This window comes from Cydia strobilella, chromosome 1, assembly GCF_947568885.1.
Source record: "Cydia strobilella chromosome 1, ilCydStro3.1, whole genome shotgun sequence".
In the NCBI taxonomy this organism is placed as follows: Eukaryota; Metazoa; Arthropoda; class Insecta; order Lepidoptera; family Tortricidae; genus Cydia; species Cydia strobilella.
The window spans coordinates 30,303,764-30,375,852 of NC_086041.1; the positions used below are offsets into that span (position 1 = coordinate 30,303,764).

At 36.9% G+C, this 72,089-nt stretch overlaps 2 protein-coding genes across 3 annotated transcripts in view; both read left to right on the top strand.

The window, feature by feature from the left end:
* Window positions 1–3,205, top strand: part of LOC134743508 (uncharacterized) — a 140,610-nt gene extending 137,405 nt beyond the window's left edge. For both annotated transcript variants that reach the window (XM_063676979.1, XM_063676989.1), the window contains exon 12: window positions 837–3,205. In XM_063676979.1, coding sequence (XP_063533049.1) covers window positions 837–1,068 — 232 coding nt within the window. In that variant the 3' untranslated portion in view covers window positions 1,069–3,205. The remainder of the gene's footprint in view (window positions 1–836) is intronic.
* Window positions 3,206–35,121: 31,916 nt separating this feature from the next.
* On the top strand, window positions 35,122–57,086 carry LOC134744086 (uncharacterized). Its single transcript, XM_063677766.1, has 7 exons — window positions 35,122–35,299; window positions 41,729–41,959; window positions 43,447–43,575; window positions 45,621–45,735; window positions 54,158–54,336; window positions 55,198–55,263; window positions 56,903–57,086. Exons 1-7 carry the CDS (start codon window positions 35,260–35,262, stop codon window positions 56,992–56,994), a joined length of 852 nt encoding a protein of 283 aa, XP_063533836.1. The 5' UTR covers window positions 35,122–35,259; the 3' UTR covers window positions 56,995–57,086.
* Window positions 57,087–72,089: the final 15,003 nt, after the last annotated feature.

The window sequence follows — 72,089 nt, forward strand, 5'->3', positions numbered from 1 at the left end:
ACAATAATGTGGATATTAAAATAATATATGGAAATAATACGAAAATACAGGACCTGTAAGTTTCAAAATTTCAGTTTTTTTAAACTTCTAAAAAGATAAAAAGTAAGGGTACCAATCGATTCCTTTACATTTTATCGAAAAAAATATTGTACATAACTATATACATAAGCGCAATATTTCACCGACAAAAACGCAATTTTCTTGTTTTGACCATACTTCAAGATGACCTTGACGTCACGTTCACTTATCGTTTTGTCAAAGAGGATATAATAAGATAGAGCGGTATTGTCATAGTAAATTTTGTAACCACTGTAAATTCACTGCCATCTATCGACATACTTTAAAACTAAAAATGAAGATTTATAAAAATACGTTAAAATGTATTTAAATATGGATAAATGATTTTTTTATTTGCATTAATTATTTTTATATGATTTTGACCCATGTTCTTTAACTGATATGCGTTAAAATTATAAATAACAAACGAAACCGTCAACGCCCTCTATACGAGAGTAGGCCAAAACTAGTGGCGCCATCTTATCGAGAATCAAATTTTCGTGATTTTCGAGGCACGTTTTTTCCATAGACTGTATCCATCTATTACGGAGTCTGATCTTTGGTTTTGTTAAAAGCGTTTCGCGAGTGAGGTACGAATGTCGGACTTTGACTATCATTTCTGACTTTTGTATTGCTTTAATACAATGGGTCCGATATAGACATTTGATCCTAAAAACACACCTGATCGATTAGTCTTATTAATGAAAATTTGTCATCTAGCCTATTACCGCCATTACTTTTAAAACAACACAATTAGACATTAATATTGTATTGTCCAGATTGGCGCGCCGCTCGTCGTTCCGCACGTGCACGTCGGGCTCGCCGCTGTCGTCGGGCGTGAAGCGTCGCGGCGGCGGGTCGCCGGGCGGGTCGCCCGCGCCGCCCGCCTCGCCCGCGCCCAACGCCTCCAAGCTGTTCCGCCCCGGCGACCTCGACTTCCCGCCGCCGCCGCCGCCGCTCAAGGAGTCCGCCGGCGAGGCCATCTACATCTACGACGACCGCCAGTATTGAGCTAACAGTGCTTTTGTCAATATTTATTGCAATATCAGCACTGAGCGTACGATACGCTATACAGATGCTTTCCTGGCTGGCTCTTGAAGGTGTTTCAATCCGGAGACGTGGACTCGCAGCTGCCGATAAAAAGAATCCGCGGCGGGTCATCTCCGTGATTATATTGAGAGCGCGAGCCGATGTGATATACTGCAACTATAGGCCTAAGTAGAGTCGACTATTGCCGGGCGCTTGTGAAGTTTTTGTACTAATGCAAGGCCGGTACTAAACGCAATAAGAAATCCGTAAAATCGTTTACACGATGATACGTTCCAGCTTTTAAAGTGTAATGGACAGATGCTTACATACCTATATACGCATGATGACCTAGTAAAAACAGTATATACGCAAATTGATCTAATGTATTGCTCTTAGTCAGATCGGAAGCTATTCACAAAGACGTAAGAAGCGCTCTTGAAGTTTTGTACAACAAGTTGACAGTCCCAACATTGACAGCTCAGGAGTATACCGCACCTGTCAGCAGTTAATGTGATATAGTAATTAATGTACGTACAAGTACATACACTGTTTATGATCAGCTTCAACATCAACATATGTATGAACAGCGAGCATTTCAGATAAATACTATAAAATCACAGTCGCAATGTGCGTGCCGTCTCGAGAAGTTTTTTAAAGTATTTTGTATACATATGAACTGAAAAAAAGCACTGTCAGAGCGATGTTGTGTTACAGTAAATATTGTGGGTGACTCGAGTACGGCAACCGTCAGTTTGTGTCGCTGACAAGTTCAGATATACCCGAAACGGAGCTTTAATGATAGCGGAAGAAGAAGTGATACAGACGCATCGCTGTCACATGCTTCAAATACAGTATTGCACGGACTAAAATCTCATGTACGGAGCAAATATTAAGTGCGCCATCGTCAACATAAGTGTACTTGTAAAGGAATGACGCTGGCATTGGACTTGTTATATTCTTGCCGGTATCGTTCGAGGAGTCATAGTTTTATAACGAAAATGTGGGACCCGACCGGTATGTCTTTATAGTACCTACTTTATAACATAAGATATCTGGTAGTTAGATGATTGTTTGGAAATATAACATATTTATTGTAATCGATAGTACCGATTATTTTAGAGAGCCTGGTTATGCGCCGGGCATAGTAATTACATTAATACGTGTCTAACTGCTTTCAAATTCTGGTCTTAAAAGTAAAACATTTGATTGGGCTTTGGAGGAGTGTTTTGTACCTGTGAATTGCGTCGATTTATAAAGTGTCTTGCACCTTGATCACAATTGGAATATTGCCGTAGAGTTCAAAATATAACTCTAATAATAGTACTTATACCTTGTATTGTTTAAATTGTCGTCTTCTCTCTTCTTATTTGTTATTTCAAGCACATGTACCTTTGTTTTCTTTTTCCATTCTATCTCAATCTTAAATTCTTCTCCTATAACGGTAGTTACCGCTCCTACCTCCTTCAAATTCTTCATACTTGAAATTGGCGCAATAATTGTTTGTATTTATTTATGTTAAGGTGTAAAAATGTTTATCCCGGGATCTTCCGGGCTGTTGTCGGCGCTGTAACATTTTGTATTGTTTTGTATTCATTACTTATATTTATAACTTGATTATAGTTTATCGTGGTTGTTGGCACTGTATTATTTTTATGTACAATTAACAATTTTAATGAGAAATTAACTTACTTAGATTTAAGGAAGTACTGTGTTGAACTGTAAGAATTATAATAACCGCAGTAGTATGATACACTAGCATGTTAAGATTGTTCCCTTGCATCGTCTGTCTCAGTTTCACTTGTGTAGTGTGAAAGAGATGGACGGTGTTTAAAGGGATTATTCTTACCATGGTAGCCACTTGATTCTGATATAGAGTAGTCAGACCGCCCCATGAACGCTGGCATACCCTCCGGTCTGAAAACATGATTCGTACCAAAGAGTCGCGTTTACCTACTCTATATAATGTTCCTTAATTTCTTAGTGTGTCCATTTTGCATGTGCATTAAAGTCAGGTAATATTAATTTTTATTTATTTTTAAGCTAATTAATAATACCATTCCAAATTAAACATTGTAAGAGTAATAAATGATAAACAATAAAATAAACTATGTCGAAATAACGCTTGGTTTTATTGTCGTTTACCTATTGATTTACACAAGGGCGTACTTTAATGGCAATCGTTTGCGGTAAACGCTATCTCTGTCACTCTACCCCACTAATATGTAAGAGTGGTAGACAGAAAGCGCTTCGTTATCGGAGCGCAAGCGATTGGCATCTTAGCTAGGCCCCCAGAACAACGAAATAGGACCTAATGATTTGATTATTATATTAAAAACAAAAATTAGCATCTTGGCTAGGCACCTTGGGTGCGAAGCCAACATGTCAATCGTTTGCGCTACAACAACGAAACGATATCTGTCTCTATCGCTCTAATATGTAAGAGTGATGGAGACAGAAAGCGCTTCGTTGTCGGAGCGCAAGCCCCATTATCATAGAGTAACTTATACTAGAGAGCGGTACTGTCATAGTAAATTTTGTAACCACAGTAAATTCACTGCCATCTGTCGACACACTTTAAAATTAAAAATGAAGATTTATAAAAATACGATAATATGTATTTAAATATAAATGATTTTTTTTATTTGCATTAATTATTTTTATGATTTTGACCCATGTTCTTTTTTTGTTAAATAACAAACGAAACCGTCAACGCCATCTATACGACAGTAGGCCAAAGCTAGTAGCGCCCTCTGATCGAGAATCAAATTTTCTTGATTTTCGAGGCACGTTTTTTCCTTAGACTGTATCCATCTATTACGGAGTTATATCTATCTTTGCCATTATCCAGTCCATCCAACATTCAAATCTACAGCCTATGACCTTAGATCCAATCACAGCACAAGAGTGCTCTACTGCAATAATCTTTGCACCTGGCGGGGACCATCTTCTTATGTTACATTGTGTGTTCGGGGATGGTATCCGCCACGTGGACCTATCCCTTGCTTTTAGATTAATTTGTCTTAAAGGGTCTCTGCGCTGTTGGCTTCGGCCCCACGCACGCCTCCCAAAGGTCCGGGACCCCATGGTCCCTAGATTGGAAAGACAGACACATAATAAAACAAGTAAGTATGAAAAAAAAATGTGACACACTTTTATTGCTGACTGTACTTCTTCTCATTTGCATGTCTATCGAGTACCCTTTGAGACCTTTCTAATGAGCCTAAACTTGATGTGTGTGTTTTTCCATCGAGGGGTTCCTTTGGTTACCTACCGGCTGCATCATCAGAACACCTCCATGTTATCATATTACTGCATTGTCACCGGAATTACGATAGTACGCCAAATTGCAACTGAATCATATACCGGGAAGTGGTTCAACTTTTAGTTACAAGATTTCAAGCAATACTTAATTAAATACAAAGATATATACGCAGTGAAGCTAAATAAAAGTGTAATAACAATAAAATCAAAAAACAGAGAACTCTAGATCTCCCAAATTTTATCGAAATCTGCCAAGAAAAAAAAGATTAGACATCAAAATTTAAATCGGCTGAATTAAGTTCTAGTATTAAATTAACAAACCGTCACCTCACGAGCTGAGAATTCGCCAGAATCAATGTGTACAATTATGGTAAATTATAATTGGCCTTATCCCTAATCATACTACATCATATTTTTTCAACGCTTTTTATCAACCTTGCGCGTGGTCGAAAAAAAAGACTACAGGCCAATTCGAACGTACACTGATATCAGAATGACATCTAATTGATATCGGACTAACATCTAACTGATGTCATTTAGTTAAGGTAATAGACGTCCACAGGGCCGCATCGCACGCATCGGACGCATTGCACGCAACGGATTTTATACTCTGATTTGTAATTAAATTCCATAAAACTAACCTCACTTTTTCTCTTTTCCGTATGTTTTAAGAAACTAAACAAAGCTAAAATGATACATCTATATTTATTTTAAATGCTAGAGTATGTAAAAGGGAAATTTGAGTTTACTTCTTTACATATTTTCCATTATTACGAAAGAAAAAGGATCTGAGTGAGGTTAGTTTTTTGGAATCTAATTACAAATCAGAGTATAGTATCTACTCGTATTCTTTGTAGAGAAAGTCACACAAGTGCGTGCGTATATAAAGAATACTAAAATCCGTTGCGTGCGATGCGTCCGATGCGTCCGATGCGTGCGATGCGGCCCTGTGGACGTCTACCTTTATCGTGCATTTCGCTCGTACCTACTTAGTCCGTACAAGTATTAGCTCGGGCGAGATGCACGATAACTAAATAGGTAACAGGAATCAAATATCATTATGATGTCAGTGTACGTCCGAATTGGCCTGTTACAATAATAATTTGCTCCAGTAATCAACTAATGAGTCTTATTTTCTCCGTCTTTTTGTATAAAATACCAGGAAAAATCACTTCATGCATAATTTTACAGATTGTTTCCATTAGCAAGGGAATGGTTTCGACGCAATCTCGTTAATGTTTTATGGTAATGTTCAAGGTTTCGGGGTTTTAAGAAACAAACCGCACTTGATTATTTTAACGAAATGGGGCTTAGAGGGAGGAATTATTCATTCGTCCTGACGTTTTGAAAGTGTCGTCGCTTACGTTCTTGGTTGCAAGAAAACTGTCGAAGCTAGTAAATACATTAAAACATTTAACTGTAAAGGTTTCTCCAATTATTCGTATTTCGTCGTCTAGTTAAAAGTAGTTTTCACTAAAATATTTGAACAATTACTTACCTACTTAGTCATTCATAACTAGTTTCCCAGTTTTCACTATTGGCCAGAAATTTGTAGTAACAGATGGGAATAACCCATACGCTCATTGATTATGCGGGAAATCTGTTATTCTTTCATCAAGTGGAAGAAACGTCCTGTTGTGATAAGGCCACGTATTCCCATATTTCGCGCGAGTGCGGGTGAGTGGACTTCTCCGGACCCTTCTCGGGAGTGTAGGTAAACTAGAGTTTGCATAACTCGAGTATTTTGTAGGTATGAGACTTGTCTTAAAATATTTTTTATCAAACAGATACGTCGACAAACGAAACGATACAAAAAAATAATAATTAAAGGAAATATTTAAAAATGAAACGCTTCGGGAAAAATCTTCACATACGAAACTTAGCTTTATAACTATTGACTTATATCTAAGGACGGGCCTTACGGGCACTAAGAATGGTGCTAGTTCAGCGGTGTCACTTACGAATTCAAGCCAAACGTGCAGTCTAACGCAACTAGTTGCGACCAATTGCGCGCGTGATACGAACTCATCAACCAATCGCGTTGTGGCCAATCGTGCAGTCTGATTATAACATTTCAAATTCCAAGACTTTTATTTGAATCAATCAATCAATCAAGTACTTTATTGTCTTTTGAAGCGTGACTCGTAGAAACAAATCGAGTCTACTTACTCGTAATTAAAATGTGTTTTTGCGTTGTTCTAAGAGGCGTAAGTTTCTGTGTAATTTTCATTGCCCTTGATTAAAACATGTAAAAATTTAATATGAAAACGACAATTTTGCGTTAGCCCCCTCTACATAGTACATACACCGGTAATAATATCTTAACAACGAAGGCCGCAAAAATATCTGACACAATCTTGTTTGTAGATCCATAAGAGCGTGTCACATGTTTTTGCGGTCTTCGAAGAGTAACATATTATTTAGTAGGTAGATAAATACTAAAATGGGTTGAGTAGAGCGCTCGGCAATCGATGATAACATCTCGGCTTGACTGTTATCGTTCCGAGTTGGTATTTTCCTAAAATAAGCCGGAATCAAATCTGACTTGCATAAGAAAGGGGCATTGTGGCAACAGGATACATTTTGTCTAAAAAAAATCAATGCTGTGGGCGGAACTGGGTATTTCTTCTCCAATTTAGCCGTTTTAATATTAAAAAACCGGCCAAGTGCGAGTCGGACTCGCCCACCGAGGGTTCCGTACTTTTTAGTATTTGTTGTTATAGCAGCAACAAAAATACATCATCTGTGAAAACTTCAACTGTCTAGCTGTCACGGTTCATGAGATACAGCCTGCTGACAGACAAACGGACAGACGGACAGCGAAGTCTTAGTAGGTTCCGTACCCAAAGGGTAAAAACGGGACCCTATTACTAAGACTACTATCACCTCTGTCTGTCTGTCTGCTTGTCACCAGGCTGTATCTCAAGAACCGTGATAGCTAGGCAGTTGAAATCTTCACATTTGATGTATTTCTGTTGCTGCTATAACAACAAATACTAAAAACAGAATAAAATAAATATATGTGGGGCTCCCATACAACAAACGTGTTTTATTTTGCCGATTTTTGCGTAATGTTACGGAACCCTACGTGCGCGAGTCCGACTCGAACTTGGCCGGTTTCAAAATTGGCGGTAATTTTACTAATTGACGATGCACGATGTGCTTTTTTTTCCCTTTTATGCCGTTCTCGGGTATCTTTGTTACACAGAGTACATTAGGTACCTATGAAAAATCAATAGGTAGATAATCTTTGACCCATTTAAATAAACGTATAGCTTCCTCCCTGTTGCAAAATGTTTTAAGTGTATTTCTGGGTAAAAATATATTTGATTTTATACTGTCAATAACGTTCCTTTGACACACGATTTCTCGCTGCATAGCAACATTTTTTAATAAACTCATATGACTTTGTACTGGATAGTGATAAAAACGTGAGCATAATAGGGTGGCGGGTGTAAGAGTACATATATATATATATATATATATATATACGGTTATATCATTCTTCTTCTTTTTCTACCTAGCGTTATCCCGGCCTTTGCCAGGGTCCGCTTTCCTAGTTGCCTTTCTCCACTTTGCACGATCCTGGGCGTCCTCTCGTGTGAGCCCGTTTATGGTCATATCGGCTTTCACGACATCGAGCCATCGCTTTTTTGGTCTGCCCTGGGGTCGGGAGGGTCGGGGGTTACATACTTACGTAAAAGAATTTTTCACGAAATATACGAGTATCAAATCTACGCAATATAGGGAAATTTTAACCAAAGCCTGACCTAAGGTATTCGCAGTTGTACATAATTATAATTATAAACTATGATGCATAAGTTTTTGTATTTCGTTTTTTGGTTTAAAGTGACACGATGCTTTAGTGTGAAAGTAGGTACTACTCGTACTACTATTGTACCTGCAAATAAGATTCAGCAGTAGAAATAGATTCAGAGTAATGTTCATTAAAAATACATAACTTTTAATCTTTCAGCGTGCAGTACCGGGTCCCTAAAACAAGTAAATACCTTTTTAATATTTGAAGTATTTTTACGGGGGAAATGCTTTAAAGTTTTAAACCTTTTGACCTAGTTTTAAGCCTCAAACAACAATTAATAAAAGATCTGTCATTAGGGATAATGATTCGCCGAATATCTGGCAAATGATTACAGCCCGTGGAATTCTCGCGACTCATTTAAGCACTTAAAAGGGAAATGGAGTTTTTTGTATGGAACGCCAAATGGATTTCCAATATACCTAATAGTAGGTACCTCCATTTATAAATATATTACACTTTTTATCGTGGGAGTTGTAAAGTGTAAACATTTGTTACGTTGGGACGACATTCTTGGGATCGGCGTAAATTCTTCTAATAATTGCTTCGTCTTTCGTTTTAGTGGAACGAAATTAACCGGTTAAGTTAAAAATATCGAAGCAAGATAGAACGAATAAGTATTGCTATTAGGGTTTGCTCTCGGGAAATACCGGTACAGAAAGTACCGGGAATTCCCGTGATTTAGAGCCAAGCAAAGAACCGGGATTTTAATTTTGATATTACGGTTCCATTTTTGCCTGGTACCGTAAATCCCGGTTCTTTGAAACAGTACCGGTTCTGCAATCCCTAATTGCTATCTCATTTACGTATGAAGACGAGTTTAACCGAGCGTCTCGCCGAGAGTATAGCTAACCGGTATTATATCGTTCGGGTCGTATCGTTCGTATCGGAGTGGCGACCACGTACCGGAAGACGCAGCGTGGGAAGGCCCCAGACTAGATGGACCGACGATCTGGTTAAAGTCGCGGGAAACCGTTGGTTCAGGGCAGCGAATGACCGTTCGTTGTGGAGATTCTTGGGGGAGGCCTTTGTCCAGCAGTCTTTCGTACGATTATATCGTTCTCCGCGAACCATAAAATTTGATGTTGATAAAAGCAAAGTATAAAAGAGAAAAGTTCGATTATCTCGAAAACCATGAAACTTTTACTAGACCTATAAGTCTATAATCTGGAACAGCCTAAGGTGCCCTGTCGGTGGTTAGAAGGTTGTCCATTAATTACCGTACACACTGTACTTCTATCAACATTTGAAAAAAAAAATCTTAATAAATATCGTATATTAGGTACCTATTTACATGTTATGTCAATGATCATTACTAGGCTTATCTGTCATAGTGATCACGGCTCTCAGGTTGTCATCCTTGCCCTGCTTGAGCCGATTAAAAAGCTATCATCCTACCTCTTCGAGTGAGATTGTCATAACAGTTGTTGTATTACGTACCTAAGGTAAATTATTCAGAAATGCATTATTAATAAGTTTAAAGTATGTTAGTCAAAATAAATGTAACCTGAGAAGAGAAAAAGACTAGGGAAGTTTACTAGTAGCTGCCTAAGAGTCAGGTGTATAGTGGACACCTGACTGACTGTATTGTCAGAACGGCTTGATTGTTACAAATTAGTATTGTCAACTATTAAATCCGAATTGAAAATATATCTCAAAATACATAAAAATAATAGAAATTCTCTGTTACTTTAAACTAGCAGCAAAAATTGAGCGAAATCGACACATTGTATACGGAATTTATATTATAGATAAAAGAAAATGGAAAATACCAGCACATACCATGTATTGTGTAATTTTGTGTGAACGAGTTTGTTCAGATGGAGCTCTGGCAGACAACATTTAATCCGAGCATTTGTTTGGACGGCGAACGTGATCGAACTTCATTGGGAACCTCATTTTCCACTTTAACAAAAGTACCCATACAGGGTAGGGCTTGCAATGGGAGCAAATATTTGCCCCCTCAAAACCCCCTTTCATGACACTTATCAAACTTGTATTTTTTACCTTTTCTAACAAACACATATGTCACAGATGAGGACAAACGATTATCCAAGGCTTCTTAGACTTGACCAGCGTTTATGAATGACGCCATTAGAGTTTTTAATGTTCTTACTCTTCAATTGTTCCTTTGTTTTAAAATTGTCTAATACCAGGCGTGGCTCACTCCGCGATTTCGTCGCGTCGCTACAAGTACATGCGGCCTACACCAATTTTGGTGTCTAGCCATACTATTTGCCGCGCACCGCTACGGAATGGACGCCTGCTCGCGCTTGCTCCACCTAGTGGTCATATCTGTCGTAATAGACGCGTTTTGTTAGAGTGAACCTTCTGTACCAAGTAGATACTATTATTTATTCTGTGCTAATACGGTAAAACTGTCATTTAAAGTTAGGATCCACCAGTAGTGGATCTTCATATTACAATATCGTATTTATCGTAGTACTTATTTGTCTCTTTTCGTTACTGTATTTCTAAAATTCGTCAGTAGTGGATGTATTATCATTATTTTATTATTTTATTTTATTTTATATTTTATTATTTTACTAATTTTCTAAACGAACTTGACATTTAACGTTGCATAAACGTCGATAAAATATAAAGTTATAAATATAGATTTAATTGCTATTTGTATGAGATGCATGTAATTTTACCTAGACTTAAGAAAATTGAGTGCCCTGACAGGGTGTCATGTACCTACCATCCTCAAACTGTAACACCTAATGTATTATGAACATGACTGCAATATAATAAAGAATAAAGAATAAGGCGTCTCCACGATTGATATATATAGGGTCGAAACGAACACATCCGTGGTAGTCTCGGAGTAAAATGACGTCGCCGAAAAGCTCCAAGAAAGTTGGCTGAGGTGGTTTGAGCATGTCAAAAGAATACCGCTTGAATACGGGCAATAGAACTTAGAAACTGAAATAACTGAAATAGAACTTAGCTTCGCATTGCCAGACCCAAAAAGAACGGGAAAACCAAGGCAGCGAATGCGCAATAACATCGGCAAAGATTTAAACGCATGTTGGTTAGCTGAAAATGATGTCTAAAGGACGTTACGTTATATACTTGACTTTTGTTACGTTAATACGGCTCGTGTCCGGGCCGAGGCATCCGTCTATATAGACTTCGTTTTATATAGAAACCATTACGTGATCGCCGGTCACCTGTCATAAAAAACGAAGTGTCGGTTGCTTAGGCACGGACCCGGGCCGTTCTAGCGTATCCTTAAGATAACGAGCGTGTGGTGGAAGGAAAACATGAAAGCGGACCCCATAACAGTACCTACCTAATTTTTTTTTTAATTTTTTTAGGCAAGTCATATACAAAAATGATGTAATAATAAGCAATGTGTTAATGGACCTTGAGTGCCCTACCTTAATTAAATAATTTCTAATCTAAAGTAGCTAGTGTAGGAGCAGTAAGCGGAAAACAAAGTTATCATTAATTGAAATAAAACTATGAAAACGGATTATATCGCGTATATTGAATTTATAATACATCCCGACGTTTCGAACTCTTTACAGCGTTCGTGGTCAACGGGTGACTGAGGAAAAATTACAAAATGCAAAAATACCCACATACTAAAATAATGAACAATCATAGACTACAAACTTTAAGGCTGGTTGTACATGCAAAATCGGTTCATAAGGCTAGTTATAAATAACTAGCTATAACTAGCCTTATGAACCGATTTTGCATGTACAACCAGCCTTAAAGTTTGTAGTCTATGATTGTTCATTATTTTAGTATGTGGGTATTTTTGCATTTTGTAATTTTTCCTCAGTCACCCGTTGACCACGAACGCTGTAAAGAGTTCGAAACGTCGGGATGTATTATAAATTCAATATACGCGATATAATCCGTTTTCATAGTTTTATTTCATGAGTAACTATCGCGGTAACCGAAGACAATATTAAAGTTATCATTAATTATCAAACTTATCAGAAACTTGAAGTGTATCTATATTCATTCATCCATGTATATGTATGCACGGGCAGGTTGCTTACTCGTACATACATCCACACGGGGTACACAAAGAATGTTATAAATTACTAGCTTTTGCCCGCGACTTCGTCTGCGTGGAATTAATAATTTGGGTATCTTAATTCTTAAACAAATCTGCTTTTTAATCCATCCTTTTTTTACCCCCAAATTGGTTCACACTATACATTTTCACCCCATTTTTTACACCCTTAAGGGATGATTTCGGGGATAAAAGTTATTCTATATCCTTTCCCACAGCTCAAACTATCCCCATACTAAGTTTCATCTAAATCGGTTCAGCGGTTATTGATTCCCCATACAAATTTCCACCCCCCTTTTCACCCCCTTGAGGGGTGAGTTTTGGGATAAAAAGTATCCCATGTCCTTTCCCGGGACTCAAACTAAATTGGTTCAGCGGTTTAAGCGTGAAGAGGTAACAGACAGACAGACAGACAGACTTTCGCATTTATAATATTAGTATGGATTTATGCATAAGTTACCTATTACAATGTTAAATTATAGAAGATGTTACAAAAGTTTAATTATATTTCTTTTTCAAGACTGTACCTACCCAAAACAAACTTTGTATTATACTGACTGATATATATTGTTTAGGACAGCCTAATTTTATTTAAAATCTTCAGTTCAAATTCTTGGTCGTATATCAAGGCCCACCCTGTACATAATTGAGAGCATGTACTAACAGCAAACATTTAACCGACCACTTGCTTGATCTTATCTCGTTGCAATAAGGCTTGGAATGGCCGTTAACTGTGCCGACGATGGAAGAGTAAATTGAAACATGGTCCACTTTACCAACCTACAAGTGTGGATATACGGATTGTACATTTACCGTCAGATATATCGGTACAAGAGAGCGTGCTGACACTATGTTAATTTCAATTAAATATTAGGAGCAGTAGGTATTCAGATTTTAGCAGCGACGGAATATATAGACGAAGCTAAGTATATTTTTGACTTCAAAAAACGGTCCACATGACTGACACTTATCTGAGACGTATATATCTGACAGTTATTCCTTCTCCGTAAATATATGTCGCAGGCAAATTGTAAGAATTCGCCGTTTAGAAACGGCGTCGTCAATTTACAAACGTTTTCACGTCAGCAATTTATCACTATGTGGATATTGAAGTAATATATGGAAATAATACAAAAATACAGGACTTGAAAGTTTCAAAAATGTAAGTTTGTTTAACTTCCAAAAAGGAAAAAAAGTAAGGGTACCATTCGATTCGTTACATTTTATCAGAAAAAAGATTGTATGGTAACTTTATACAATAAACGCAATATTTCACCGACAAAATCGCAATTTTACTTATTTTTCATACATTCAAGATGGGCTCTCAGTGACCTTGACGTCACGTTCACTTATCGTTTTGTTAGAAGCGTTTCACGAGTGAAGTACGGCTGTCAGACTTTGACTATCATTTCTGACCTTAGAGTAACTTATACTAGAGCGGTACTGTCATAGTAAATTTTGTAACCCCAGTAAATTCACTGCCATCTGTCGACACACTTTAAAACTAAAAATGAAGATTTATAAAAATACGATAGAATGGATTTAAATATAGATAAATGATTTTTTTTATTTGCATTAAATATTTTTATGATTTTGACCCACGTTCTTTCACTGATATGCGTTAAAATTGTTGATTAACAAACGAAACCGTCAACGCCATCTATACGACTGTAGGCCAAAACTAGTAGCGCCCTCTGAACGAGAATCAAATTTTCTTGATTTTCGAGGCACGTTTTTTCCTTAGACTGTATCCATCTATTACGAGTTATATCTATCTTTGTTTCTGACTTTTGTATTGCTTTAATGCAATGGGTCCCATATAGACGTTTGATTGAGACATTGAAATTTATCATCTAGCCTATTATCGATAGTCACAGTATAATTATAGTCATAAAATTCAACTATGAGGTACTATGAGTCTATGACACTTCAAAATTGCAAAATAATTCATATTAAATAGTTTTTAATAACAATTACAAGGTCCTATAATCAATTGATATAGTTTTTCAAGCCATCTTCATCGTGTTGTCTAATTTATATTCATAAGCAATTAAGAACTTGTAAATAGCCACTATAATCCCAAAACCTCCCTGGTAACGGGAATGCACTTATTTTTTAGTCAGCCTGTAACACAACTAGAGATAGGGGCAAGCTATGATGGCGCCATCTATGCAAACCTTTGACAGTTGCTAACCCCATTTGATCTGTATTTACTATGGATACGAAGACGTCTGACAGATCATATAACAAATCCAGATGAAATTCATAACCTGTTATTATAATCAGAATAAACATCATGGCACATTGCGATAACACGAATAAAATTATTTTGGGATCGCAAGCTAGCCGTGCTTAAAATAGAGATTTCAACATGAAACTTGTATAACTTCACGTACAAGACTGACGAAAATGTCGAGCATACTGAGAACTTTAAAGGGTGGCTAAAAATAAGGGCATTCCCGTTGCCAGGGAGGTTTTGGGATTAGGTATACTGAGCAACTTTTGCTATGAGACCAACCACGAAATCACGTTGCTCATCCATTCTTGATACGTGGCCAAGACGGTGGAGGCAGTGGACTTTTGTTTCGCTAATAATATTGGGCGCAGCCACAAGATCCTCAACCTCGGCGTATATACTGACTCTGAAACTGCCATTCTTCTCACAGGGCCCAGAATCTTTCTGAGGATTCTCCTTTCTGCCACCAGGAGCTTATTTTCTTCTTTAGATAGATAGATAGATTTTTATTTGGTATTAATCATACACTGTCCGTTACCTACATTAAGTTACATTAAAATTGATAATAATAATTAATTACAAAATATCGTAAATTAAAATTCACATTTCAATAAATTATTCCAATTCACATAATTGATAATGGTTAATGTCAACGATTTTAAAAATTATAATGTATTAGGAAATCAATAAAAATAAAAAAATAATCCAAATTAGCTACTTACAATTAGGTACAATAGAATAATCACAAATATCACAATTACATTAGATAGACGAGAATTAAGATCACAATTACATTTACATTCACATCCGTACATGAGTATCGGCCATATGACCGTCTTATACATATATACGTAGCTTAAGCACATTATGAAAGTCGCTCGACATACAACTCAAACAGCCAGCATTCTTAGAATACACATAACACTCAAATAAATTGTACATCAAAAAAATGTTTAAGAGTATGATTTATAAACAACTAGCTTTTCCCGCGACTTCGTCTGCGTGGACTTAGTAACCGCAGCTAGAGTAAGAATAGCGCCTGGAGAAAATGTCATAGCAATCTAAATTTGAGCATATTATGCACACAAATTAGCAGGCACTTCGTTAATTATCTCAATTCCACCCCGCTTTTTACTTTCTTAAGGGATGATTTTCGGGATAAAAACTATCCTATGTCCTTCTCAGGGACTCAACCTATCTCTATGCCAAATTTCATCTAAATCGGTTCAGCGGTTTAAGCGTGAAGAGGGAACACACAGACAGACAGACAGACAGACAGACAGACTTTCGCATTTATAATATTAAGTATGGATAAAACCTTTCTTTCACTGCGTCATCTCCAAGTGGCTCATTACAGGAACTTTTAGTATTGCCCACGTACATATTTGATATTAATGAAATCTAAAATTAGGAGTAATAACGTCGAATAGTCTGTTTTATTTGTTAAGTCTATATTTGTCTGCCTTTAAGTGGGCAAATCTATCCTCCAAGGCAAATATGGACGGTTTCAGTGTACTGAGGTGTCTTAAAATAGCTACTTAGTATTTATACAGAGGACCGATTATTGAATTTCGACCGCTCGAATTCGTGTATTTCGTTCAATACTATATCCACTAATAAGTAGGCATTTAAATTCTACTAATATAATTAAAAACAAGTGGTTCCCTCTTCATTCCCAATTTCTATCGCTTGTATTTCAAAAATAACATTTCGCCGTTTTCCATAGACTTTCGAGTGACGAAATCGAGCGCTGGAAATTCAAAAATCAAAGTATTTTATTAAATATTTTGATTTGTCTTTTTTTTTAAAGTAGTCACACTACTATATATAAATTAAAGACGCCTAGTCTTACTAAGATGGCTCATAGTCGAGAAATTAGGACGGGTACCGCCGTGACGAGGTGGCCTAGGGGTTCATGGCGTTAGCCGCGATAGCTATAGCCGCGATAGCCGGTTCGAATCCGGCATTCACCACTGGAGGGCTTCGTCACTTTTTCTTTAATATATGACATCTATTACAGTTTTTAATTTATATGATATATTAATATAAACGAAGTGTGTTAGATAATTTCTACCATATGTTATATTTTTACATAAACATAAACATAATATTATATTTTTTGTTGGTATTTCTAACGTGTGTAAATGATATCAAAATTAGATTATATCAATTTTCACAGATGATGTATTTCTGTTGCCGCTATAACAACAAATACTAAAAACAGAATAAAATAAATATTTAAGTGGGGCTCCCATACAACAAACGTGATTTTTTTTGCCTTTTTTGCGTAATGGTACGGAACCCTTCGTGCGCGAGTCCGACTCGCACTTGGCCGGTTTTTTTAACAAATGTCAAACTAAGTACCTGTGCTCTAAAAAAGCGTCCTCAAATACATCTCAAGATGTCCTAGAGGCGTGAGGAAAGGTGAAACAGCAGTCATTACCAGAGGTCCCCTGGGCGGTGGCTGGAGGCTCCGGCCTCTATTTATAGAGCATCTCAAAGCTTATGTCTCGTCCTGTTTGTGAGCTAAGAATATCGCTTGAATAGGCTTCGCTTTGCAGCTATTGTGTGTATTTGTGTGCGAATTTATAAGTAGATACAGTGTCGGCAGTATCAGAAGGATAATAGTTAGGTAAACTAACTGTTGCCCGCGACTTAGTTCGGTTGGATTTTTATTGTTGTTGTAGGTACTTGTGCAGCAAAAAAACCGGCCAAGTGCGAGTCGGACTCGCGCACCGAGGGTTCCGTACTTTTTAGTATTTGTTGTTATAGCGGCAACAGAAATACATCATCTGTAAAAATTTCAACTGTCTATCACGGTTCATGAGATACAGCCTGGTGACAGACAGACAGACGGACAGACGGACAGCGGAGTCTTTTTACCCTTTGGGCCCCCTAACGCCGACTGCGCGCCAACTGCAACGTCGGCTTGCAGTTCCCATACAAGTTGCAGTCGGGTTGCAGTCCGTGTGCCCGTATGTACCGGCCCATAATGTCACAATGCCTTGCTGTGTAGTTTCAAGTCCCTCACTAAAATAAATATTTAACACGATACAAACTTTCAACTTCTACTCTACCCCTAGAAACCCTAGAGGAAGAATTTTCCTGAATAGTATACCCCGTTTAACAAGGTCTCGTTTGATGAAAAATCTTCTCAACTCCATTCAAACTTCCTTAAGGAATGAATTTTCAAACAGGCAGCAATCACTTTTCTTATTTCCTAATATTATGTCATTGTAAAAAGTTTCAAGTCCCTTATTTAAAATAATATTCCTGATTACAAACTTTCAACAACCCCCTTTTAGGGACAAACTTTCATAGCAGAAAACTATTTTCATTACAGCCCTATATTACGGAATTTATAACCCAAAACACGTATTTGTAAATAAGTAAATATTTACAAATAAGAAGGTATCTACCCGTTTTACTGAAAAATATTACATTGTATTTTAATATACGTACGTTTCTGAAACTACTCCCAATTATAACGGTTGTGTTCCAAAATTGCCCCAAAGGCAGAGCCAAACCAGGCCGCGGCCGGTAAATTTCATTGCGTTTTAAAACAGCCGGGACGCGACCAGAGTCGTTCGCTACATCTGTTTGACAATTTACGCTTTTAATAATGGCCGCCACTGCCTTTGAATCGGCTGCGAATTAACATCGGGCTAAATTACAGCCTTCAAATTTTTTCCGGCCCGAATGGTTCGATTCGGTACCGCTTTTCTATTTTGCCCTGGGCGAGGATTTAAAGACCTTTGTTATTGCTACTGTGTCTTTTTAAACGTTTATCTTAAAATCTGGGGCATTATAAAGGCTTCATCCTCGAATTAATGAAGGAGACTTGATAATTTTGCGGTTAGGTTGATAAAACCTAGTACCCACTGTCTTGCTTGCAGTGGTGAATTGTGATTTACTTATACTACTTTCTCACTCTAGCACATAGCTATGTTCTGCTTTAGTCTCATTGGATTTGCCCCTATTAACGTAGTGGTTAGGATGCTTTTATGCTTATAGGATGACAACATGAGTTGGACCAATATAAAATAAAACACTCCCAAAGCCGACACGACTTTTCACGAATCCATCAAGGGTTCAAGTTCTTCAAACTATTTGAGCTTAGGTACAGAATATTCCCAAACATACAGTGTACATAGACATCATTCGAAAAATATGACTTTTTTTTCGTAAGGTTATTACCTATAAATAGTTCTAATAATATTAGCCAGGATTTGTTCTGTCGTCATTAAGAGTTAACTCTCACAATAGTGTAGCTTTTTGTTAGTTCAATTTTCGGCAAGAATAGTTCGAACAAGACCCGCATTGTTTATTCCAATTGCCAAGATAGCGGAGTTATTAAATTTGCAATACATAAAAGGCTGGCTTCTTTGAGATCTCCAATTCAGTGAGCTAAGAAGCTTACAAATGAATGCCTTATTTAATTAAAGTAATTAAACTCTTCATTGATACTCGAATCGATAAAAGAACAGCCTTCACAGAAGCGTATCTATTGAAGCTGTGTTTTTTTGAATTACCATTTAAGATTTAAATAAAAGTTTATTTGTGGGTAGAGAGTTCAGTACACATGATGATATGTGAGAACAAGAAGTTCTATAATATGTATCGTGCCTCTCCAGCACAGATCTAAGATATCCATACTTCCATACTATCCATACTAATATTATAAATGCGAAAATCTGTCTGTCTGTCTGTCTCTGTGTTCCCTCTTCACGCTTAAACCGCTGAATAGATTTAGATGAAATTTGGCATAGAGATAGGTCGAGTCCCTGAGAAGGACATAGGATAGTTTTTATCCCGAAATTCATCCCTTAAGAAAGTAAAAAGCGGGGTGGAATTGAGATAATTAATGAAGTGTCTGTTAATTTGTGTGCATAATATGGTCAAATTGAATAATTGCTATAAGACTTTCTCCAGGCGCTATTCTTACTCTAGCTGGGGTTACTAAGTCCACGCAGACGAAGTCGCGGGCAAAAGCTAGTATACTAATAATATTATAAATGCGAAAGTCTGTCTGTCTGTCTGTCTGTCTATGTGTTACCTCTTCACGCATAAACCGCTGAACCGATTTAGTTAAAATTTAGCATATAGATAGTTTGAGTCCCGGGGAAGGACATAGGATAGTTATTCCGAAAATCACCTCTTAAGAGGGTGAAAAGCGGGGTGGAATCATGGTGGAATTGAGATAATTAATGAGTTGCCTGCTAATTTGTGTGCATATTATGCTCAAATTGAATGATTGCTATAATACTTTCTCCAGGCGCTATTCTTACTCTAGCTGCGGTTACTAAGTCCACGCAAAAGAAGTCGCGGGCAAAAACTAGTATTATTATAAGTCCAAACATTTAGTGCCAGTTGCACCAAACCGCCTGTCACCGTTAAAACGTTCGTTAATTTTTATTGTATGGGAAGTTTCATAGTTCACTGCTGAGTGACGTTGATCAGTCTGTCAATTATGGTTGGTGTAAATGGCCCTTAGTCTCGCAAATGAGTTTGTTCCGTTGCAGTCATAAAATGCTTGATATTTAAGTAATGATTATTGCTCTACAAATCTCTTTACCCGTATAATAATTTAATAAATAAAAATACGTATAGGTATGTGCGAAGCACGTGAACAGCCGCCTCGCAACCACCTTTTGTATTACAACCTAATTGGACTGGTTCAAACCTATGCTGCTTTTGAGATAATTAATGTGTCGAACAGAAATTTTTGATGCCAAACTCCTAATCGTCGAACCAACTAACTGCGATCGGTCTCACTAGTAAAATAATAATATAGTATAGTAATATAGTATAGTATAGTATAGTAGTAGTGTGGTAATAGTATAGTATAGTATAGTATAGTTAATATTTGTATGTTGTGCTCGGGCCAAACCGCCGCGCTGAGTTCAAAGGGAACTTGCACCTGTTTATTTAGGATCATAACTCATACTGACGAACAAAACTTCGCTAATTGGACAAACTATGTGTTTAATTAATTAACCACAATTTGGAAACCACATTAATTTTAGAGAGATTGGATTACGTAATAAATATATATATGTAGTAGGTAGGAGTAGGATTAATTGACCAATTAAACCACCATTTTTTTTAAAAATTTTACGTATTATTAATCTATAAATTGTATATACAGATGTCAATCACAATATAATTAATATTATAATAGTATTTACATATATTGTGTAATGTAATCTTATGTATTGTCTTATGTATTGTAAATATTTTTTATCAATAAATGATCGTATCGTATCGTATCGTATGTAAAAAATAATTCTTAAATATTGGAGAATAAACTACTAATATATTATGCTTAAATACATATTTTTCAGAACAAACTTCCACGTAATCGTATTTCATTGTTATAGTTGTCCTTAAGAGTCCCCGGCAAGCTCGGTTCTCCATACAAACGTCGTTACGCTCTCATTTTAAAACGACTAGCTAGATTGCTCTGAAACTTTGTACTTACAATAGGATAAGGTGTATAATTAGTTTATGTAGCTTCAGATACCATAGTAAAAAAGATACAGCAAATCTAAGTTTTTCATACAAAATTTGTTTTTGCTCTATTTAGTTTGTTTTATATACTAGAGGTATATAAACTAATTACATACCTAGATATACCTCATGTCATTGTATGTGCAAAGTTTCATTACAATCGAACACGTAGTAAAATTAGAATGAAACTCCGTTTGTATGGGAAGGTGAAATTCGGCCGAGCTTGCCGGGGACTTAATTACCCATTTAGATGAAACCTCACTACCTACAGGGGTTAAGAATAAAATAGGTACGTGTGTATAAAATTCAAAGTGGTTTTGGTACGTGCACACTACCACTCCACTACCTAATAGTATTAGTTGGATAAAAAAACAATTTATCAGAAATAAGTTATATATAAAACAAATGCTTACCTTCGGGGTAATTCATGCCTACATTTATTCATCGATAAATACTCGACCTGCCGGGCTAGCACATGATTGGCGAGACAGTTTCTCGCCGCGAGATAGACTACCCGTCCCTCTTTAATTTATACAGTTAGGAAAAGACGGATAGTCTATCTCGCAGCGAGATAGTGTCGCGCTAATCATGTGCTACTGGCACAGTTTGATTTATTGACTCTTTTCATGTATATTTTACCGGTAAAACAAAATATCGATTCTAGCGGCCCCAACTTCCTTCAAGCTACGAGTATACCGGGTGTTTTCTGTAACAGGAGCAATAAATTAAGCCTACAGCTGTACTCCTCAAACCATAGATATATCCCTCAAACTAACCAACATTTGTTCAGCAACTTTTAAAAATAACTTGTATTTTGATTTTCATTACACTTTAAAGTTTATTCTAAGACGCAATGTATTGCAAAATTTGTTATGTTTAAAGGGTGACAAGCAACGTCAAACACACAGATGGCAGCGTACATTGAAAATAATATTTAATTAGTATTAAAAAGGTATAATCTAAAAATTTCATAATTTTAAAAAGTTGTTTTTTTTGTATGAAATAGGAGGCAAACGAGCAGACGGATCAACTGATGGTAAGCGATTACCGCCGCCCATGGACACCCGCAACACCAGAGGGGTTGTAAGTCCGTTGCCGTCCTTTAAGATGGGAATACGCTCTTTTCTTGAAGGTTTGAAGGTCATATCGGTCCGGAAATACCGCAGGCGACAGTTCATTCCACAGTTTAGCTGAACAAATGTTAGTCATTTTGAGGCGTACAGCCACACAATCCAGTTTAATTTATTGCTCCTGTTACAGGAAACACCGTGTATATTAAATAGTTCATATTTTTTAAATAATATGCTACATTGTATGAATTGTGTATCCTCAGTAATTTTCAAAAAATTACTTAGGTTACAATTTAGAACCAGTACGGCTACCATCAGTTTGACACTCACATATTCGCTAGCGTGTGTGCTACTTACTTTCTATTATACATCTCGCCCGTATTCGCATTAGTGCGAGCGAGATGTATAGAAAGAAAATTACGCAGACTAATTAATATGTCACTTTGACACTTCTAAGGCAGTCGTGGTAAGGCTTAGCTATTAGCTAAATCCTTTGTTAAGCAAACTATGTCAACGATTTTATCCTGAAATAAACTTAGTTCAATTTGCTATTCATTAAACACACACATGTGGCGTTCTTAATGTGAATAGAACAAGTTCACTTCCTAAGCGTTAAAACCTCAACGGGAATAATTAGATTAATTAAGCAGAATATTTAGATTCGAGGCAATGGCTGACTTGCTGCATTTGCAATAATTATAGCCGTTGCACTGGAAATTATACACTCAAAGCAGCAGTTTGATAATTTATGTAGAGTATAGGGCTCCGCTGCAGCGACAGACAGGCAAAGTATTAGTTTTAGTCATTACTTCAAGTTTCTTTGGAAATTAGTAGTGGGAACTATGACTATTTTATAAGGAAATGGCGTTTAAGTGTTATTAATTAGTGGCTTAGCTTGTGGGTTTGTATTATTTAATTCCTTACGGTTCACTTGTGTACAGGTTACCACGCGGCTATATGCAATATATAAGTGTTTAGGACAACATTTGCTAGCATTTTGCGATCATAAAAAACATGCTCAAAACATTTCAGTATTTAACTGAAGATCTACTTTTCGTCAAACAATTCCCAACGGTTGGCTACTCGCAAGCGTGTAGACATCTCGAAAACCCCAGTGTACTCGTAACGTGACCGTGAGATCCGTAATAATCTAGCTATGCGTAATCGGAGAGCTTACTTATACCGGATTCTTTAGCCCTTTACACGCGTATGATAAGTTAGCGATTTTAATATTTTTTCAATAATATATTACAGCGCCATTCCGTGTTCACACAGTATTAGTTATTCTGTGACACAGTGAACACTGTGTGACGAAACCTCATTAAATAAAACAGCTGTCCGTGTAGCATTTATATTCTTATTAATTCGTGCAAGTGCTTCGCGGTTTTGTGTGTTTTGATACTTTTGATCAGTGTATTGATGTAAATGTTGTTTTTAAATATTGATGTTAATTTCGTACTCTAATACGCAGATTGAAATTAAAATGTATGTATAGTTGGATATCTTGTCTACTATTGATTTCCTATTATCATTCTCATTTTCCAATCATTAAGTTAAGATTATAAACCTGATTTTAATACCATAAATTAAATCATTTTTCGAAAATTATTTATTAAGGTATTCTCTACCAGTCAACCAAAGAGTCAGTCAAGAGTTTCTTATATATTTTTTTTATTCCATTAACTATCATAATTCCGAAGTATTTTCTTATTAATTTGGAAATAGTGTAACGCGGTATAAAACGTAACATTCTTAAAAATACCATGGTACATATTACTTTAGGTGAATATACTCAGAACACGAACCATTGTAGGTGTACAACATATTCGAAGTTTAGTTAATGTGTTCAATCAATCTTCCCATAAGTTTGCGCACCGTCGGGCAAACTGTACCTATTGTCTGACCACCAAGTCGGCACACTCGTATTCATCACAAGTTGTCTACTAAGATAATGCTTTGTTTGCTGACTAAGAACAGGGAAGTACCTACTTTAAGTAGGTACCTTGTACCTGCCTCGTAACTGTAAACTTCGTATAGATTGCTCACTTCGTACAAAGATAAAAACCTATTTATCATCATCTTCCTCGCGTTGTCCCGGTATTTTGCCACGGCTCATGGGAGCCTGGGGTCCGTTTGGCAACTAATCCCAAGAATTGGCGTAGTCACTAGTTTTTACGAAAGCGACTGCCATCTGACCTTCCAACCCAGAGGGGAAACTAGGCCTTGGTGGGATTAGTCCGGTTTCCTCACGATGTTTACCCTCACCGAAAAGCGACTGGTAAATATCAAATGATATTTCATACATAAGTTCCGAAAAACTCATTGGTACGAGCCGGGATTTAAACAGCCGACCTCCGGATTGCAAGTCGCACGCTCTTACCGCTAGGCTAGGTTATAAAAACCTATTTATAAGAAGTTTTAACCGAGCTTTGCGAAAACTTATTTATTTTAAACTTAATATTATTAAGTATGAAAACTCATGTATGGAGCGAGCACTCTATGCTTACTTATTTCTATGGTATAGGTAAGTGGCGCAAAGTACGTAACTCGAAATTTGAACTTACACTGCTAAGCAGATCAGTGCGGCTACCATCAGTTCGGCACTGACATAAAAGCTAGCGTAAACGTAACTTACTTTCTATGCACCTCACTCGTACTGACATATTAGTGCCACCGAGATGCATAGAAAGTAAATTACGTAGACTTTTGTATATGTCAGTTTTGACACTGTCACTGACTCATGGTACGGGTACTGGATAGTAATTGAATCACTCGTCTTGGCAGTTAGTACTTATTGTGCATTTTCGCTTTTACAGCAAATACATATTGATTACAGTTAACAAACACGCCCTTTAAGGGGGGGGGGGGGGAAGGGCCTTACCTACACCAATATACATCTTTCTAGCTTTATTGGCTTTCATTAGTCAATAAGCTATAATATGGTTCAATACCTAAATTAAGGATAGCTTTTTACTAATTTACTTATTCTACAACATTATGGTTTTTAGGTGAATATTACCTTATCTAATGTACAATAAGTACCTATATAAAAAAAACGACACAGACAGTCTTATAATGATGATATGTAGATTTTGTATTCCCGGATTTGATAACGCTCACTGCATGATGCGATGCCACAAGAAACCTTTACGCCGACTTTCCTCTACACGGCTGACTTATTACGTTAAAAGGCATGGGGTAGCTTTAGAAAGATTTATATAAAACGTAGTGCAAAATAAATATTTCTTCAAAAGAATGTACAATACAGACACATTCACAATCATATACAATATTCATTCGTATAAATTTCATTTAGAGTAGTTCATAGAACTCAAAATAGTTCCACGACCGATGCATAAAGGAGAAAATTTGGATTCGTTTCAGTTTGCGTTTAAATATTTGACGAGGTTCGACCGGGCGGCCGCTGACCCTCACCGCAGCCATAGGGTTGAACACTGTGTTTATTTAGGGAAAATATACAAAAAAAATCTAAAAGCATTCGATTGAAATGTTTGACCTGTCGTCGCATCTTTTTATTAACAACAGCGACCATAGGTTATTGTCGATATAATGTGTGAACGGGAAATGAGGACTACGTTTCTATGAAAAGGCGGTTTCGCACGGGTCCTCCACATTCGTCTTAAAAAAAACTACACGTTAATAGGAATTTAACAATCTTTTTATTCCAGTCGTAGATGTATAACGTTCCTGAATATGAAAGCTTTTATTATTTTTCCTCTGTAATCTTGTCTCCGTATACTTATTATATTTATAATTATTAGAGAGGCCTTTGAGAACATTATTATAAAATATAATATAAGAAAAGGAAAAATGTTGACTGTGACAAGTGGACGGGATGTATAACCACAGGAAAAAAAATATGTTTAACATATCTGAAAGCAAAATTTTAAAATGTAACACGAATAAAAACTGCTAGTCAAATACCTGATGAATAGTGATCAAGGCCGTCTCTTTCGTTGATATTGAATGCATGGGTGCCGCCTTTTCTTAATTGTTTAAAAATCGGACAAGTGCGAGTCGGACTCGTTCACCGAGGTTTACAAATTAGATTTTTAGTACCTATATGGCTATATGTTGTTGTAGCGGCAACAGAAATATCTGTGAAAATTTCAACTGTCTAGCTATCACGATTCTTGAGATACAGCCTGGTGATAGACATACAGACGGACAATAAAGTCTTAGTAATAGCACAGAATAAATAATAGTATTATCATACAGAACGGCCACGCACCGCTCCGCCCCGACTCGAATTACCTCGCCCCGCGACAGCAGATTGACGGCCGTTTGCCGGCCGCTCAGTACTATTTTTAAGCAACTTACACAATGACGCATGCCGCGTATACAGACGTGCCGTTCACACGTAGAAACGCAAGTGATTTTTGATGTATAGCGTTTCCGCCCTGTGGTAATAGGGTCCCGTTTTTACCCTTTGGGTACGGCACCCTAATAAAAATTAAAACTAACTTACTTTCACGCTCACTGAAAGTTAGTATTTAGTACATATGAAACGACGCGCCAAAAGCGTTCTGCCACCCTTGAATACTTATCCAAATAAATCGAGATACAAGTGTATCTCGACGTATCGCGATTAAAAGTATCTGCTAATAAAACTGTTAATTGTTCTATAATTATATATATCTATTTTTGTTAAGCGTTACGAGAGTGGTTGATATTTTTTACTTTTCATGCTGCCTGTCCTATGTACTAAATGTATTTGAACAGTTGGCGATCATAGGTACATAAATGTAACTCTGGCGACACTTACACCAGCAACTGTCTGAAGGAGTCTATTCTTATCTCGCAGTTCAAGTTCTAGTTTTGACCTAGGTACCTAGTCTTGGCATTTAATGTTATTTAAAATGGATGCAGTTTTTTATTTATGTTGCCACTTGTTAAATAAATGGTCACAATAAAAAGACCGAACACACATAAGTCAGATAATTATAAACTGAAATAGATATCATACACTAAAGAAAAAGTGACCAAGTCTACCGGTGGCCGAGGCGGGAGTCGAACCCGCGTCTTCAGCTTACGCGGGCTACGCGGCTAACGTCCTGACCACTAGACCACCCGGCCACGGCGGTTCCCGTCTCAAATTATCTGGTGTATGCTATCTTTGATTTGTTCCCTAGTTGAATAAGTCAGATAATGTTATGTAGACTTCCAGGCCAATTCGAACGAACACTGGCATCAGAATGATATTTAAATCATTTTATCGTGCATTTCGCTCGTACTGTGTCCGTACGAACAATGTACATGTATACATGTATTGGCGCGGGCGAGACGCAGGACTAAATAACAATAATTGAAATATCATTCTAATGCCAGTGTACGCTCGAAATAGCCTGTTCTATTAAAAGATAACACATTCACATAATTTACTTAATCGCATGGCATTTAAATAATCTAATATTCACTCACGTGGATTTCGTCAGGTGCGCTTGAATAGCCCGATCATCAATTACGGCCGTCATTTCAAAAACCAATACCGTAATTTTCACAATTATAACCCTTTTTGAAATTATCGAGCAAAGATAATTGATGTGACAAGTTGATAAGTGACAACCCTAAGTTAAGTATGCTCGTAGAAGTTTACTTTTTAATAATGAAATGCAACACGAGTGGAGGTTCAATAACGTGATAGCGCAATTTATGGCGGCATTAAAGAGAGTAATGATGGCCAGTAACGGGGACATGTTAGCCCTTGAGCTGTGCCCCTATTTGAGTTCGGGTTAGACAGATTGAATAAACATATTTTACACGTCGGCCATATGTCGGCTTAAGGATTCTGTAGAAAACCTCTACACAAGTGGAGATATAGCATAATATTGGTTATATGGAATGGGTTTTTCTAACCGATTTAAAAGCTCTTACAGCTCTCAAATACTTGGTTGAGGTAAGGAATTATATGAATGGGGTAGGTATTGAAGAATAGTCACATATTTAAAATTTTCAACAAAACTTTTTGTCTGGTTAATAACGTCATGGATAAGATTACAGAATGATGTGATGTGCACTGTACTAATATGTACCTACACTGTACTACAGTAACAATTAATAATACATAATGAGATTATTATTTAACTGGAGTAATTTCTACATGACTTTTGAAGAGCGTGTGTGAAATAATTCCCAACGTATTTGAATTTTAATCATATTAAAACAACATTACTATTGAAATATCTTTGCTTTTACTGAGGCTGATTCCATTTTATATGGTTTTAATTTTATTTTGATACGACTTTATCGTTTTAATGTGTATCGAACGCGCACCAATAAGTGCGAGCGAGATGCCTAACGAGACCACCCCTGGAGGCCTCTAGCGAAGAGGACAATCGTACAATCGACAAACGATGAGATGACAGATGCTACGTAATACCCCGGCGACATACTCGACGAGTGGTATGGGAAGTAGTGAGGGAAGTATGCAAGGCAGTATGGCGACCGATTACGAGTAGCGCGGCCACACTACGTCTCTGCCTACTTCTCTCGCTACTTGCCATGCCACTCGTCGAGTATGTGGCCGGGGTATAAAGTTACAAACTTCTCTACACAATGTTTCGATTGGCGTTTTCTATCAACGATTGTCATCTTTGCAGGAGCCTACCCCCTGATAGTGTAAGCCGTTCGCAAAAAAAAAACCGCAAATAGATGTACAGGTTAGCCGTTTGGCACCATATAGGTACCAAGTTTGGGCTCCTCCAGATACGACATGGCTGTTTTTTTTGTACAATATACCACAAATGATACGTGATATCCTCATTTCTAACCCCAAGAAATCAATGTTGAAAATAATTTCATTAAGTTTTTGTTTTATATTTTTCAATTTTACAAAGTGACACAGTTCTACTTCAATACCTACCTATTTTACGAGACTTATAGAACTGATATGATACGTTATATCCATATATCCAACAGGAAATACCTCTTTAACAGTTTAACTGCGCCTTTTCATCAGTTGGTATAGTTTGTTTAGTTTTTGACACAAAATGTTAAGGTTAAATTGTATCCTTCAGATACGATATAGTAGTAGTTGAAATTGGGGTCGAGCGGCTTCCACTATGATTGCATTTCGCTAGCAACAATCAGCTTTATTGGCGTACGCTGATTGGATTAGGTATCTCGCGCACACTTATTGCGCGTACGATGCCTGCACCCCCAGTGTAAATTTTATTTGATAGCGTAACGTGACGTACGCGCCATTAAGTGTAAGTGTGTGTAAGTGTCATTTTGTATGGGATTTCGAGTTTCCAAAACGTCCCGCTTGGCGCCGCTGTTCAAAATCCCATACATAAATGGACATTAACGCAAACGCAAATGCTCGTCACGAATAAAAATGACACTAGGGCACAGAATAATTTTATTAATAGTATTAGGTACAGAAGATTCACTCTCTAACAAAACGCGTCTGTGTAAATGACCGCTAGGTGGCGCAAGCGCGAACAGGCGTCCGTTCCGTAGCGGTGCGCGGCAACTACTATGGCTAGACACCAAAATTGGTGTGGGTCGAATGTACTTGTAGCGACGCGACGAAATCGCGGAGTGAGTCACACCTGACTAGGGGTACAGATGACATGACTCACGGTCGTATCAAAACAAGAAAACTCTATAAAATTGTTAGAACTGAATCGGCCTCACTGTTTTTGCATGTTTAATAGAGACGTTTAAGTACATATACACTGCACCATAAACGCTTATTAAAACGTTGACGTAAAGAAAAATACGAAGTGCATTCGTCATAATTCTTTTAGATTGGCGGTTTCGTGAGGCACGCGAAGGTAATCGCAGTATTTTCTAGTGGAAACCTACCTATGATTGCTTTGGTGATAACCCCTGTTTATATAACCAACAGTGTATATTTGACTCAGATGCTGATAAGAATAATGACAATAGAACCTATTACCTACGCTAAAGCCTATCAAAAATCACTTGCGTTTCTATGTGTGAACGGCACGTCTGTACACGCTGCATACGTCATTGTGTGAGTAAGTTGCTTAAAAACGTACCGAACGGTCGGCAAAAGGTCGTCAATCTGCTGTCGCGGGGTGAGGTAATTCGAATCGGGGCGGGGCGGTGCGTGGCCGTTCTGTATGATAATACTATTACTTATTCTGTGCTAAGGCTAACGATAGTTTAATTTTCACACCAAGGTGCGTAGCCAACGTGCAATCGTTAACTCTCCGTAGCAAAGGAAACGCAACTGTCACTGTCGCACTAGTGGGGAAGAGTGATAGAGAGAGATGACTATTACGATACGCTACGGAGCGTTAACGATTGGCACGTTGGCTACGCGCCCAGCTCGTAAATTCTTCAATAACTGATGGGAAAGTTGCATTTAAGTAACCGCAAGAGTGGCAAAGTAATCTGATGCAAATTTTGAGTTGTTCCTCATGTTGGTTGGTAGAATTTACTTTAAGTGGTGATTTAGAATGATTAGTATTTAAAAGTGTTCATTTGGATTTAATTTGTGATGTTTTATATTTAGTCTTTACTTTGCATTGGCGTGGTGAAAATGTTTGTATTTAGTAAAGTTTGTTGCAAGCCTTCGTGCCTTGAAACCTTTGTAATGCTCGAGATCCCATTGTTCGAACCACTCGCCGAACCTACGCTCATGTTTAAATTTTAGAATCTTTCGCAAGCTCGGGTATCATATTAGCACGAGGAGTTAAACAACAGATTTGTTAAACAAATAACTATAAGTTATGATTACACGAAAAAAAAACCGACAAGTGCGAGGCGAACTCGCCCACCGAGGTTTCCGTACTTTAGCTATTTATTATTATTATTTTTTAACAAATTTATAGTTTTCAGATTTTTGCCACTACATAGTATAAAACAAAGTCGCTTTCCGCTGTCTGTCTGATTTTAGTGTATAATTTTGAAGGTTTTAGTGTATAGGTATAATTTGTAAAGGTTTTGTGTAACCCGTGCGAAGCCGGGGCGGGTCGCTAGTGTAGTATAAGACAATATTACTTGCCAAATTTCATAGTTCTAAGTCAACGGGAAGTACCCTATAAATTATGATTGAAAAGAAGTATAAATGAAATATCCTAAGACATGAAAATTATTTAATTCGGTGATATATCAAATGCTCAGCCAATTTAATTTTAATGGATCTTTATGTTTTACACCTAATTTTATTAATTTTAAATTTTTATTGCAAATGTAAAATGTAAATTATACCTATGGATCAATGTTATCTGGAATATTATTTTTTTATTTTTTTTATTTACATACACACAACTATCAATTACAGGAAATCCTAATTCGACAGTATGGAATTGAAATTATTATTATATACATCTGAATGAAGCGATGTAGTAACGTGTTAGTGTCAGCATGGAAACAACGTATCCCTCTGGGAAGCCAGAGTGATTACTTGACGTATATCTCGTACATTTTATCGGACGCTTGAATGGATATCCATTTTCTCTCTTTGATTTTAAAACAATGCATTAATTTAGTTGGAGCACGAGAGCTAGGAACAGATTTCCATGACCAATAATATTACGGCATTCAAGGCATCAGCTGACGGTCTCTCCACCGCGATACAGTCTGCTGACGATATATTTTATTCACAATACTTAGCATATAAACTATCATCTGACAAAGTTTCAATTGGGATGTGATGACTAAATTTATTTATTTATTTTTCGTGTTTGGGTGGCTACTGTTCCTATCTAAACTGTTATCTCATCTGACAAAGTTTCAATCGGAATCCGATGACTAAATTCATTTATTTATTTTTTACCTCAGCAGCTCGAACAAGCCTACTTTCGTCACTCCCTGGAGTGAGGAAAGTGTGACTTTCCTCACTCCAGGGAGTGAAACAATGTAGCTTTTTAATTTAGTGAAGGCCATGAACTTCATACTTTTATTACACTTTTTTTTATGGTACGGTACGGTACGGGACGGTCCGGTCCGCTTCTAATATATATGTATGGTTCTAATATGTTCTCACTACTGAGGTGAAAAACATCCAAACACGAAATAGTTATTTGTGCAACAAGAGAGCAAAGTTATTTTACATCTCGTGTTTTTGAGTCCCTCGCTACGCTCAAGATTCTACCTTATAATTATAGAATCTTTCGCTTTCTCGGGACTCAAAATAAACACTCGCAAGAAAAAACAACTTTCCTCTCTCGTTGCACAAATAACTATTTCGTGTTTGGGTGCCGCTGTTCCTAAACCCACCAACGGAGCGGCAACTAACGCCCACGAGAGTTCATTACACATCGCTCTTGACCACTTTACGAGTTATCGCCCGGGATGCGATGATCGACGAAATTTTACTGTATTGTCTATCACGTTTGAATTCGTACAAACGTGATCTGCTGAGGCGATCGACATGTCATTTTCTATGACGGCTGATCGGTGATCACGTCGTGCTTTTCATAGAAAACGAAGCGCCGGAAGCTCCGGCCCGGCCCCGACCCGGTCTAGCGTGAGCCATCCTTAAATGTTTGGGAAGATTGATAAAACACACTGGTCGATCATCTGAACTCTGAATGCGTTCAACATTATGTATTGTGTTATATCAATATACGCCAAAGCGAATTTACTAAAATAGAAAAATGTCCGTGGAAAGTTCAAGGTATTTTTTCTGCACGTTTATTGGCAATCGTTCTGACCTTCGAGCAACACCGGCAGAGAGGAAAATGGGGACTACGCTTGTATGGAGAAGAGGTCGTTCCCTTTCGTCTTAAAGCTTTACATTATTCATCTTTCAATACCTATGTAGCTACGGCGGCGTAGCTCTCGTAGCAATCGTAGCTGAGAACAGCGTAGCTGCACAATGATGGTAGATAGATCTCGACTGGAGGCTCTCTAAAACTTGAAAAATCGAACACTAATAAGAGAGAGAGTAGTCGAGATTTCAACTGTCTAGCTATCACGGTTCATGAGATACAGCCTGGTGACAGACAGACGGACAGACAGACGGGCAGACAGATGGACAGACGGACAGTGGAGTCTTAGTAATAGGGTCCCGTTTTTATCCTTTGGGGACGGAACCCTAAAAAGGCTAGTCGTAGAAAAGGAGTAGGTACGTTCTGCGCCATGGGAAAGTACTCGTGAGATTAATTGATAGCAAAGAGCAAAAGAAATTGGCGACAAGCGATAAACTCGTATTTGATTCAAATTCAAGCAATTAATCATTGTGTCGCGCAATTAATACACCTTAAAGCGTACGAGCGAATATGTTTCCCTTTCAATACGGTAACATATCGATATTTTTTTTAATGTGCTGATATAACACATTAAAAAAAAATATCGTATCGTATCGTATATGGACAGATAGATACTGCTACTACATACTTTTCTTAAAACATGGTACAGTCGCCATCAGATATATCTGAGCGGCCGAGGCGATCACAAATATCTGAACACGCCTCTACTGTCAAGGCGTTAGAGTGCTTGTTCACATAATTTTGAGCACCTCGGCCGCTCAGATATATCTGATGGCGACTGTACAATGAGATGGTATAGATAACATATTTCTGAACTAAAACATATTTTGCTAGTTAGCATGCAAATGTACACTTAACCTAAACTTAACTAATACCTATCTAAATTCTACTAAAATGCAAACAAGTCATCTCTTGGTGTTGCCCAACACAGGCAAATTTTGCTTACCGGGCAGCACTATCCCCTACTTATAGACACCTGTATATTTTACGAAAATAAATAATTTTAATAATTAAAAAAAAAAAAAACTGGTGTAAAACATCTTAGTTATCAGCCAACGATAAAGTTGAGTTTTAAATAAATTAAGAGAATATTACGAAAAACTCAAACTCAGGGCCTACCGCGAAACACGAAAATAAAAATTTCGTTATCTGCCTCTCTTTCAATCTATAATATTCGAGGGATATAGATATAGAGGCAGATATAGAAATTTCGATTTTCGCGTTTCGGGGTAGACTCTCTGTAAACAAACCGCCATGATGCATCAGTCATAGCAAAGATAGATATAACTCCGTAATAGATGGATACAGTCTAAGGAAAAAACGTGCCTCGAAAATCACGAAAATTTGACTCTCGATCAGATGGCGCCACTAGTTTTGGCCTACACTCGTATAGAGGGCGTTGATTGTTTCGTTTGTTATTTATAATTTTAACGCATACCAGTGAAAGAACATGGGTCAAAATCATATAAAAAAAATTAATGCAAATAAAAAATAATTTATCCATATTTAAATACATTTTAACGTATTTTTTTAAATCTTCATTTTTAGTTTTAAAGTATGTCGATAGATGGCAGTGAATTTACAGTGGTTACAAAATTTACTATGACAGTACCGGTCTATCTTATTATATCCTCATTGGTCATAGTCAAAACTGGTCAAAAAACTGTTTAAGATATAGTGTGTATAAATTAATCTATGGTTTACAATATGTGCTAGTGCTGCACTCTGGCGGCAGACCATTAGAGTAATGTCCCCTTTGAATATCGCCCGTCATTTTAAATGAAAATATGACCGTAATTTAGGACCCATTTATTAGTCGAAAATGTAAGAAATACGAGTTTTTCTGTATTTATTTATTCGTTTAATAAATCATTATTACAAAAAAAAACGATAGATAACGCAAAAAAGGCGGGCTTGATGGCATATGCCACTCTCCTGTAGCTGTTTTTCTCTTAGGCGCCTTCCGTGATCCGATATCGGAAAGGCGTTTCCGATAATTTCAGCCATGTCCATGTCTGAGCCCCCCGTCAGCTGTGGGACCGATAGGTAGTATTTGTTTGTTTGCGTATGTGTAGGCATAATGTTTGTTGTAGTGTGCGTGACCGCTAAATGACTACGTGGATGTAGGTTCCTATATCCGATATCGGATCGGACAATGTAAAAACGTTCGTAGGGTGACCAAAAATGTAGAAAAATTAAGCAAATTGTTTCAAAAACCTCAAATTAACATAAAATAAACATGAGTTAATTAAAATCTACCAGTGATTGTAATTGTTAGAAAAATACATATTTTCATTCACAAATGTCATCATCTAAAAGTAGAATAATAAATTATAACCATTAATTTTCGCTTCAGCCACAGCTGAAACTTTTCAGCACGCATGCGTTCCTGTCAAAGCCAAGTGTTCTCGGAAAGTTTTCAGTCCGACCGACTCGGCTGGCGCGGTCAGGCGTCCTGCAGGCGCTCCAAGTTCCAACTTGTCACGACTTGTCCGACCCGGCCCGACTTGTTGAACTTGTTTGATCGGACTATTGAAATGAATTCGGCGAAGTTGGTGGTGCTGGTTCTGTGCTCAAGTGCGTATTTGTTTTAAGTGTGATGTGTTTTTGTTAGTGTGTGTCGGCGAAAGTTGCGTGGGGGCTGATTTTCGGTTTTAAATTTTATTTATATAATTTAATTCTGAAATGATTTATAGATGACATTTTCATTAGAATACAATAATATTCAATTCGTTTCGATAGTTGTTTAGTGGATGATACTTTTTTACGGGTGGGACTTATGTACCTACTGAACTTTATGTTACCCTCAGACAAAAATAATTTACTTTCTCTTAATTACGAAGCATAATGTAGGTAAACAAACTCATGCATATACAGGGTGGAAAAAATTAATGGGCCCTGGATCCCATGCCTTTCCAATGCCCTTGACTGTACCTGTACTAGTGTGACTACTTAAAAACACAAATTAGAATATTTCATAAAAGTACCTACTTATTTCAATTCAAATATAATATATCAATACGAATATTATAAACGTTAACCCGTGGTATAGGTAATTTTTGAAAAGTGGAAATGATATCAATATGTAATTTTCATATACTTACCTATACAGTACGGGAATAGTTATTTGTGCAACAAGAGAGGAAAGTTGGTTTTTCTTGCGAGTGTTTATTTTGAGTCCCGAGAAAGCGAAAGATTCTAAGGTAGAATCTTGAGCGTAGCGAGGGACTCAAAAACACGAGATGTAAAATAACTTTGCTCTTGCACACATAATTTTTCACCTCAGTAGTGAGAACATATTAAAGGTTAAAATGTATTTCGAATTACACAGAATAAACAGAAAAAAAAGTATTATAATATGTACGATATAAAAGTATGAAGTTCATGGCCTTCACTAAATTAAAAAGCTACATTGTTTCACTCCCTGGAGTGAGGAAAGTCGCACTTTCCTCACTCCAGGGAGTGACGAAAGTAGGCTTGTTCGAGCTGCTGAGGTAAAAAAAATAATGCACACTGAAGGGCAACTGCCTTAAAACGTTAGCTCCTTTTAGAATAGAATAGAATAGAAGAAATTTATTCAAAAACGCTTAAATTATACTTAAAGGAAACATTCTTTTATTTTTTTAAAGAAACCAAACTGCATTCAAAGATTTTTTTTTAATTCGCTTGTCTCGCCCGGGAATCGAACCGACTAAATATACCATAACATTTCTCCAAGAAACATTAGGTCTTACACTCGTCTGTCGTACAAAATATGCATAAAATCTAATATTTAGTACTCAAGAATATTTTTAGATAAACGAAATTGAAGAAAAAAAGAAAGAAAATTTAATGCAGTTTTGTTTCATTTTAAAAATAAAAGAATGTTTCCTTTAAGTAAAAGGAGCTAACTTAACGTTTTAAGGCAGTTGCCCTCCAGTGTGCATTATTTTTTCCCGCACTGTATAGGTATATGAAAATTACATATTGATATCATTTCCACTTTTCAAAAATTACCTATGTCGTACCACGGGTTAACTTTTATAATATTCGTATTGATATATTATATTTGAATTGAAATAAGTAGGTACTTTTATTAAATATTCTCATTTGTGTTTTTAAGTAGTCACACTAGTATAGGTACAGTCAAGGGCATAAATATATATACATTCCCAAAGTTTCCGATATGTGTACGCACTTACACCTTAGACAATAAAGTTGTGTTCACATATTTTTGAGCCATTTGTCTTTTGATATTTTTGCCTTCGACTGTACATTAAAGATATATTTCAGTTTATAGTACCATATTTGAATTGAAATAATTAGACACTGCATTGATACCTATAATAAGATTTATAATATTTGAAAATACCTTCTCGGAGTTAGTGTTAAAGATTACAAATAAAAATGACAAAGATTTCATTAAATACTCGTATTTAACGGCCTACAGACTTATATGTAGCTAGAAAGTAGAAACGTATTTTATATAAAAATTCTGATGATTTTTCGCCGAAACCGAATATTTTAACGGTCATTTCAGCGAAAAGGTTCATTTATTAAACTTGCACATTATTTTACGACAGTCATTATAATACGCAGGAATTTCGAAACAAATGCAGGCTTTAAGCCGCAGAGAAAGTTTTCACATAAATAAAGCTGCTGAGTGATATAGCGGCACTGGTCCAATGTGCTGTTGTTTTTATCCTAGTGCTCATATTAAAAAGGTCTCATATCGCGGTCATTTTCTATGATCATTGGCTGTTTCTTTTATAAAAACCACTTCATGAGCACTGAAATGTAAACAGAGCGTTTTGAGAGTATTTTCAGTTGGGTTACCCGCGCGTGGCCGGTACGAGTAAAATTTTTGGGGAATAATGAAACCCGTGGAAGACTGACGGGGTGTCTAACTTTATAGGTACAATTATTAATTTTATTTTTAATTTACTAACATACTATCTTACTAACCATAGTTTGATAAGTCTTGGTGTAATTACTAAATTGAATTGAAATATTTACCCATTTTATGACATATAAATAATAAATGTTATGCTATGGGATACGGTGGCGATACCTGCGGCCGTAGCACGGTCGCATTTTTATCAGCTGTCGCTATGCCTGTCACGTTCTAACAAGTATGTAAGTGCGAAAGTGACAGGCATAGTGACAGGCGATAAAAATGGATTCATGCTGCCACCGCTGTACATAATATATATATATATATATTATAAATACCTAGTCAGATGTACAGTCAGCAGTATTTAAAAGTATTATAAAAGGTATCTCTAATAGCTTAATAAAAATATATTTGTCTCTCTATGTGGAACAATTAGCCTGTGGCAAATACTTTTGAACGCGTAATGCAGTGGATTTTGTTAGTGCGCTTAATAGCGTCAACGTCAAACGTTGTGGGTTTCGTTAGGGTGACCATGACTGAAAAAAAAACTTAAACTTAACCGTATGTTAAGTTGTGAAGGCATTTTTTTTAAATGAAACAGTCCGACGAACTCCAGATTTGATGGACACCTCAGCGTTTTTAATAGTTTGGATGTGCAGCGCCACGCGTGGTAATTTAAACAACTAATTTGAACAAAATTCCGCAGCAAAATGCAAACGGCGCGGCGCCGTTAATGCCATAAGGTTATTTACATAATGCCGACTTTTTATAAATTGCTTGCGACAGATATGTATCTCTATTTGGAAAAATATTCGACGGTGGCAGATAATTTTATGCGCGTTGTTTCATCCGCTGCTATTGATGCAGACTGACATATACGGTGTCATTTTCAGTACGGATAAAAGAAAGGCAACGCAAAACCATTAAAACCTTAATTAATAGAACAAATATTCGCGCTCGTCGCTTAAACACATGTGCCTTTAGTGGAAATTAACTAAGTAATTTAGCAGGCAGAATCACTACCGACTCTGTAACACTACACTATATATAGGTACATATAGTCGGCTAATAGAACCTTCCTTGATTTCTATACATAGAGGTGGCAAACAGCTAATAATGCTGACAACAAGTTTTGGGCTCCTAAAACGATAGGTATACGAATGCGTGGAAAACTTGCCTAGTTTAGTGTCCCATTGCTGGGCAAAGGCCTACCCTCGTTTTCTCCACTCGACCCTCTTGTTTGCATTCTCCCACCTTTCCAGGTAGAATGCGGATTTGACGCAAACGCTGGTATTATTATTAATCCAACCTTTCAATGCGAAGCGTTAAATTTTAACTGAAACAAAATAATTAATTAACATGCGTAACAGGAGTTTAAAATTTAATTAAAGGTTTAACCTTTATGTACGTACATACATCGCTTTTCGAGGGCTTTATGTATAATTTCGACTCAATTTTACCGACGAAACAATTAATTCGAACAAAGAACAATGGAGTTTATTATACAGACTAGTCTCTGCACGCAACATTGCCGGCGTAGAAGTTTTTAAATTGTCCCAACCCCCTCGTACCTTAGTACTACCGTAAGGTGTATTCGACGAATTTCGTATGTCGGAAAATTCCGAAAATCAGATTAAAATCACCCGAAATTCCATCATAATAAGAGTCCCGTTTCGAAACTATCCGAAGCTTTTCGACATTCGAATTTACCAATTATCTGAATACGCCTTATTAACTTTCAACATGCATATTGGGTTTAGTTTAGTTTGAACATAGAGTAACTTATACTAGAGCGGTACTGTCATAGTAAATTTTGTAACCCCAGTAAATTCACTGCCATCTGTCGACACACTTTAAAACTAAAATTGAAGATTTGTAAAAATACGATAAAATGTATTTAAATATAGATAAATGATTTTTTTTATTTGCATTAATTATTTTGTTGATTTTGACCCATTTTCTTTCACTGATATGCGTTAAAATTGTTAAATAACAAACGAAACCGTCAACGCCATCTATACGACTGTAGGCCAAAACTAGTAGCGCCCTCTGAACGAGAATCAAATTTTCTTGATTTTCGAGGCACGTTTTTTCCTTAGACTGTATCCATCTATTACGGAGTTATATCTATATTTGGTTTGAATATTGAAAGTTCGAGACTGTAGGTTACATACAGGTAATGTAAAACGCAGCCCATTAACCTAACCTAACCTAACCTAACTATTAATTTGTAAATTTGTATAGCGACCATGAATTGCAATATGCCATACGACTAAATAAATAAATACAGATAATTAGCTAGACTAGACACTGTGTGTAAGACTCTTGATTGTTCAAAAACTGATGAGAAAGTTGCAATTTATCCACATGTGTGGCAAAGTAATCAAATGTAAATTTTGAGTAGTTTCCTTATATATGATTGACTTTCAAATGATGATTCTGAATGATAAATATTTTATAAATTTCATTTCGAATGGATTTGGTTTGATATTTTACAGTTAGCATTTTCCTTGCTTTGGTGTGGTGAAAAACTTTGTGGCACTCGGGAGCAAAATTTGTTTAACCCTCGTGCCTTGAAACCCTCGCAACGCTCAAGATTCCACTTATCGAACCACTCGCTACGCTCGGCTCGTGGTTCAATTTTGGAATCTTTCGCTTGCTCGAGCACGAGAGGTTTAAACAACAACTTTGCCCCCTTGTAAAACAAATAACTATTGTTACAAAATGTTAAAAATATTATACTTTCAACAACAATGTAAGTAAATATTTAATTGGATATGCTAGAAGCCAAGTTAAAAAATATTATAAAAGGGCGACCCTCCGTGTACAATGTGTAAATATTTGCGCAATTTTAACAAGCTAATTAAAATCTACAGTTTGAACTAAATAAAAATGATTAAATGATGAACTAAAAATATAATAGTATATATGCTAATACAAAAAAATTGCAAGTTGTAATGCAGATAGCAATACAATGATTTGGTCCCATGGAACTGATGTGATGATGAAGCTAGAAGGCAGTGGAACGCTGCGGAATAAAACCTAAGAGTTTGGGTATACATATTCGATTTGTTTTGACAAATCCAATACTTTAATGGCGTAATACCTACGCAGTCCGTGCTAACATTATACTTTTAGCAGAAATTTATTCTAGTAACACAAATGGCTGTCCAGTAGACATGCGATTTCAGCACAGTCCAATTTCCCTAAGAGCCAGGACAGTGATACATTATGTTCACGAAAATGCGTTATTCATGAGCGTGAATATCGCCCGATATGAAGACGAATACCTGAGCATCATCATCAGACTAAGTGTTCAATTTGCATACTAGAATGGTATTGATTATTTTGTTTGTGTTAGGCTTGGGTGACTACTTAGACAACAGATGATAAAGAATACGATATTGCATTTGGAATGAGTAATGCTAGAATGTAAATGTAGGGAATGCCTACTAGGCATTGTTAAGTAAATAGCCTTATTTGAATAAGTAATATAGTGGCTTGATTGAAATACTTAGCAAGACCGTAATGGAATATGAATTGTGAATAGACACGATGCCTATACCTAATTTAATAATCCTATCTAAGAACCGACACGTGATACAAATCTTGGAAAACAGCATTCAACAATCATTAGAGAACATTCATTTGTTTGCACAAACACACAAACAAATAATGCTTATAAATAAATAAATATTATAGGGACATTCATACACAAATTGGCTAAGTCCCACGAAGGCTTGTGTTGTGGGTACTCAGACAACGATATATATAATACTTATACAAATACTTAAATACATAGAAAACGTCCATGACTCAGGAACAAATATTTGTGTTCATCACACAAATAAATGCCCTTACCGGAATTCGAACCCAGGACCATCGGCTTCACAGGCAGGGTCACTACCCACTAGGCCAGACCGGTCCTCAATTATACCTACTGTCTCCGTTCTGTCGGGGGTAAAATTATGCGTGCGCAAACATGCATACATGAGTTAACATACTTTCTACCCCAGATATCATCATCTAAAGGGGCAAAATGGCAGGTTGAAATTTCCATAAAAATGCCATTAATGAGTAGGCAAATACGACACGGACGAGGTCACAAGTTGTACTATAAATGCCTGTTGCAGAATGTGTAGCAGTCAATATAAAGCGTCTAGAAGTACCGTCCCTAGTCGAGATCGGCACCGACCAAGTTATCTTGGACTGCGAGCACGACGCCCCGGAACTACTGCCGGGGTTCATGATGAAGTGGTTCTTCAATGGAGCCTCGGGGCTGGTGTATCAGTGGATACCGCCCATGCGGCCGCAAGTCATAGGCCTGCTGAAAGGGAAGGTCGATCTCAACTTTAAAATATCTGGTGAGTATCAGCTTAATAACAAATCTCATTTTTAGAGCAATATTGCTCAGCGATAACACTTTGGTAATGTCCTCTAATAATAAGTCTTATCCACTATTGTTTTCTATTGTTTGTATCTTTGAGGTTATGAAGATTAATAAAACTTAAAATATTACAAGGATCATATAATTGAGGATCAAATAACTCCCTTAGGTATAGGTACTGTTCAAGACGATTTTAGTGAACCGAAATTTAATAAGGTTGTGTATTTTATTACAAGTTTGCTGTATTATTATATCACCTTGCTAGTAGTTACCTACCTGTTATGACATTGCAATGTTAACGGTTTTTTCCACTGAATTAGTTTGGGGCGAGACATGCTCAGCTCGATAATTGTGAGTCATTAGTGTTTACTCGATCGTTGTATTTTTTTTCGTGTTTACTCGAAATTAAGTACCCCTAGTGTAAATTGCATTCAATAGCGTAACGTGACGTACCCGTTTTCGTTAAGTGTCATTTTCTATGGGATTTTGAGTTGAAAAAACGTTTCGCTCAATATATACATACAAAAATAGACATAACGCAAACGCGAACGCACGTTACGCTATCGAATGAAATTTACAAAAAGTTGTTCTGAACTACGGAAAGTTAAAGTGAAACTTTAAGTTATCTTACTTTAAGTTAAGACGAGCAAAGCGAAGCGCAAGGGCTAGTGCCGTGTCGTCGTAGAAGCTTGGCTCTACAAGAGACCAGATAACTTTTTGACAGTGCGAGCCCTACGGTTTCGTCTTGGTTATGTAGACCGGTACACGATTACAGCTCACTTGATACAAATCGAATCAAAAACACAATCGATTGGAGTTACTAGACTTCATGTAATTATGCCCCCTTAGGTCTGGAGCTTTGCACTTGAGAGCATTCAAGGTCAACTATAATAGCCTCCTCTTTTGCAATTGTTAGTTTGCCCCCAGGAGGCGTATTCTGATTGTAATAACAGGTCATAAATTAGATCTGCATTTATTATGGATATGACCTGTCAATGTCAAGAGTCACGTTTCGGGTTGACACTGAAATGTTGTTACAATCAGAATTCGCCTACAGGTCTGTTCGTTAACACATTTTCTGGCGAGCCGTTAGGCGGGTTCTCTATTCGTAGGCGCTTTTCGATATAAAGTGGAAAAATGCTATCGGCTATGACCGTAGCGTACGCGCTGCTACGGCTACGGCTCGAGCTACGGCTCGCGCTGGCAGTGAATGCTTTGACAACCGGCCCGATTCGAACAATGCTTACAAGAAGTCAGAGCGGTACGATACCGATATGTCAGTGTCAAAAGTGACATTTATTTAACCAAAAAAACATCAATTTTGACACTGACAGATCGGTATCGTACCGCTGTGACTTCTTATAAGCATTGTTCGAATCAGGCCGAACGTATAAGTAGATAGGCTTTCCTGAGTGATATCTCGCCCTTCAGATACCTAATAAATGATAAGTTTTATTATTATAGAGGAACCGCTGCAAGCGTACAGAGCCATAAAAATCCTGAACCCCTCGACGCACCTGAGTGGGAACTACACGTGCGTGGTGTCCACATTCGAGGAGGAAGACCGTGAGACCAGCTCCATGCTCGTCTACAGTGAGTATACTCTTAACTGAGGGCACGGATACTCCTCGACGCACCTGAGTGGGAACTACACGTGCGTGGTGTCCACGTTCGAGGAGGAAGACCGTGAGACCAGCTTTATGCTCGTCTACAGTGAGTATACTCTTACCTGAGGGCACGGATACCCCTCGACGCACCTGAGTGGGAACTACACGTGCGTGGTGTCCACGTTCGAGGAGGAAGACCGTGAGACCAGCTCTATGCTCGTCTACAGTGAGTATACTCTTACCTGAGGGCACGGATACCCCTCGACGCACCAGAGTCGGAACTACACGTGTGTGATGTCCACGTTTGAGGAGGAGAATCGGGAGACCAGTTCCATGCTCGTCTACAGTGAGTATATTCTTACCCGAAGGCCACGGAGCGCAGGCTTTGAAATAACATTTTCTAAATGTCAATATCTTCGCTGTACGCACTCTTCCAACCTTTTTTCGCGTATTCCGAAATTGATGCAAAACTTACGCCTCAATGCATTCACCCTGTTCTGGTGGTCAGCGATCCATTGTCAATAATCAATCCGCAATACTAAAAAAAACACCCCCGCGACTATCTCGCACTTTGCTTTCGAAAATTATTTGAATTTGAAATCGGAAATTTGCCGCTGGATATAGGCTATATAATAGTTAATGTTTGAATGTTTGTTCATCAATCACGCAAAATCATCAAAACAGAATCGGCTTAAATTTGGCACTGCCAACAGTAATACTCCCCATTCCCAATTCTATCGCGCAAGAATATTAATAATGTAGTCTGTTGTTTTCTTTTAACTTTAAAAAGCTTTTCACATTTTTTCCGAGTCATAATTGAGCACATTTGTTTTCTATGCACGCTTTTTCCTATGTTGCTCAATGGAAAAATAGCAGCACGGCCAGTACGGTGCAATAGAAACAGTGAAAGAATGGCTAAAAATAACATTTAGAGATACCTATCACAGGTTCAATTTGGCTGGTGAAATAGGCAGAAGTTGACGTGGTTCCAAATTTTAAAACCGCGATTACTCAAAATGTTACTAAATTGACTAGACATGTTCTTTCCGTGTACCCTTCATATGTTATTACTACTTTTTACTGCCAAAATGGCAAATATTTGAGTTCGTTTTATGACATTGTCTTTTCAAATTTTATCGTAAGCACCAATAACAACAGCGATTTAAAAGAAATACAATGATAGTCACGTCTCCTATTATTTTCTCAATCTCAAGTCAAATAGAACCCCTAGACTCTATTTACATTGTCTCCTAGACACATAACTAATAAATTTTCTGCACCCTCCCTCCTGATTATTTTTGTATGGAAATTTTACGACATCCATTCTTTCTCGATGATAAGTAAATGGATAAGTAATGCAAGTTTTTACTGTTTATCGATATCCTCTGAAGGGTCCATTTATTACATTTACATGCTATTGTAGATGGTATGAAGATACTTAAGTACCTAAATTAGGTGTTTTATATCTTGTCTTCTTTTTTTAATGCAAGAAAATGTTGAGTTGAGTCAAGACTAGTCAAGAGAATTTGAGTGAGTTTGTGATAATAGACTACGAAACATATTGTTGCGGGAGCTTTACCGAGACCCGCTCACAATAGAACCTCACACAACATTGCCGGCCTAGGCTTGCAACGTTGAGGTCTGTGCCGCGCCCGTACGACTCGTAGGTTTCAGTTTAAGTTTTCTCAGTCATTCATTATAAATATTGAAAATAAATAAATAAATATTGACTTACACAAATTGACTTAGGCTCACCGTAAGCTCAAGAAGGCTTGTGTTGTGGGTATTTAGACAACGATATAATTATATAATAACTACTTAAATACATAGAAAACACCCTTGACTCTTAAAGCCTGACCAGGAATATATGATCATTGTCAAAAGGGTGCTGTTATTTTCATGTATAGGGTGACAGTTCAGTATAGTATGAAAATATTAGTTCCAATGAAATTCTCAACATGGCGCGTGATCATAATTCCTGGTCAGGCTTTACCTAATAAGTAACATAATGTCTGAATGTAATATTTGCAGGTCCAGGCAAAAATTTCCACTTCGTACAGGAGAAAAAATACGTGTTCTTAGTGACACTCACATGCGCCGCGGAGGATTTGTATCCCAGGCCGACCATGACAATACTCTCTAAAGGGTGAGTTGTACAAATAAATATGCCATGAGAAAACCGCTGTCACTTGTCACTAAAAGTTTCTTCCCAGAAGCCACTATTCTACGCGCTAGTATTTACGCTATGCCTGGCTATGTACGACCAAAAAGTGTGACAAAGAGAAATCAAACTACAAATTGTATCTCGTTTCGATTATTTATTTTATTTACAGGCCGACCATGACAATACTCTCTAAAGGGTGAGTTGTACAAATGAATATGTCATTAGAAAACGGCTGTCACTTGTCGGTTGTCGCTAAAAGTTTCATCCCAGTAGCCATTATTCTACGCGCTAGTATTTAGGCTATGCTGCACGACCAAAAAGTGTGACACAGAGAAATCAAACTACAAAATGTATCTCGTTTTGATTATTTTATTTTATTTATTTGAATCACAAAACAAGTCACAGATAATAATTACGGGATTAACAATATGCCATTTGACAATAATATCAACGTGACAATAAGTCAATATGGATCGCTTTTTAGGGTTCCGTACCCAAAGGGTAAAAACGGGACCCTATTACTAAGACTCCACTGTTCGTCTGTCCGTCTGTCTGTCTATCTGTCTGTCCGTATGTCTGTCACCAGGCTGTATCTCATGAACCGTGATAGCTAGATAATTGAAATTTTCACAGATGATGCATTTCTGTTGCCGCTATAACAACAAATACTTAAAACAGTGAAATAAATATTTAAGTGGGGCTCCCATACAACAAACGTGATTTTTATTGCCGTTCTTCGCGTAATGGTACGAAACCCTTCGTGCGCGAGTACGACTCGCACTTGGCCGGTTTTTTAATAGTCTCCTATATAGTCACCTCTCTTTTATCACCAATAGTTAATTCTAGTTTAAGGAGCATAGGCAGGTACTTTAATTTTGAAATGATGAAACTATCTGCTTGCTAACTGTCATGTTACATTGTATGATTCAATAAATACTAGTATCTATTTATCTTTAGTACCTATTAGTATGGTTTGATTTCGTCTGGCAAAAAAACTGTACTGTTCGCTTCAGGTGTATAATTGGTACTCACCAATCAACGGCCGTGGTTGTTTCATTTAGGCCGCCGCCACTAGAACGAATGGATTGAACGAAATTATTTAAGACAAATTGTTGTGTAAGTAGTTGTTGTTTTATTGTCATTACAAATTAACTACTCCGGTCATCTACTCGCCATAAGTTCGCATTTGTAGCTCTATTTCTGTAAATCGTATGTAAGCCTGTGTTGTGCACAATAAATTGATTATTACTGCTACTAAACGATGGACGAGAATTTTAAATTAAAAATGGTAGTTATATATAGGTTAATAATTATAATAAAAAAAAAATTACAATATTATAAACTTAAAACTAACCTATTAAACCTAAACTGTATACAGTTGTTCGGAACTGTCAAATTTTTGTTCTAACTGACAGGCCGATATCGTCCGGCGGACTGATAGTCAGTGGGCCCCTTAAGTGTACATGTGAAAGAACTATTCAGGAAATTGGGGACCTTGAGGAATCGCAGCCATCTTGGAAAGTGTGTAGCATCCTAGACAACTTCGCGTTTTTCTCTAAATCTACGATCTCATGAAAATATAGTGTAAGGCAATATTTGACCTATTTCATAAAAACGCTTTTCTATAAAGAAAACGGTCAAGTACGAGTCGGACTCGCGTTTCAAGGGAACATCACACAATTTTTAACAATGTTTTTTTTTTGTACGTGAAACGTCTTGAAAAACCCGAATAGGTCGGATCAAAAACCAGATGTAACGGAGACTGTTATGGTGGCTTATATCTCTGCACCTATAATAGCTACATGCATAATTAGAGTTAAAAATACAACGAGAGTTTAGGTAAGAAGCCATTACTAAGATAATGGGGGAATGGTTATTTTTTGTCTATTTTCTTAAATAATTTCTAAACTATTTATCCTAAAATTACCTATATATAAAATATATATTCCAGATTCTCACAATGAGCTCTTTCAAGTTTGCAATTTTATAGTTTGCAATTTTTTTATTAAATTTTCTCTTTAAAAAAGGCTGCTATGTTTAAAATTCCTTTGTTGACGTTAATGTCCGTCTTTGAGTCACAGATTGACATAATATGTGTACCAAATTTCAACCTTATTGGTCTAGTACTTTCAGAGCAAATAGGCTGTGACAGACGGACAGATAGGCGGACGGACAGACAGACAGACGCCTGAGTGATCCTATAGGGGTTCCTTTTTTTCCTTTAGAGGTACGGAACCCTAAAAACAACGTAGTCTGCTTGAAATTTAAAACCTTTTTTACTTGTTTTATTTCTAACGAACTGACTATGAGTCTAAGAAGAATCGGTAAGTTAGAGATTTTATTTTATTGTCAGAAAAATGCTAAGGGCCCACTTCCTTTTGTTTTACCTACTTAATAACAATGTATACAAAAGAAACAGCTGTTTTAGCTTTAGTGTAGAATATGTATTTGGACCTTATTATGTAAATACGTACCACGTACAGTTGAGTTCATAAATATGTATACATTTCTACTCCTTAATCCACTGCAATGAGGTGCAAAAAATGTACACATATTTATGAACTCGACTGTACTGTACCTACCTATGTACCACAACTATGTTTAAATGTAAAATGTATCCACGAATGCAGTGTCGATACAAACCCGATAGGGTTTCACGGCACTTTTCTGTCTGATGTAATGTATAAGATTTTAATATAGAATAAACAATATAGGTATATATATATATATACGTACCTACCTATAATGAAATGAATGAAATGAAATGAATATTCTTTAATTCAGACCATGTCCATATACAATTAAATTACATGTAAAATTAATATTAAATTAATATAATATTATCAATTTAGATGTAGATAGACTACGCCTAACGAGTAGTCGGATGATTGCCGTGTTTTGGTGAGTAGGTACTTAGGTACTTGTCGCGATCATTTCTCGATTATGTTCGGGATATGGCTACTATAATTTACCTAATCAAAAGTAAATTTTTCGATATAGATCACATTAGCTTAAATATTATTGTTATTTTTGGCAGCGGGTTCAGTTAAGAGAAGTATTTTTTAACCGACTTCAAAAAAAAGGAGGTTATTTAGTAAGTAATCTTTTCCTCCCATCGGTAATTTACTTAGGCATTTTTTTATAAAATCAAGTTCCGACCATAAATTTATGTTTGAAAAAACCTTTTTAGCTTTTATAATAGATTTTGACTTCGAAAAAAATATTTTAACATAGGTAATGGTAACTCCGTGGATAACTCCAAGCCTAGTAATTATCTATTATTCTCAGTTTTGTAGAACAATGGTTTACATAATATTGTCTTCGGTTACCGCGATAGTTACTCATGAAATAAAACTATGAAAACGGATTATATCGCGTATATTGAATTTATAATACATCCCGACGTTTCGAACTCTTTACAGCGTTCGTGGTCAACGGGTGACCACGTTGACCACGAACGCTGTAAAGAGTTCGAAACGTCGGGATGTATTATAAATTCAATATACGCGATATAATCCGTTTTCATAGTTTTATTTCATGAGAACAATGGTTGTTTACTTTAAAATAAAAGTAAACCTTCCTCCGCAGACATTTTTATACGAATCGATGACGAAACCCTCAAATTTATAAATAGTTACAAAATATTAAAATCGCATTTAGCCGCAATCATTACTAGTAAACGAGGCATGACGCATTTTTTATACTGGAGCCACAATGAAACCAAACGTAACACTTTTAACTTTTACCACATTCTTATTATTTTACAAAATATTTGCCTCCGAAAAATATGTTTCTTCGTGGTTATCCGTAGAAGAATGTACAGATCCGATTCTGCCTTACGCAATAGTTAGCCCGTTTAATGTTCACGTTGAAATATATAACAACAGCCAAGGAGTAAGTTACCTAAGAGGATTCTTAGAATTAAAAGAAGATTTTAAAGAAGAACGACACAACGCTTACTTGAAATACGGATTTGAAACACCAAACGGTATAGAATGGCTGTTTGAATTAAAAAACATGAACTGTGGAAGCTTCGCCGTCAGAGCCATAGTGAATGCATTAGGGATTCCTTTTACTAAAAAGTGCATGCTGAAGAAAAGAAAGTACAATATGGTCAAGGTGGATATAAACAAACTGGAGCACACGATTCAAGGCAAGATGGCCAGGAAGTATGGAGTGTATGTGGCTATCGTATCTTTCAACGGGGACTTGCAAACTTTGACTTGCTGGAAGGCGCGAATCAACGTTCAACCATGTAAAGGAAAACATTAAGACGAAAGGGGACGACCGCCTCGAAACCGGTTATACATACAAACGTATTCCCCATTTTCCTCTACGACCGTTTCGGTCTGACCGGTCGGGCCGTTTGATTTTTTTCGATACATTTTTTAAAAGCTCTTAATTCTTACAATAAAGTCAAAAAAAAAAAAAATATAGCTATGATTGATACATCAAATTGTGTAAAAATATTTTTCATAATGTCAATATCCAGGGAGGAAAATGAGGATTACGTTTGTATGGAGAATCGATCATCCCCTATCCTCTTAATATAACTGTAGTAATGTACTTGATATATTTCCCACACCCCGAGCGAGGTTGAATGCACTACCGTAGGCTCAAAAAGGGCTTAAGGGACAACATGGCGAAAATGAGTTACGAATGCAATCATACTCGGTTTTTTGCTCTCTATCGAATGGTGTCATCTACGTCGCGATAGCTTGAAAAAATTGTCCGTTAAACCAAAGATAGATATAACTCCGTAATAGATGGATACAGTCTAAGGAAAAAACGTGCCTCGAAAATCACGAAAATTTGATTCTCGATCAGATGGCACCACTAGTTTTGGCCTACACTCGTATAGAAGGCGTTGACTGTTTGGTTTGTTATTTATAATTTTAACGCATACCAGTGAAAGAACATGGGTCAAAATCATATATATATAATTAATGCAAATAAAAAAATCATTTATCCATATTTAAATACATTTTATCGTATTTTTATAAATATTTATTTTTAGTTTTAAAGTGTGTCGACAGATGGCAGTGAATTTACTGGGGTTACAAAATTTACTATGACAGTACCGCTCTAGTATAAGTTACTCTATGGTTAAACCCCAGTAAAAAAACTATGCTTGAACACATTTTTCCAACGCATTTAAAAAAACTATTGTAAGACAGAAATTCCATTAAATCTGTACTATTTTCATGTCAGTTACGCCTTTTTGCTGAAGATTTTTGTGTGCTATATAATATATAGCTAATATAACGCATATTATGCGTTACGATCACTACTACGGGATTTATACGACTGTCAGAGAATTCAATGTAACAGAGATACGACAAGCCAATACGTATAATTTCAAGTTTTAAAGTTATTGCATGATATCTGTGTTTATGTGGGATGTACTTCCCTTTTTAAACTTTCTATTAAGTACATGCATTAGTTGCTTATTATTGATTTACCTATAGGATTACAAAAAAAATGGGATTTTGATTGAAATAGTTGTAGTGGGTACTTTATACATCAATTCTATAAAAATAACAAAATACCCCAATATCCAAATAAAGTACCAGATAAATCACCAAAATCTAATTTATGGGAGTAACCTTATGGAAGTTCTTTGCCTATTACCTTTGGATTTAAATGCAGAGAAATACGTAGGCCCGATTATACGCCTTTTGTACTCTGTTATGTTATCGCTTAAATGCTTTCTATTTCTATACTAAAAGTCATTCTATCAACATATTACATATTATTGATTTGGTTGCCAATAATTAGAAAAGTTTCAATATTCAAACTACTATACTTACATCACTATGTAAAAATCGAGAACCAAATTGATTGATGAGAGATATAAATTGATATAGACGGTAGGATAGCACTGATAGCTGTGATTTTGTTGAAGCAAAATAAAGAAATAAAAAATGCATTACTATACTAAAATTTATACTAAATAGTCATTGGTTTTGTGGCTAAACGACGATCCTTTCCACGTTGAGTATCCAAAATAACAGAAATAAGAAAAAATACGGAACAATTACTTAATACATATCTATAAGTTTATGAAAAAAAATACGTTCGTATAGATTAACTACCTCTACCCAAAAAAGTGTTTCTTAAATGCAAGTTACCAATATTGTAAGGAAATTGTTGGACTTACGCCCAATGGTACTGAAAATGTTTTATTTTTTGTACATACGTTCTTTTGCTAATAAGGTAAACATTGCAAATGGGGCGCCAGTGACGCCCCTCTTAAAAAACACTCATGTGTTTAGGCGTCACAGACATCCTTTTTGTAGTAAATAAGGGCCACTTGCACCATTCAATAACCCGGGGTTAACTGGTTAAACCTGGAGTTACCATGGTTACCAGTACAATTTGACACTGGGTTAACGGTATAACTGGTTAACCCCGGGTTAGTAGGATGGTGAAAATGGCGCTAAGCATTGTATTATAAGTTCAACTAATCAGTTTAATAGAGCTCAGAAAGCTAAGAACAAGCCATCAACCGGCATCAGTTTATTCAAAGAAACAGTCATGATTTTTTTTCTTAAGTCAATTTCAATTCAATTTATTTATTTCGCTTGAACATACACAGTTGTTATGGTTACATGTCATTGGGATGTTATAGGTACATAGTGTAGCTATTAAGTGTTACATGCATGTATGGTCTACCACAATATGGCATGCAAAATCTTAGACTAACTTAAAATAATAATCTAAATAATCTAATTACAATGTTTTAGTGTGATTTTTGGCTCTCCTGAAAAATCGCGTTTTGTCCCTTAATCCCTTTGAGCCTACGGTAGTCGATGTACTTATTTAGCCTCTTCAATGCTCTTTACATCCGCACAATACTATTTGTCTTATCTACTGCGAGTAGTTACGTGTATAGTGCGACATAAAATAGTACAAATTAAATAAAATGGAACTAAAAAAATTCCATACTAAATTGTTGCCATGTACGTCACGTCAAAAATGTGACAATTACGTAGAAAGTGGCGCCCTCAATGATTTTCTTAAATTTATTGTCGGCCTATAAATAAAAAAAAAAAAAGTGTTTAATTCGGACCATAAAAATCCATAGAAATATTAGTCGAAACTTAAATTTAGATATACCTGCGCTTGCACTGCACAGCGCAATGCGCTCCTAGCAACCACACTTCTATTGAACTTGTTTTGCATGTTTTTGTTCTACCTGACACACACCACTTTTGTTATAGATTGTATTTCTACTAAATAACTACTTACAAGCGCGGCACGATTTTATTTTATATCTATAATTTTTGCTCTCTAATTTAATTTAATTTTGTAATTAATTGTTGTGTTTTTTCTCATGTAACTCATGTAAGTGAATAATTGTTATTATTTTGAGAAAATAAAGATCTTTAAACCGAAGTAAATGAGTAGATTTTGTTTGAATATCCTACAGCCATTTTACCTATTATCCTAGTAAGTTGAGCTCCAAGTCAAACATAGGTCGCGCCATAGAGTAACTTAAACTAGAGCGGTACTGTCATAGTAAATTTTGTAACCCCAGTAAATTCACTGCCATCTGTCGACACACTTTAAAACTAAAAATAAATATTTATAAAAACACGATAAAATTATTTAAATATGGATAAATGATTTTTTTTATTTGCATTAATTATTTTTATGATTTTGACCCATGTTCTTTCACTGATATGCGTTAAAATTGTTAAATAACAAACGAAACAGTCAACGCCATCTATACGACAGTGGGCCAAAACTAGTGGCGCCCTCTGAACGAGAATCAATTTTTCTTGATTTTCGAGGCACGTTTTTTTCTTAGACTGTAAACATCTATTACGGAGTTATATCTATCTTTGGTCACGCTATACATCAAACATCACTTGCGTTTCTATGTGTGAACGGCACGTCTGTACATGCGGCATGCGTCATTGTGTAAGTTGCTTAAAAACACTGAGCGGTCGGCAAAAAGGTCGTCAGTCTGCTGTCGCGGGGCGACGTAATTCGAATCGGAGCGGGGCGGTGCGTGGCCGTTCTGTATGATAATACTATTACTTATTCTTTGACATAAGGCAGAAACAACTACAAAGGACATGTGATATTGACAGTAATCTTTGATCTCGCCAGACAGATCTCAAGGATAACACATTGTTTTGTTATATTAAGCAGGATCGTCGTTGTACATCTCTTCTGCTTTTTAACTTTTAATTGGCTCTCGAAGTAAAACACTAAAAATATAACTAAATAAACACCAAGGAGTCCGAAAAATCAATTCAAGTAGGTATATGTGACTTAGATCCACGTAAATAGGTGATTACCTACCACAATCGAAAACAATCTTTTAGGTATTTATTGGAGAAAGACGCAAGAAGAACGTGAAGCTGCAGTGCTTACCGAATCTCTTTATTTCCAGAAACCCACTAAAGCAGGTAAAAACCCGGACAGAGATGGACTCATGGGGCATGTACTCGCTTACCAGCACAGCCGTCGTGCACGATGATGACGTATCTCGGCCGTGGGAGCAGTTCGTGTGTCTCCTGACTCTGCCGCCTGCCAACTATACTACTAATCGAACCACTCTCTACTACCCTGGTAAGTATAGTGGAGTAAAGTCTCGCCCAGCTATCTGTCTCTCTCAATCTTTCTAGTCTGGAGCTGTCTCGACTGTGGGAGCAGTTTGTGTGTCTTCTGACTCTGCCACCTGCCAACTATACGACTATATGAACCACTCTGTACTATCCTGCTGAGTACAGTGGACTACTGTAACTCTTAGTCTGTTTTCCTCACTTCCTTTGTGTCGTGAATCAAGATGACGACGAGGTCGTGCGGTCCTAGGAACAGTGTGCGTCTCCTGACCCTGCAAACAAGCGACAGGACCACCTCTACTATCGAACTACTCTCTATTATGTGTTGCGTTGCGAATGTTGCTACTGTATCACGGTTTATGAGTTAAAATTGGTACAGGTAGCAGAAAGTTGTGTTTACCTCTAGCAGCCCACCATTCAAGACAATTTGGAATGGTAATTTGAATCAACAAGTATTACATAATTGTATAATATAATTGAATTTTCTTTGTTCCAAAATAGAACGAAACAAAAATAATGCTTTAATAAAAAATTAAAATGATTTATATTTCATTGAAGTTAAAGTTCCAAATTAAAATCTATTACTTTTCTTCTTGCACTATTTATATGTCTCTGTTTAGCCCTATGGTTGATTGGTAGGGAATTATTTTAGGAATTAAGGCCGCCATTTGTATTTTTTTTGTAATTAGTGCAATAAAGTTAAAATAAATAAATAAAGAACGTAGGACCGTGGAACGCTAGAGGATAAAACTAGGTTTATTAAAAAAAATAAGCTATGTAGCATTTTTTCTATCGGTTTAAGCGTCCGGTTATGTTGAACATCGCTACGGTGTAAATTAAGGGAGTTATAAGTAACAAAACGTTTCAGGTTTAATGCCGACGGCCTACAGCGCAGCTATTGAGGTGGTGAAACCACAGGAGAGGCACACTAATAGTAAGTAAACATGGTTATTTCCACCTTAGAGCTTCACTTTGTCCGATTTGCTATCAGATGTCGGATAAGACAAAACAAAAAAAAATTGACTTTTTATATTTTTTATACATTTCATTTTTTTTGTTGTTCAAAAGAAAGTGTTAAGTAATGTAGAAACAAACATACTTCGTTCCATAGGGCATTTTCTAGCAGTTGTTTTTCTCCAAAGGTCGTCCGACATCCGATATCGGATCGGGCAAAAACGCTCTTACTTAGTCTAATACTCGTACTACAGTGGATAAGCGGCACGATAGATATACTCACGTATTGCCCTTGCTACGGTAATTTGATTATAATTTATTGGATGCAGTCAACGTCAAAGATATATTATAACCCTTTTGCACCCGACTTTTATGTAATAAGGCAAAAAAATATACTTTTATATCTAACGTCTATAATAGCTTCAAAACTCAAACAGTCAACTGGTGTAAAAACGTCACAGGAGTAACATCGTATACTGAACATAATATATACAATTGTACATATTACGATAAACGTTTAAGTCGATTTTTATTTGTTTTTATATTTTGTGTTGTCAGAAGGTATAGTCAACTTGTTTTAACCTGACATGAAAAATATTACCACCTGAAATGGTAATGTAAAAATAAATATTTTGATAAGTTACTTGCTTGTTGTTTGCTCACTTTTTATCACTTTTTATCATGTCCCCATTTTTCTCCCTTGACATTATGGAATAGTAACTTGTTTTACAAGGGGGCAATGTTGTTCCCATCCCATCGTTTGACTTTTGCGATTTATTGATTAGAAAACCAAATTGCATACAAATTTATAAAAACCATTAATTCTTATAATAATTGAAATTACTTATAAGAATATCAAACGAAGGGGCATAGTTGTGGTTGATATACTTTCTTCAAATTACGTAAAATTAATTTCTATAATGTTAATATCCAGAGATTTCGGAGAGGAAGATGTATAAAGATGCGTTCTAGTGACATCGTCCCCTTCCCCTTCCCTCTTAAGAGTCTCCGGCAAGCCCGGCCGAATTTCACCTTTCCATACAAACGGAGTTCCGTTTTCATTTTAAGACTACGTGTTTGATTATAATAAAGCTTTGCACATACAGTGATATGAGGTATATCTAGGTCTGAAATTCGTTTATATAGCTCTAGTGTATAAAACAATCGAAATAGAACAAAAACAAATTCTGTATGAAATTCGCTGTATTTTTAGTGTTCCGTGCAAAACTTTGTTTTGACAAACGGAACACTTATGGGATCACTTCGGTCTTGCAAATCAGTTAAATGCGTTTTTCTCAGAGATCATTTGACGTAGATACCTAAAATTTGAAACAGTTGTAGCAATTACCACCGCTAATATTATAAATTAGTCAAAATCGCTTATTTCTTATTTTAAATATGGTTTCTGAACTCTGAAGCTACATAAACAAATTTCTGACCTAGATATATTTACCTTATCCTATTGCAAGTACTAAGTTTCAGAGCAATCTAGCTATAATCTAGCTAGTCGTTTTAAAATGAGAGCGTAACTACGTTTGTATGGAGAACCGAGCTTGCCGGGGACTTAAGCATTTAAAATGACCTGCATTAACTGTACCATTAAATATCTTTTATTACAGAATGCCCCGCTCTGAGTGATCATCGCATCAGCTTAACTATTTCAGTGCTACTTCTAACTGTTTCATATTTAAATCTTTTAAAACTTGTTTGAATGTCAAAGTATTATTACACGAGTAACTAAGCCCTATTTCTCTGACTGTTTTTACAATATGCATTTTGTAATTTGTCAGGTACAGTTGTTAATTTATTATATGAATGGTTATGCAATGTTTGTAATAAAAATTGTGCGCGAAATTTAACAAAGTCTTTTTTAATACAGTTGCTCAAAAAGTGGTACTTTTTGTGGCTGCGTAGCGTGTGAGAAGCTCAATTTCTCGAACTAGTGCTTTTTACTTTTTAGTTCCAAACTATACTTTCGAAACGCAGTTAAAATTGAATTTAGCGCGGAGCAGGTACCAGGGCCTCATGAGTTATGAGGAGGTGTCGTTGACCAACCCGCGCCGGGCCCGCGGCGGCCGCGGCCGGGGCGCGCACGAGTATGAAGGTATCGCGGGCTGCGGCAGCTCGCGTATCATAGCTGTATAGGTACTTTTGGTTTTGGTTTGGTTTGGTGGTATGATTCTACTAATGATATATTAATTTATTATTTTTTCGCAATTGTATTAAAAAACGTCGTTTACAACACGTGTGAAATGTCTTTTCACACTAGTTGTAAAATGTACTATATTAGATAAAACAATATGTCTTTATTTATATGGTGTGGCCTGTGATTCGGGCAGCACGTGCGCGTGCGCCATAATGTTTGAGCCGCGCACGCACACGCCACGCCAGCGGTGTGCCGTCTCTCATAAGGATCTGTATATTACAACTCGCACGTGCATGTCTTACCCTGAGAGTGACAGCCGACCTCTAGTATTTTATAATCAAACAACTTTTTTTTAGTTTTGTACTAAAAATGTGCATTGTCATTGCAAGAAAGAAATAACATGCCTTTTTAACAATCAAAGCCATTAGGGTATTTGACTACTAGTCAAATCAGTTTCTTTTTTCGAACTGCCGAAACTATTTTGCTACTATGGAATTTATATGAAACACTAGCATGTGACGTCACAATCAAATTACCCACTCTTTATAGTTTTATACGAGTTTTAAAATAGAAATTGTGTCAAAAATAACTGCTGCTATATACTCCGTTACTCCATTAATCTTCTGGTGCTTTATTTCATGCATGTTGTAAACTTGTCACTTCTGTGGACAATATTATAAAAGTTAACGACTGGTACATACGTATCCTGTTTTTCTTATTTGAGTCTCAAGTACTGAAAAAATGTATCCCGCCTGTAAGGGTGTAGCGTAAAAAATAGAGATTATCTTAACTTTGCTATGTCTACAGGAAAGATGCGAACGAGTTAACCATACTACAAAATATATATGACCCGAATATTATTTGAATGTCGCAGTTCGAAAGCAAAACATTTTCACAAAAGGAAAAAAAATGCAGGCAACACCAAAAAGAAGTTGGAAGGTATTGTTGAACTTCGGGACTATACGCTAAGGGCCACTTGCACCATCCCACTAACCCGGGGTTAATCGGCTAAACCTGGATTTAACATGATTAAGGTCACTTGCACCCGGGTACCCTGTTTAAACGGTTAACCCGGGGTTAACCGGTTAAAGCTGGAGTTAACATGGTTAGGGCCACTTGCACCATCCCACTAACGCGGGGTTAAATGGTTAAACCGTTAACCCAGTGTCAAATTGTACTGATAACCATGGTAACTCCAGGTTTAACCGGTTAACCCGGGTTAGTGGAATGGTGCAAGTGGGCCTTAGTGTTAGTTAACTCACGACAATTTTAATTTGAATGTGGACTATAGTTGTTGGTACTGGACTATAGTTGGGTGACTTGGGTGGTTTTACAGTATACAGGGCCTTCTTTAATCACCTGCAATAATTTACGGGCTCAATATATAGGTCACACTGAGCAATTTTTACTATGGGCACAACCCCGAAATTGCGAAAAAAACTTTACTCTCTCATAGAAAATGTCAAGACAGCCAAAATGTATGAAACACCCAATTTTTTTTACTATGGGTAAAAGTTGCTCAGTATGACCTATGATTGATTACACATTTGACAGTATGATGATGATTTCTGTTGCCGCTATAACAACAAATACTAAAAAGTACGGAACCCTCGGTGGGCGAGTCCGACTCGCACTTGGCCGGTTTTTTGAACCGTTTTCGTGTTAACTACACTTGGACAGATAATTTAATTTAATTTTGCGCCATGTTCTAAAAATGAAATTCATACAGCGTTCTTTTAATAAATTGGGTATGCCTTTATTGCGCGAAATTGCCAGATTTTTCTTTGTAAGTAAATTTCCCAAAATTACACTTATCTAGGAAATAAATATAGCATGCCTTATTATTCTTATTAAGTTAATTTGACGACGTAAATGTTCTTTTGTAGGCAATCTACCTACGCTTTCTATTAATTCCTTATATTTGAACTCTTGGTATTGCAAATACCTAGAATACTTATTATAAACGAATCAAGGCACAATAACTCGCTATATGATTTAACGGCTCCGTAACTTTGTAGAAAACAATCTTACATAAATAGGAACACTGCTAATGAAAATTTCCTTCTCTTTTTTTGGAACAACTGGATTTTTAGGCGTTTATTTACGTTCTGCCCCCCGCCCTGTTTAAGAGAAACCCCACAATAACGTCTTTTGAGCGTCGGGGCACAGGGCGGACACGCTATACATCCAAAATCACTTGCGTTTCTATGTGTGAATGGTACGTCTGTACACGCGGCATGCGTCATTGTGTGAGTAAGTTGCTTAAAACAGTACTGAGTGGTCGGCAAAAGGTCGTCAATCTGCTGTCGCGGGGCGAGGTAATTCGAGTCGGGGCGGGGCGGTGCGTGGCTGTTCTGTATGATAATATTACTTTATTTTGTGGCCGCCGGGGTCTAGGCAGCGCTATGGAAAATGTTGTCGCTGCGCAGTTGCGTCAACGTCGCGTCGAGCAGCAGCCATAGAGTTGACTGGACGCCGACGCCGTGGAGACACTAGTGTGAGGTGTTTAAGAGGAAAGGGGACAGCCGCATCCCCATTTTCCTCTCTGGATATAGACATTATGCAAAACATTTTTGCATAACTTGATGTATATTAACCATAGCGCTGTCTCTACGTTTGACTATTTTTCCATTTTTTGATTATTGAAAAAGTTAGGAGCGAAAAACAGATTTCATAGAAATTAAATGCTCCTAACTTTTATAATAATTAAAAATTCGAAAAAAAATCATAGCTGTTTCGATAATGTTAATATCCAGGGAGGAAAATGAGGACTATGTTTGTTTGAAAAGGCGATTTCGCGCGGGTCCTCCACTTTCGTCTTAACGAAACTCGAATTTTTCTAAAACCAAGGTAAATATGATAACTGTCAATAAACCTGAACTAAAAACTATTATTTTAAGATTAAATTGTTGCAATATATTTTTTTATTATTACTTACAAAGGCTGCATTCAACACACCCTATAATTATATCGTGATATCTATGACCACATGAATGGCAAACTAACACGTAAACATTATTTTTAAATTTAATGTAAAGTATTGCGTTCTTGTTGTTTGTCTGTGTAGTATTATTATTCTCCGAGTATTTTAATTTGAAAACAGAAGCCGTTCTCGTTCACTTGTTCAGTAAAATCGAACACCGACAGTCTTTTTATTTCGGAAATCCGATAAGAATTCCTGAAAGGTATTTTGAACGTTCTCGCTGTTCTGAAGGCCGATTTAGGTTTTCTAGTTGTTATGGTTTTGATCTTGTTATGATCATACCCCAGATTAACGAATACAATTGGTTTAATGTTTAAAAGAACTAACGCTTTTAATTAATAAAGTATAATTATATACTTCAATGATGAGTCACATCTTATACTATTACTTAGAAATTGCTCGCTCTCGATATGGATAAAACTTGAGTCGATATTTAATTAATCACTAGCACTGGTACGTTTTTGTGTAGGAAAAACCGACTATGGTAATGATGATACTTCCCCGTACCATGAGTCACAGACAGTGTCAAAACTGACATAGGTGTATCGCTAACGTCTACGTAATTTACTTTTTAATACAGTTGCCCAAAAAGTGTTACTTTACGTAGCTGTTTAGCGTGCGGAAAGTTGGTTTTCGCGAACTAGTGCTTTTTTCTTTTCCAATTTTTTTAAATTTATTCTTGTTCTAATTCATGACTACTTATTGATGAGTGTTAATATTAGTTTCCTTTAAACGTCGTAATCCACATAAAAACCTACTATTAATGTAAGAATACGAAAAATATACATATTTTATATTTTATTACTTACCTCTTCATCATTATAACACGTCTATTTTTTATATATTGAATATTGAAAAACCGTTCTTAATAAGTTGTCTGAATGGAACGGAACGCCTGTCAATAAAGAAGAGGCGTTTTTTCTTTCTGCTTTAAGTTTCCAAAGGCAACATTCGATACTGTTTTTATTAATGTACGATACACAAATAATCGTAATTAACGATATTTGGGTAATAATAGTACAATGTTTTGTATTTACAATTGTTTCTGTCATATAGAACATGCATTTAAAAAAAAAAACTTTCATTGAAGTGGGTTTAATAATAATAACACCCAGCTAAAAAAACACCTCTTCATAATGTCAATGGCAATGATGTCACAGAATTAATAATATAAAAGTTTCGAATTCCTTACTTGTTGCTTTTCTTATTTTTTCGCAACTGTATTAAAAAACGTCGTTCGATCATCCTTCACTCGTCCCGAGTCTTGCCACGAGCCGCAGGCGAGTGGCAATATATCTCGGTACTCGTGAAGTAATGACATACTTTCCGCACTAGCATCGAAATGTACTATTCTATACATCTTAGAGTTTTGAATGATTCACGGTTAGTTTCACTAGACTTATATTGACCGGGATATAGACCGTGATTACCTTTTGTATTATTTGTGAGCTCCCGATATTTCGACGCAGTTACATGCATCATGTTCACGGGTGACTGAAGATAGCGGGTGGGTGTCAAAGTTGTGTAGACAGCGCTCTGTCTACCCTCATTCTTGCGCGTCGGCTGCGTTCACTTTCAACGTTACCAACGGTCGCATTCACACTTGTTGGTCCGGTCGCGTTCACACTCGTTGGTCTGTCCAAACACACTACACTCACGGTGTTTGCACGCGTGTTTGATTCGGATATCACTGGTTTTTTACACAAACAAATCACAGGATTCCACACATTTGACAGTTTAAACCCATCTTCACGATTAAAATTTTTGTATTTGTGAATTTCAACGGCTTCTCTTACCAATCTTGGTATATAGTGGCGTTCTGTCGAAATGACCTTGGGACTATGCAACTCGATCCAGTGATTTATACCCGACTCAAGGAGATGCTGAGCAATAGCTGACTTGCGAACGTCATTGTTCTTGACCGCGGCAATGTGTTCTTTAATTCTGCAGGCAATAGTGCGTTTGGTCTGCCCAATGTACGAACTACCGCAGCTGCACTCAACTTTGTATACACCAGGTTTTTCCAGGGGAAAATTGTCTTTGGGCGACCGCAGAAATTGTGCAAGTTGGGTAATACTGACTACTATGATAACTCGCATGAAACTCGAACAGTTATCAATTTATCCAGCACTGAGTTGACAGACCCTACTCTTAGTGTACTTAAGAAGGGTTTAAATTTTGCTCCGACCCCGAAACGTATACCGTTTGAAGAGGTGATTGGGAGCACTGAAGAGGTAATCAGACGCAATAAGATCCCACCTCACGATGCTGACTCATTGCGACAAGATGTTGCTGTAGTTCTGAGACATGCAAAACCTCCTCGGAGTAATTTTAATAAGGAGGAATGGGAAGCTCTGCATGATTTGCGGTCTAATCCTGACATTTTGACCTTGAAGGCGGACAAGGGCAATGCCACAGTAATTATGGATGTCAGTGATTATGAGAGCAAAATTAATGGACTACTTAGTGACGAGGCTACGTACAAGAAAATAAATTACAACCCTACAGCCCGGTACAATCGCTCTACATTGACACTAGTCAAGGAGTGTGAACAGGTGTTAAGCGAGGATACAGTGAAGTTTCTTTTGCGACCCCGAAATGTGCTGCCGCCCAAAATATATGGTTTGCCTAAAATACATAAGATGAATTCTCCTTTACGGCCTATTGTAAGTCAGATTGATTCTCCTACGTACGACTTAGCAAAACACGTCGCAAAGGTGCTGCAACAGTTGGTTGGGCAGACGGAATCGTACGTGAAGGACTCTCGCCATTTTATTGAGATCGTACAGGACGTTAGGATTGAACCTGATGAAGTGATGGTCAGTTTTGACGTAGAGTCATTGTTCACTAACGTACCTGTAATTGATAGCATTGAGGTAGTAAGAAACAAGATCCAGGAGAACGGCATGCCAATAGAATACGTAAGGCTCCTTGAACACTGCCTCACTACAAATTACTTTCTGTTTCGCGGGCAATATTATATACAGGCAGAGGGAGTAGCGATGGGCAGTCCGGTGGCTCCAGTGGTGGCTAACATTTGGATGGAACACTTTGAGCACCTAGCCCTTTCTGCGCCCCCAGTTCCCGTTAAAATTTGGAAGAGGTACGTGGATGATGTGTTCTGCATAATTAAGGGTGGTAAACAGGAAGCTGAACTGATGCTAGGACACCTTAATAGCATGCACCGATCTATGTGGTTTACATTGGAAATGGAACAAGAAAGGAGTATTGCGTTTCTGGATGTGAGACTGAATGTTACAGGTTGTGGCATGCTGGGACACTCAGTCTATAGGAAACCGACTCAAACGGACCGCTATTTACACGCGAGCTCGCACCATCATCCCAGACAGTTAAACTCGGTTGTGGCATCACTGACTAATCGAGCACACGCTCTGTGTGACTCGCTACATCTAAACCAGGAGCTGAACCATGTTCAGAGTGTCCTGAGGATGAATGGCTACAGAGTTAACATGGACAAGCGGGACACAAAAACCAAGCGCCTTACTCATCGCGTTGAGAGACAGCCAGCGTTTATGCCGTACGTCAAGGGTGTGACAGACAAGATATCAAAAATACTTAATAACTACTCTGTAAAAACTATCTTCACCCCGCACAGGAAAATTGCACAATTTCTGCGGTCGCCCAAAGACAATTTTCCCCCGGAAAAACCTGGTGTATACAAAGTTGAGTGCAGCTGCGGTAGTTCGTACATTGGGCAGACCAAACGCACTATTGCCTGCAGAATTAAAGAACACATTGCTGCGGTCAAGAACAATGACGTTCGAAAGTCAGCTATTGCTCAGCATCTCCTTGAGTCGGGTACAAATCACTGGATCGAGTTGCATAGTCCCAAGGTCATTTCGACAGAACGCCACTATATACCAAGATTGGTAAGAGAAGCCGTTGAAATTCACAAATACAAAAATTTTAATCGTGAAGATGGGTTTAAACTGTCAAATGTGTGGAATCCTGTGATTTGTTTGTGTAAAAAACCAGTGATATCCGAATCAAACACGCGTGCAAACACCGTGAGTGTAGTGTGTTTGGACAGACCAACGAGTGTGAACGCGACCGGACCAACAAGTGTGAATGCGACCGTTGGTAACGTTGAAAGTGAACGCAGTCGACGCGCAAGAATGAGGGTAGACAGAGCGCTGTCTACACAACTTTGACACCCACCCGCTATCTTCAGTCACCCGTGAACATGATGCATGTAACTGCGTCGAAATATCGGGAGCTCACAAATAATACAAAAGGTAATCACGGTCTATATCCCGGTCTATACATCTTGCTAGAACTAATGTGCGAGTATGAGCGAGATGCATAGAAACTAAGTTACGTTCTCGATAGCGTTTATGTCAGTGCCAAACTGGTGGTATTAGCCACACTTCAGCGAGACAAACCATACCACCACAAGATCAAAACCGTAACAAAATGTTAAATCAGAATTGATGCCCTGTACTGAACTCAGAATGAAATAAATGAATAACAGGGATGTTGCATTATGTGCGTAGGCTGTAACAACATTTTACAAAGGTATTTCGCCTTTTGTGTTTTACTTGAACTTAATTAAGTATTATTATACAGGTACCTAGTGATAGCCTTTGTATTTAAATTAAGTTAATTTGAAGAGCTTTAATTATATATATGTAAATAAGAAAAAAAGATATCGAGATGACCAAATAACTAAAATATGTATACGATAGGTAACGTACCTACTTGTCGTAATATTCCGTCGTGTACTCGTGTAAGTATACATGTTTTTGGTTGGATCGATGTCTTTTAAAAATGGGCGCAAGTGTTTTAGAAATTAATCTACTTTAAGATTCTGTTAATCAAGTAAAATTTTAAAAGGAAAGTTTAAATGTACACCTTCTGTTAACTTTCGATGTAAAAGTTTCGATAAGGTTTAATAAAGTTCATATTAAAATAGCGTGGAGTTTGTTATTCTTGGATATTTCCTTATCTTTTAATTTATATTTTCACATTTAAAGAAACCTACTAAAGCCCCATTTAGACGGTTAAAAAGAATGTTCAAGCAATATTAGATATATTGCAAACTACAGAATAAACGTCCTTTCTTTAGTATAAAACACAAATTTGCTAACTTTGCGACCCCATTAATAGTTTCTCACTGTGGCACCTCGCACTATTAATAGTACATTATGATACAAGTGTGCTAAGTTGGTCATTACACACGAGGCGATATTATGCGCGCGAGCTGTAAGCGAGCGCGCAATAAGAAAGCCGATGTGTGTAATGACCAATGCACACGCGTTTCATACGACGTTTTTCAACACACTTGCGAGAAAAAAAAAAGAAACTCATATTAATCAAATTTTAATAGTTAAAATAGTTAGTATAGGCTATTTGACTAATTTTTGAAAATGGTTTTAATTGATTGTTTATTACTTAATAATTACACTACATTGATATTTCCGTGAAATTTACTGTATTAAATATAAAAAAAACAATGTTAAAGTTTATTTATTTTGAACGCGCCTTAAACGCTGTTTTTGCAAAGGGGCTAATCACGTGACACGTGTGACGTCACACGCGAGTAGACTCAGTCAATGACCTTAGTAAATCTTATGGTTTATGTGCATTGAATTCATTATTTCACTGTAAAATGGTATATAAATGGTGTATAGTGCCGCAATGTTCAATTACGACTATAAAAAATCCAGACAAATTGTTTGTTTCCGTTCCAACGAATCCCAAAAAAAGAAAAATGTGGTTAAAACTAGCGCGAAGAGACCCAAAGAGCATTTTAGCCCATACAAATGTTTTTATGTGTGAAGACCACTTATCGAAGTGGTCTTCACACATAAAAACATTTGTATTAAAAATATTACTTACATCGGTAAGTAATATTTAACTGTAAATAAATATGGTAGTTAAAGCAGCGGATTTTGTTGTATTTAACGAAACAAGATCTAGGTATTTAATGTTACTACATAACCTCATAACATAGCTCTTTCAGCATTAGTAGGTAGTTAGTAGCATACTTTTTCTTTCAAACTAAAGTGCAGTATGGAGATACTAATCTCGTCATCGTATTATATATATATATATATATATATATCGTCGTCGTATTCGTATCATCGAAATCGAAATGTTCGTAAATAAACAATTTCTACGTATACTCACACAGCTGTTTGTACATTTCTAAGTTCCGCAGCATAGTAATCCGGATTATCTTTAAAGAAAAGTGCAACCATTAATGCGTCTATGTCTGGTAGGTTGCCGCTATCAGCTTTCACATATTTCGGCTCCATTTTGAGATTCTTATGAATATTGTGCTACTAGATATACTGATAAATCGGAATATATCAGAAAACTGTGGAACAATAACTAAAATTAACTAAATACAAATAAAACGGTTAAAACACTCAAGGCAATCAAGAATGTTTACCCGCGTGTGACGTCATCCGAGCGTTGACCAATCACAGAGCGTTCACGTTCCTGATGAAATTTCAAAAAATATTAAATTTTCTTTCGTTTATTTTCCAAAAACTAAACATAATTTACATTCAAATATAGTGAAATATACTTTATTAGTTTATTATCTTTCAGGATGACAGCAATTCGTTATATATTTTTAATGTTGTCAAATACCCTATTGTGTGTTTCATCTGTCATACTCGTACTGCCGGCCGGCCCTCGCTCGCCCCGGCCGGGCCGCGCGCTGCGCAGGCGGTGCTCGCCAGTCCGACCAATTAATGAAGGCTCCCTTTCCATGCATATTATTAGCAATCAGTTACCTTCTTAACTCAGTCGGATAATATAATGAAAAAGCACGAGTGGAATAATACACTGAAAGAGCACGCGTGTTTAATATCTAGGATTATGAGCCAAAAATCGGTGGAATAAAAACGTCGTGAAAATGTATACTACTATCTTATCAGGATACATGTATATTATATCTGTCTCTAGATACAATACATGTATATTGTATCTCTCTCTAAGTAGATACCTACAGTGAGATGTAGAGGAATATAATACCTATACGATAGCAGTTTGAAAAAATATTATGATTCAAGATTTTTTCTTAATCCCTACTCCCGATTATATCCCTAATAATCCCACTAATATTATAAATGCGAAAGTAACTCTGTCTGTATGTCTGTCTGTCTGTCAGTTTGTCTGTTACTTTTTGACGCTTAGAGCTCGTTCCCACTATGTCGGATGTCGGGACGATTTTTAATCGGGTGTCGTAGCAGCAGAACATTTTATATGAAGCTTACACACGAACGACAACGATTTTCTGTCGGATCCGACATAAAATATCGTGTGTTTTGTCAGCCCTCCGTCCGGGAAAAAATCGTGTCGGCGGCGCTGTTCACATGATGTCGGATGTCGGACCGACCCCGCCCGCGCCGCACCACCTGTGCTTCCAGCGCGTCGCATCGCGTGTGGGGCCTCGTTTGAACTGTCGTTAAAATGGCACCAGCTGCGGTCGTGGCCGACAGCCGACTAGTGTGAAAAGAGGCACCGACACCCGATTAAAAATCGTCCCGACAGCCGACTAGTGTGAACAGAGGCGCCGACACCCGATTTAAAGTCGTCCCGACATCCGACATAGTGGGAACGAGCTAAACCGCTGAACAGATGTATATAAAATTTGGTATACCTAGAGATAGTTTGAAGCCTGAGAAAGGGCACAAGATAGTTTTTTATCAATCATCATCATCATTCCACGCAGACAGTCGCAGGCAGAATAAGCTAGTAATATTATACCTAGAATTAAAATAAAAGTAGAGTCGCAAGTCGCAATACACGCCGGCCGCTCAAAATAACGAATGTAAAGTCCGTCTAACCCAGCGTACTACGAAGGCGAACAACACGCGAACGCGAAGCGAAGCGATAAACATCTGAAAAATACAAGGGTGAGGGTATGTTGAAACACCGGTGTTGCAACTTACCTCGTAATTTTTTTGTTTTAGTTAGTCAGAGGCTGTTCATACCAGACTGTTGAAATCCTATTTGTCAATTTTATTTTAGCACTGGTTACCAATTTAAAGCTTGTTGCAAAATACGTATATTTCATAACTCTTCAGACTAACAATTAGTTTTCTGGACAAAAATATTGATTAATGTAGCATATTTTTATTTTTAAAATTATAACCAGCTAAAAAACGAAATTGAAAACCAAATTCCTAAATTAAGCTGCGGTTACCGGTGAAAATGTTTTACTGACACTCGTTTGCTATTTATTGTTTAAATTCATGAATTATAGATGTGTCAACCTACCTTAGTACCTGTTTCAAGTTACCTCAGTATTAGGATAGTTAAAACAGACGGGATCGATGCACAAAACAATTGTTTTTAAATAGTTCGAAGAACACTATGGTATTTCTGTTCTGGGTGGTAAATGGTTATGAAATTTGCTATCAGATAATACAGATTACAACAGAGTTATGAACGAAAAAGTAAAATTTGTTTCAACTCTCCTTGGTCTCCCCTACTCTCTTCCATCAGGTTATATTTCCCCGTTGTCATTAAAACACAATATTAGGATGAGACATGTTGAATAAATAATTAAATAAATAAATATTATAGGAAATTATCACACAAATTGAGTCCCACAGTAGGTAGGCTTAATAAAGCTTGTGCTGACTGTATGAATCCATAGGTGCTTTGATTATTTGGAGAGGGTAGAAAATTTGTTCGCAAGCCCCTTGCCTTTGTTTCTAGGAAATAATCAAATAATCTTCTTCATATAAAAGCAGTGATCGCGTTTTCTACTCAAAATTCATTTTGACCATCTTCATTTTCACTAAAACAACACAGCAAACGTCCCATCGGATCTTTGATTAGAAAGTCTTAACACAAACAAGAGTTTTGTAATTGTTTGAGAGCCCCCGCGATCGCGCGGCAATAAGGGGTAATCAGGACAAGTTAGTACAGTTCGCGATAAGTCTGTAATAGTCATAGACTAACAGACGTAGACTCCGCTTGACAAAAAGTTTAGGAAAACCGCGAGATGACCACAGATAATGCGCTTTGAAAATTATTACGTCGCGGCTACAGCTCAAAGTCCTGCATCTATTTAAAGAGTATGTGCGGAAAGAGAAGAGGCATAGAATGTATTGGTTCCCTTATGTTCCATGATACTTCTCTTACTGCACAGACTTTACTTTATCCTAAGATAGCCCCTAGCACCACTAGCAGAAATGTTTTCTAGATTAAGTATTTTTTAAATTCATAAACGTGAATTAACGCAACTGACATGAGCGGCTTTTCATTCAAATAATTTTACACTGAGCTCTGGCAGCAATTAATTTCTTTATCGATTTCTATAATATGTAAACAACTTATATTTACACGGAGCCTCATGAAGCATTCTCTCAATATTTGCTGATATACACCTATAAATGTAAACACCAGTAAAATCAGCAATCACGCTCTCAAATTAAATTGGTGACCGCGATTTGTCTCGTAGGTTCCGTCTATTTCAGTGGTCCGCGGACTACTATTATTGGTCCCTGGAAGCACCAGAGGGCCTACCGCGGACCACGTTCGACGTGTTGCCTCTCTGTCGCACTTGTAAATTCGTACGTAAGTGTGACAGGGAGGCGACACGTCGAACTTGATTCGCGGTAGGCCCTCAGAAGTGGTCCGCGAATTTATAAACAAAACCACTTTTTGTTGATTTTATTTGTCATATCATACATATTTAGGTTACTTGCAAATGGCAGTCTTTGTCAAATATGAAACATTTTCTGTGTGATCCCTTGTACCCGAAAGGTTAAAAACCACCAGACAATAGTTGATAGAAACCAATCGAAACTTAATGTACGGAAACAGTCACGTGAGTTATCGTAGCATCTGTCATCCGGATATTTTTTTTGTAGTTTGGCATTTGTAGATGCACGCTTGTCTTGGCTAGCCCCCCTGGTCTAGTTAGTAAGTGATCCTTGCTAAAAGCACTCCCACGGAAATGGGGTAACGCGGGCAACAGAAAACACGTCGCGCGTACGTGCCCTGAAATGTACGGACCAAGGGTTCTGATTGGTGCGAGTCCACTTGTAGGGTGACCGGTGTAACTTCAATTTGAAATACGAAACAAAAGAGGGCTAGACAATTGACAGTCGTTGATAGAAACCGCCAGTTGTGTTGCCAGGAACAATTTTAGGCCAAAAAAGTGGTTTTCTGGCCATAACTTTTGTTTTAATTAGTTTAAAATTAAAACCTCTGACCAGTTTTTAGAGACGCCAAAGAAATATGTTGATTTCGTATTAGTAAGATCTTTCACAGCAAACGAGATACAAAAAAAGTGTTTTTTTAGACAATGTTTCAATATATTAAATTATTTTAAACCGGGTCACTCAGGTATTATTAAGTCGAATAGCTCGACATAATACGCTTAATAATACGTGAGTGACCCGGTTTAAAATAATTTAATATGTTTGAGTCTCACGGGAGTTTTATAGTTAAAATGTTTCAATAATCATAAAAAAATAAGTATTCATTTCTTTCAAAATCTGGTAGACAAAAATGGAGATAAAAGATTGAAAAATCGATAGCCGTTTGTCTTATAAATCTATCTGTATTGCAAAAGTAGAAGATAGGATTCAAAACTTGTCAAAAATCGATGAAAACCGCGAGTAGTTTTAAAATAGTTTATTAGGCAAGTGACCCTACGGATTTTTACTTCTCAGTTTGGGTATTATTTCGACCCTCAAATTAGACGAACTTAAGTATGTAACGTTGCAACGTTGCATACATTATAGGGTGGCCCGATAATACGTTGACAAATCATTTTTCTTACTTACACGTCTTTTATAATATGTCATTAAAAATTAAAACTACAATCATGTAACTAAAACAAAACATATTATAATCAAAATATTCTTCTTTATCTTTGATACACTAACTGAACTTTTGAACTTTGTTAGAAGTATCAACAATATGCACGGTACGAAATCTTTATCAACGTATTTTAGACGAGCCCGTGCTTTTTCTACGACCAACCAGCAGAAAACCTCGGTTTAGTTATAATTACAAATCAGACAGTATAAATTATCAATAATAACAATAAAATAAAGTTGCATGGCATTGAGAATTGTTTACACACATATTATGTCGATTGTAGAAAAACTAGCTTATGTCCGCGACTTCGTCTGCGTGGAATGATGATTATGATTGATAATAACTATCCTATAGGTACATATGTCCTTTCTCGGGGCCAAACTATCTCCATACCAAATTTTGTCCAAATCGGTTCAGCGGTCTAATATTTGTGTCTTGTGTCCCCTAATTTTTTTTTAATTAGGGACGTGATAAAAACAGAATTTACATAAAATGGGTTCGACAGAGCTTTAAACTCGCTCGTTCTCTGAGTGCGACTGGAACGTACCCCGAAATGTCCTGGATGTAATACAGATGACACGCGGCCCGGAGCAGCAGCGAACCGGGCACATTATTATTTTATGTCCACGTCGAGAGGAGTTACAATAATCCATACAAAATGCATGGACATCGAGCGCTGGGACATAGTATGTACGGTGAAACTGCTTTTAACGGCGAGTTGTATTCTCCAAGTGACAGAAAAGGGATCGAGAGTAGATAAGTGTACTGTTTTACCAAAGCCCGTTATACATGTTGCAGTTCACTGAAAAAAGGGTTGGCAAAAATCTGTACCCTTAATGCGAATTTTAATAACTTCGCCTTA

Bases quoted from the DNA above. Each gene is read 5' to 3' on its own strand.
- LOC134744086 (XM_063677766.1), top strand. From the start codon at position 35,260: ATGAATTCGGCGAAGTTGGTGGTGCTGGTTCTGTGCTCAA. The intron at 35,300-41,728 runs GTGCGTATTTGT...TGCCTGTTGCAG, and splicing joins GGTGCTGGTTCTGTGCTCAA to AATGTGTAGCAGTCAATATA. The intron at 43,576-45,620 runs GTGAGTATACTC...TAATATTTGCAG, and splicing joins CAGCTCCATGCTCGTCTACA to GTCCAGGCAAAAATTTCCAC.